Source organism: Tachysurus fulvidraco, chromosome 20, assembly GCF_022655615.1.
Source record: "Tachysurus fulvidraco isolate hzauxx_2018 chromosome 20, HZAU_PFXX_2.0, whole genome shotgun sequence".
NCBI classification, from domain to species: domain Eukaryota; kingdom Metazoa; phylum Chordata; class Actinopteri; order Siluriformes; family Bagridae; genus Tachysurus; species Tachysurus fulvidraco.
Window position 1 is genome coordinate 11742044 of NC_062537.1, and position 72089 is coordinate 11814132.

The window sequence follows — 72089 nt, forward strand, 5'->3', positions numbered from 1 at the left end:
GATCCACTCATATCAGGTTCACCACACACACACACACACACACACACACACACACACACACACACACACACACACACACACACACACACACACACACACACACACACACACACACACGCAACAGCTTGTATGCTTGCACAAAATCAAGCCCTCAGAAATGTAGTCTATGGCAATGACGGCAGAGGCACAGATACTTCAGATATAAAAACGGACGGATAATTACTCTGAGTCATACACAGTGCTGGAAGCAGCTCTGATGATGCACTCCTCTGAGCCAACCAACCAGTGCATGACAGAGGTTCAAAAAATGGACAAAACACTCTCCACTTAAACTTTCCCAGTGACTAAAGCACATCTTGCTCACTCCCTATATTCCCCTGATTAGTAATAATTGAGCCAATTTGTTTAGAGCTCCATGAGATCATATTGCTATTCACTTGATCCTCTTTTATATTCCAAACCTGCATGATGATAATTGCAGTATAATGATCATCTACCCTGCCTGTGCAGGAGCCGCCGCTGTTCAGATTGTCTTCATGATGCTCTCGGAGCTGCCTTACAGAGGTAAACAGGTTGTTTTGCAAATTCAGATCAGGACATCCTGTGTGCTCTGAATAATACTGACATTCGAGAATGTGTTTGTGCCATCAGGATCTGATATCTAGCAAACATAACAAACTTTTTTATGTCATTGTTTCAAGACATGGCATACATACATGCAGCAATATCCAGTGTTTTATGTTTACAAGTGTCAGATACTGACTAAAGCTTGTAGAGAATGGCAGCACACTGCTGGAGGCCAGACATGTTTCAATACCGCTGTAATTATACTAAGACATGGAACATTTAACTATAGCTGCAGTAAGTGTCAAGCCCAGATTGTTATATGATTAATTTGCCTGCTAAAAGCACATTTCTAATTGGGAGAAGTAAAAAGTGTCTTGAAGGATGCACACACACACACACACACACACACACACACACACACACACACACACACACACACACACACACACACACACACACACACACACACACACACACACACACAAACTCTGTGTGGCTTCACAGCCAAATCATTATCATCGCTGTTAGAAACACCTGCAAAAAATATAAATAGAGAAAACAGTGAAGCAACAGCATTACCACTTAATCCTATGTTTCAACGGGTGCTGTTCGTGCCAGAGACAAGGCTGAAAATGCGAAGAGGAAAAGGTGAAGAGGGTGAGAAATTGATGAAGTGAGAGAGAAAGGAGAGGCAGTAAAAGAGAGAATGGGGGTGAAGCTTTGAGTGACTCACCCTGTGTAAGTGCGCCTCGAACAGCAGCATAAAGTGGTGGACCACCTCCACATTAATGAGCTCACTGCACAGTCATAAGCACTTACGTTCGCTCTCGGCCTCCACTGCACCATTTCCATGATAGAAAAAAATTAATACACACACATATACAGTACAATGACAGAAACAAAGACTACATATGGCTTTCAGGGTATGTAGTATACCACATAATGAATAGGCTGAGGAATGTTAATGAGAAATCTGTCTATAAATCAATTCTATACTCACAAATCATTAAATTTATGCATTATTTATTCTGATAAGTACATAGGTGCAAAGACAGCAAATAAACATGTACATAGAACTAAGACTGTGTTTTATAACAGTATTACTAAACAATACTGTGTTTAGTAACAGTGTCAGTCACACTGTGACACTCAACATGGCCTTCGCTTGCTCTTTACAGCAAATCTGCTTGTGAGCCATTCGGACTCATCCATTATTAAACTGTCAAGAGTTTCCGTTTCACGGAGAGCAAGAAGACAGAGAAAAACAAACTGCAGTGTGCTGCAACAGGAGCAGTGTTCAGTGACTGGGTAGATGGTATGCATGAGGTGAGTGGCCAGGTGTTAATGACAGATGTAAGGGCATGCGGGGCTTATGTTAAAAGCAGCTGTTTAAGATATGATTCACAGTTTGATTCATTAACTTCTGGGGAATACCTTATGATAAACAGGAACTGGGCATTATAATGTTAATAACTGACTAATGTAAAGCCTTGCTCTTTTGTTAAACAACATAAACATTACAGCGAGAAAAAGACAGACAGTTCAGTCTTCTCCAAAGCATTTTGAATAGAATCCATCCGAACAGGATGAGCAGGATCAGGTGCTTTTTTTTGAGTGAAATGTAATTCTAGCAAAATGTGTGACAGCACGATCATCCCAGGACTACACTAGTAGTGCCTTATACTGTATCACTCTACTGTCTATCATTTTATATCTCATTTTACTTCTTTCTGTTCTGTCACTTATTTTCTATTCAGCCTATTTCACAGAGCTCCATTGAAGGTGACAGTTTAAAAGAAGCTGAACTTCAGATGAAGGAACATGTGCAAGGAACTTCTGAAATCTTCTGAAATGTCCAAGAAAGAACATTCAGCTGGAGAACAGTTTCACGTACAGTCAGGACTTAAGGAGCAGACTCCAGAAAAGTCTGCAGCTGGAAAACAGTTTCCAGAACAATCAGAACCAAAGAAACAACCTACAGCAACAGAAAGTATGTTTTTTTTATGATTATAATTTTTCTAATAATTCTTATTGTTGTTGTTGTTAATATTCTTATTGTTGTTTTCATTCTATTAATGTTATCGTTCTTCTTAATAGAGGTAGTTCTACTTGCAGTAGCAGGCTTTAATCTTTTAGTTTCAATGCTGCCTTGTTATGCCTTATGCATTTAACTGAAATGAAATAAAACAGTCTTTAGAAAGATGTTGATTAATGCTGTTTTCTAAATATTTATGTTAACATTACTCAGGCATGGAGCTCTGCTGGTACTGCATGAAATCTCATTCTCTGGCAGAGTTCAACAGCCCACAGGTACATTGGTTTATCAGTGCTTGTTTCTTGTGGTGCAGTTCATTAGATAGGAAACTGATCTGTCCTTCTGTCTTTTCTGTCACTATCATTCAGGGTTGGGTTTCACATTCTTACCCTGACTTTCGTCTCTTCTTTCAACCATTTCAGTAAGCTGTAAATTATGTATCTGAGATAGTTGTACAGTCTGTTGAGCCTGTGTTTTTCTGCTGCACATGCCCTCTAGATGGTGCTGTCTTTTCAATATTCAGTTACAGATGGATTTGGAGAACAATGCTTTAATGCCTTCCCATGGAGGAGATCATTTGAGCTATCAGCAAGACCCCAGGCCTCATTTTGGGGTGGCACACTCCTCACGGTCCACATCTTTTCCCCTATGGGGCAAGGAGGGACACAGAGAGATAAAGAGGGAAGCTGATGAGGATGATATAAACTCTATCAGCAACTGCCCATACTGCCATCTGGGACTTCCTCTTGATACACTACGCTGGCATGCGGTAAACACAAGGACACTTTTCAAACTGTCCAAGAAAATAAGTTAGAATGGTGGAAGGAAAACTGCACTGAAAATCTAACAATCCATTAAAATAAACCATATATTTATATAACTCAACTTACCTCATAGTCATATCTCATAGTAATCCATGTAGAACAATATTGCTTTAATTATTTAACTGTTATAATCTTATAAAAATGCCGAGATTTCTCTTTTTTCTTCTTCACAGGATAAATGTCTGTTATTTGAAGGCCGCAGAAATGACAAATGAAATAAAATGACAAAACAATGAGAAAGGTCAGCTATATGCTTTGATAAAGTAGATCAAAAACAGAATAAGCTTATCAGATATGTCGATTAACTTAATCTCACAATGAAACGTTGCAACTTACATGTTCAAGATGTATTTATGTTCTATGGTAATACAATTAAAACAGTAACTTTCCTACAATTCTACCATAGAGATTAAAAAATAAGAAATGCATGATATTTTAAATGCTATTTTATTATATTTGTTTATTTCTGAATAAAAAAGCTATATGCGATCACTGTAATTCCCTGTTAGCCATGATTACCGTCACAGAAAGTTGTGGAATTTTCGAGACTATATCTGACTTAAATATTGCATTATTTTAATACATATGAAGTTTGTGGATACTGTATCTGTGTAAACGAAGACCTGAGATGGATTGCCGTCTCGTGCTCTGTGAATTGTCCTGCCATGCACCCTGTGCTCATGGGATTGACTCCAGATCTTCTACAATCAGAATCAGAATAAAAAAGTTACAGAATATGAATGAATGGTTCGTTTTCAAGACAGTATATCTACCTTCTAGTTAACAAAACTTTGTGTTTCATTGTTTGAGTTACTAAATAAATGTAAGACAAGACAAGATTCTACATTTTTGCCCTGACAAATGCAGTAAGCATTCAGAGATGTTAAGCTCGACTTGATGTCTTTTTCCCAGATAATGTGCCCAGCTGTCAGCCACAATCAATAAGCTGTTACCTTCCTGTTTTATTTAACATCAAAATTATTTAAAGCAATTTATTTTTTGTCTATCAGTGTTAATAGTGAGTGCATTAAATATAAATAAACTTTTAAAAAAACTGAGCTGTCCTTGAAGAGGTCAGCTACAGATGTAAACCTTTAGAGCGGTCATTTACAGATCTCATTGTGTCTGATTTATCTGTTATAATCCAATGACGCTACATATTTCATTTTAAGCTTGAACAATGTTGCATTCATGCCTATTTTCCAAGTATTTACAAGATTTTACAAGATTAAAATGTAAAAGATTTGGAGTTATTTGTGTTACTTAAACTGAACATGTTTATTTAGGACAATGAGTCATTCTGAATGTTAGCTACTCTACTGAAAATAAAGCATTGAAGTCTTGAATACAGAGATGGCAAAATATCACTTTCTTTTCTAAAAACAAAATAGAAGTACAATTTATCCCTGGGGATGAATCATTTTCTTCACACATCCCAGCTTGTTAGGACATGCGTGTCAGAGAACAGGGTCAGAGGGATAACCAGTTTCAATTTTTATACAAAAATCTCCAACAGTATTTTAATTGACTTGCTGGTTTAGAAGTCAATACCATAGTATGAAGGAGAATCCCATGATATCTACAGTCCATCATTAGAACTTAGGGCATACAGCAGGGGATACCCTGGGGTGTCAACCCATTGCAGGGCAATTACACTACAGACAATTAAGAGATGTCAGAAGGATGCCAGATACCTACAGGAAACCAGGGGAGAAATACAGCAACCGAACCTCCAACCCCCAAAGGGGTGAGGCGAATGCGCCTACCACGTACCACTTTCTATCAGTCTATTTTTTCTTATTTTAAAAATGAAATACATAAACAATAAATATACACTAAATAACCTAACGCTCATATATGCAGCAGGAGAACAGAAGAAGAAAAGAAACCTAAAGCAGAATCAGTGAGGAGGGAGGAGTCAGCCTCAGTTCCTCCATGAGTCAGCCAGTGCTTGCTGAGAGCAGTAGCTTGGTCTGACTCATCAGATAGAGACTTTATCCTCCAGGTTTCTCACATTTAAAGGTGGAAAGCTCACATTTCCATAACCATTTACGAGGTGTGCTGTTCTATAATGTTTAATCCTTTACATCAGTTTTCAGTCATAGTGATCTGCAGTCTTCTTTAAAACGTCCATATGAGCAGTGGATACGAGAAATTTGAAAGAGTGAAAACCTTTATGTAGAAATGTTTATTGGTGAGTAGCTTTCAAAACAGAAAAAACAGTAATTGGTTAATCGATGACTTTAGTTGACTTTTTATAAACAGCAGGAAAAACAAAACAAACAAACAAAAAACACTAGCAACAGCTCATTTAATTTTCCTGATGTTGACCAGTAACATTTTTTTCACGTCATGCCATCAATCTGTAGATACACAGCTAACACTATTTATTGGATAATAGAGTAGAAGGAATATTCGTATAAATTAATAAAACGACACGTATAGACCAATAAGAGTGCAGGGTCGTATAACACTAATTTGAATATTCATGATCATCCCCCGCCAGGCCACAGAGTGGTGCGCGAATGATTGTGGTGGCTTTGTCTGATTGGACACGGCGCACATTGTTGGGTGTCATATTCCGTATAAGCGCAGTTCGTTATTTACATTTAAGGTCAGGAAGATGTCGTCTCTATACAAGCCGTTTTGTGTTTCTGATGGTCCGTGTAAAGATGCGATATTGAGACGTGGATCTCTGCAGCATCCCGCATGTCATGGTGTCGAAGCGAGCGGTTTCACCCCAATTCACAACATGTGTGAAGGAAAACGGCGTTTTGCTGCCGCTGCAACGGGCGGGAGGAAAATCACTCACCCAGGGAAGGCAATCCTTGCAGGTAAACGCTTGAGTTTGTATTAAACACTCCGTTGTCTTGGTCTCTATCCAAGGTGCGGCTGTTGTTTTGCGGTGAGTTTTATATATATATATATATATATATATATACATATATACATATATACAACAACACCCAGGGCGCAGAATTGGGTCAGATGTCCTTGTTTACATTCACAAAACAGTATAGTGTTCTAGTGTAAACCCTTCAAACGCCTCGTAATGTTATACTTTAATTGTATGATCCTGTGACTGGCTAAAGAGTTAACTAATGTCACAGCTAGTGTGCTATATATGACCTGCCATGTACTTCTTCAGCTAGCCAGCCTGCTAATATTAGCTCTCTGTTGTCATCTTCAGCTTTATTTCAACATGTGTAGTGTTAGCATGGCGGATATCTCTGTTTATATGACCTACAGAGGGAAAAAAATACAAAAAAAAAATGTTATTGGAGTTAAAAAAAAAAGATAGTGTGGTCCAGAAATATTCTAGAAATAAACATGACCTTTTAAAACATTTTGTAGTATTAAACATGTATATGGAATTAGGATTATTAGGATAGGATACATCTAGATAGATAGAATAACACAAATGTTTAATAGGGGATTTAAAAAGCTTGATAAACAATTAACAAATAGAAATCTGTAAGAATTCTTATTGTATAAGTATGTGCCCCCATAATTTAGTGCCAGTGTAAACAGTTGCCCTTAGAAATGAATGGTGTCACTTGTGTTATTTGTGTCACGTGACCACGTGTTTTAATACACCTTTAATAATACTGCTAGTGAACATACAGCATCATGAAGTCAACGAGATTTGGATTAAAAATGCTCTTTTTTTTATTTTATCAAAAAAGAAAGAATATGGCACAACTGCATCACTGCCTAGAGAAATCCATCCACCAGAAGCCAGATATTTAAATACGATTATGTATAAGTCATGTTAAGCATTACTATAGTATTTCTGTCAAAATGTTTTTCATCCTCTATCTTCCACATCATAATGTGATTAAAAAGCACAAATATTACCTTCCCTTGTACAGAGAAAAGAATGGAAAGTTGCCTAAAAACTTCCACTACAATTCCATTAGAAATGATGAGTGAATAAAAATTTTAATTTTATTGTTTGATAGTTTTCCATATTCTACAGAGATTATCTTAGATAATTATTTAATGTTTTTTTTTATGTGCATAGGTGGCATTGCAGGAGGTATTGAGATCTGCATCACCTTCCCGACAGAGTATGTTAAGACTCAGCTACAGCTGGATGAGCGTGCAAATCCGCCTCGGTATCGAGGGATAGGTATGGGGGAAAACTGTCTCTCTGTATTGTGCCTTGGCAAAACCTTGGTTAGGAATAAACTGAACCAAATTTAAATTGAGCAGTCCAATAATTACCTGTAGTATTTATGCCTGTATTAATTCAGTGATTTAAATCCTGAAATTGAGGATTAATAAATGTACATATGTTCTTAGGGGATTGTGTGAAGCTGACTGTTCAGGATCATGGTTTGAGAGGACTGTACAGAGGCCTGAGCTCACTACTGTATGGCTCCATCCCCAAGTCTGCGATACGGTAAGAGAAGTGATCTGAAATGCCTACTCAATCCACTTGTATGTTTTTTTTTGTTTTTTTTTTTTACCTGTTTCCATCTTTTTATTTTGATGACAGGTTTGGCACATTCGAGGTCCTGAGCAATCCAATGAGAGATGAAACTGGTCGCCTTGATAACACTCGCAGCTTGCTGTGTGGCCTGGGGGCAGGCATCGCTGAAGCAGTGTTAGTAGTCTGTCCAATGGAAACACTGAAGGTTGGAGTAATGAACACATTGCCTAATAAATCTGTACACAAGTAATATCTTTTTTTTTCCCCCCCAAATACTCTGCACCAACATTTTGTTTTGTATGTGTATATATATATATATATAATTTCAAATAGCAACTGGTTATAAATGAATCACTGCTCCTTATAGAATTGCATAGTGGAATGCATTATGGCAAACATTTTTGGGGAAATGAACAAGAGTTTAAACTCAATTAAAATGAAGGAAGAACTTACCCTAATTCAAGGGATTTGGTGCTGTCCCAGGTGAAGTTAATCCATGACCAGTGCTCTCTTCGTCCACGGTACAGAGGCTTCTTCCATGGCGTGCGGGAAATAATTCGTGATCAGGGTAAATGTTGGAAAAGGTCTAATTCTATTTGTAATTGTTCACATTTGTTTTTGGTGCATACATCACTAGTGCGAACAGATCTCTTAACATGAAGGTCCATATGTAGCATAAACATTTAAAGGCCATATCTGCAATTTAAAAAAAAAAACTATGAATGAAAAATTTCTCCAAATATCTGACTAATCTGATTGTAATGTCCTGCCACAGTGCTTAAGTTTTTTTTCTTGAATCTAACTGCTACTTACAAATGCACAGCCAGGTCAAAATATTCCAATCTGTCTGTTGACTTTTTTATAAGTATCCAATCTATCACCATAACAGAGGTTGTGAAAATGCTGAAGTTGATTTATGTGTTTTCACAATACTCACATATTTTGGAAAGAATGTTTCACTTTAGCCATATAAATTGTTCCAGAGTATATGTTCAATAATTGTTATGGTATTTAAAACATATTTTAAGAAACTAATCTGCTTTACTGGCAGGGGTTCGTGGTACATACCAAGGGCTGACTGCTACGGTACTGAAACAGGGGAGCAATCAAGCTATACGGTTTTATGTCATGAACCTTCTACGCAATTGGTATAAAGGTAAGAAATCAAACACAACTGGAGTCTTAAAATGTTCAAGGGATTTCAAAGGATTGTGAGGATCAGATTGTAGACTTACTAGGATGAGGCTTTTGCCATCATTTCCAGGTGATGACCCCACACGTGAGATGCATCCTCTGGTCACTGCTATATTTGGGGCGACTGCAGGTGCAGCAAGTGTTTTTGGAAACACACCTTTGGATGTGGTGAAGACCAGGATGCAGGTATAATCCTCTACAGTCATTGTTTTTATGACCAAAATGAATCTATAATACATAATTGAAACTGTCAATTAAAATCCTGGAACTTTTTTTTTTTTTTTTTTGTAGGGTCTGGAAGCCCACCGTTATAAGAACACGCTAGATTGTGCTTTCCAGATACTAAAGAATGAAGGCCCACAAGCGTATGCATCATTTTTACCTGGGATTGAGATTCCCTTCAGCGTCATCAGACCTTGTTCATGTCATGTCTGTTTACTCAAAATTGCTTGCTAGCTTTCAATAATTGACAGAAACGCAATGTTTTTAAACGAGCAATTAATTTTTTTAGCAAAAGCCAGTGTGCCTGAATCCTAAACTGGATTGGCGTGTAAGATGTAGCGATTTTAGTGAAAGGCATAGTGTTTTAACATGTTCTACATATCACAGCTTATATATTATGGTGGATTTTTTTTTTTATACTGGAGGCAAATGATTTGCAAATGTAAGTAATTCCTGTCCACAGCCCTGATGCAGTACATGTTATATTTTGTGATTAGCTCAGACATTGTACCAAACTTTAAAGACTGCAGTGGAGTTAGGGTTGTGAACCCCAGGTATAATGATCTAGCAGCACATGCATATTCTCAACATCTCCTAATTCACGATTCCTGCTTCGTAACGCAGTTTTCTCTCTGCCGCAGGTTCTACAAAGGCACAGTTCCTCGGCTGGGCAGGGTTTGTCTTGATGTCGCCATCGTCTTTGTCCTGTACGAGGAGGTTGTAAAGCTTCTGAACAAAGTCTGGCAGACGGACTGTGCTCTGTAGAGACGATGACTAATGTCGACACAGCTGGCAGTGTCACTCAAGTGATAAGGCTGACTGTTACACTGACCCCTGGCTGAGTGCACTGGGTTAGGCTGCCATCTGCATGAGAGGGAGGGTGGAGAATTAAACTCACAAGTGGTGTTCTGATGCATAGCATACTATTCATTCTCCACCAACTGCAGAGTATTATCAAGTTGCACTTTTCACTTGATTCAAAACCATGCAACTTTGTTCACTCCCATCCTTTTACTCAAAGTAATCCACTTATGAGGCAAACCCCAGTGTACTGCAAAACGCACAATTCCCTTGCTCTTAATTTAACCATGTATAGCTATTACATTTTTCTATTAATTGCACTGATGTATTTAAGAAAATAAAGGAAATTGTTTAGATGTATATGTTTTTTCTCTCTCTCAACTTTTATTTCTTGAGAATTAGAATTTTGTGGCTGATTTTTAACTCCGACATTCACGTTCACAATTCGAAGCAAAGCTGTATGATGCGTTTAAATAGTTGCTTATGTGTTTGCCTGGAATTCGTTCACAACCTGTTGCCAAAGCAGGAAAGCAATTGGGAAAACGTGTAAAGATTAACTACTCAACTGTAGCCTGAAAACTGTAAAGAAGTGAAGAGAAAGGAACTGACAAGGGAAATTTTTGGTTCAGCTTTGGAGGCTCAAGTTCATTTCTGTTCTTCATTTAATCCATTTAAAATAAATATTTTTGTTAGATTATGTAACTAGCTTAAGTTTAAAGTACTTGTAGGCTTATCTGTAATGAAATTGAGTTATTTAAGCACAGATTGCTTGGAAACCTTTTATGTCCTAGATGACATTTGGCTAGTAGGTAGTGCTCCTGCTCACTACTCTGGCAAGAGCAATAAGCCTGTTTGTCATAATAGTAGCCCTGTAGTGCAATAATTTATTAATTTGTGGTTTCTTTTTTGTTTCACATAACTTGGCAAGATCTTTGGGTGATGTTTTGCAGTCATTTTATTGGAAACAAATAAGTCACAATGATACAGAATCCCATTTTGGTATATTTACATTTTTTGACAGTATAAGAGTTACTGCATAGATTGTGTGATTGTATCTGGTCATGTCTGAAAGAGAGTAATTACTTCCAAAAAATGGCTTGGCAAGAGAAAAAAATTCTATTTTTTTAATAGGATGGTCTCTGAATAATACAAGCTCTTAGTGGAAAACTCTATTCCAACCTCAGTGGTTTTAAAAGAAGTGTGTATGTGTGAAGTGTGTATGTGTTGAGTTCAAATGCTGGGCAATGGTGGCAAATTTGCTTGTGCCACAAGTACACCATAACTTCATGCTTCTATGTTTCTCAGGGACATGACAGCAGTATGTGCTGCAAATGTCTTCTTGTCTGATTCAGAGTACACACTGGGGGGCTGGTTAATTTGGTTAAGGCTCAAGCTGAGACAGCTGTCAGTCGTCCTGTTGGATAGACCAACAGAATGATAAAAGTAGGTGCACTGAGGCATCTGTTTCATCGGCTGGTAAATGTACAGTCATGGGGGACGGAACCTGGATCATCTACCTCCTCCATCTATGTAAAGAAAAAAACACAGACATGCCATTTATTGTCAGGTCATGACGCATTTGTGAGTGTGTATAAACGCTAAATATAGCAAAGTAATAAATAAGTGAATTACTCACATCCGTAGACATTTGTCTTTCCCACCACTGGCCACTCGCTGACCATCAGGACTCCAATCTACAGCAAACACCTGAATGAAACAAACATCGACATCAAGTAGCCTTAAAAAAGATCAATAAAAATAACAGTATTAACTTTTACTACTTTTGTCATCCTCTTTGGGAAGCATTCTGTATGTATTAAACACATTAAAAACGACTAAAAAACTAAGATGTCCTCTCACCTCGTCAGCATGTCCAGGCAGATCCACACTCAGTTTGCCCGTCTTCACATCCCACACCTTCAGGGTGCTGTCGCTGCTCCCGCTCACCAACAGACGGCTGTCTGCTGACCACGCTACCTGATAAACAGCGGCCACGTGACCCCGGAGTGACGTTAAATACCTGCAAAAGGGAAATCACTAAATCAGTAAAGAGTGCAACATTTATATTGAACTTTTTCCTCTTTATTTGAATTTTGTAGTACTTCCACATTCAAGGTTGCTTTAAGATTTTACAAAATAAAAACAAGGAAAGATAATTAGAAATAAGAGGGAGAACAGTCTTAGAAAGATCTGTAGGACAGTGGATGTGCCTGTATGAGAGACATTCTTGTATTATGAACCACCAGGACACTAAAAGTGGAGAAGCTGAGTGTATGAAATGGGATGTACGAACCCGTAAGTGCTTCTATATGTAACCTAGAAAGAGACGGTTGGCTAACATACCTGCTGAAGCTCGGCTGTAACGTGTGCTAAGTGCTTGACGTCTGAAGATTTAGCAGTTTAATTCATCTCTATCATTTCTTTAACTTTACTACTTATCTTTATATGTGTTTCTATTTCTATACAATATTACTTCTCTAAGATAAGCAAACGATTTCATGGAATACATAGAAAACAAAAAGCAATGGTGAGACTTCTCTTGTTATTTCTCAGCAAATAATGAGGTGATGCTGAAATTAGGACCAACATCATGTCACTTGAGTGCCATCTACTGTATTTTCCTAGAATAAACGTCAGTACGATTGTACATATTATAGTCAGAAAATATTAACATTATACACTTTCTGTACAGTTAATAATTTTTCTGTTGGCACAAATTAGACAAGAAAAGTGCAAATAGGGTCATTCAAAACAGTCCACATTAACTATATAACAATAAATAAATAAATAAAGTCTATCATGTTCAATGTCTTGTTCAAGTTTTAAAATTTGTGTAATATATTTAATTACGTCTTTTTAAACAGTGCAGCATCTTTAACCAAACTGTTTAATCCCCTGAAAGTTCCCTAAAATCATGAATTTCGGTGTCATCAGTGAATTTGCGTATTCCCAGCATTCTTCTAGGTGCAACGATCCAAAAAAGGATAAAATATCAGATTTAATTACATACTTGCCAGTTCTGCCATCCCAGATCTTGATAGACTTGTCGAAAGAAGCGCTTGCAAGCAGTCGTGTGTCAGGGGAAAAGAGGACTTCATTGACCAGAGCCTGGTGTCCAGTCATTCGAGCCACAGGCTTCTTCTCCTCTGCTGGATTCCACAGGAAGAGTGTGAAGTCATCAGAACCTGACACCAGTCTCTCAGAAGCTTCACCCTGATTCAGATACAAAGCTTGATAAAGCATTAAACTGCTGACCTACAGTATGAACTAGTCTCATTACTATATATATATTGCACTTACTCTGACTTTGTTATATCGCTGCAGTGCTCTCTCTTTGATTTCTTCCACTGCAGGATGCAACCAAACCAGCGTTAATCCAACAGTACATCAGACTCCATGACTGGTGTATTATTTATTATTATTATAGTCTTTAACGAAAAGCCTAACCAACCATACAGTATCATATATATATATAGTAAGCCAACATGGCCAAAAAAACCAAAAAAAAAAAACACGGTAAATACCAGTAAATCAGGTCTCCGAATAAAAATCACAGCCAAAATCATTTGTTTAAATATCTATTTTTGAAGATTTCATTTGTTTGAGTTGTTGTGTACGAGTGTAGCATTGTGTGTGCTCCCCCATCCATGACAATTCACTGACTTCCTTTTATAGAAGACAGACTAAAGGTGTTTCCTTGCTCGACATAATAGAGATGTCTAAGCGAGACCACTAAAATTAGCGACATTCAAATGATAAATGTTCAGTAATTCTCAGACTGAATCATAAAATAATCATACCCTATATATCCAACTCATCTGTAAATATTAATTACAAGCATTGCTAATCTTACATGTCCCAGTAAGGTCCTGAGGGTTAATGGTAGCAGTGGCTGGTTCAAAGGCTCCTGTACGGAGGACGTAGTCAGTGCTGAGAGCCAGCGTGTTCACCCAGTGAGCATGACCCTGCAGTGTTCGACACTGAACCCCCTAGAGCAAGAAGAGACCAAAAAACACATCTTTGTTTAATCCAGCAATTATAAGGTTAGCACTAAAAAGATGATATTACTACTTTTTTGGCATAACTCAATAGAGACTTGCTGCAATAATAAGCTCATAGAAAAAAATAAAGCATTTCTTCTTACATCTTTAGCCCTCCAGACTTTAATAGTCCTGTCCTGGGATGAAGTGTACAGAAGGCCGTCGCCTCCCCATTTCACACAGGTCACTGACTGCGTGTGGCCAGTCAGGATCTTATCACAGCGGCTAAGCACCGTGTCCCATATCCGAACCGAGCCATCTTTAGAAGAGCTAGCCAAGTATCGGCATTCAGGGTTCCTGTGGCACAGTGACCCGGCGAACACAGTTAGATGTGTACATAAACATATTAAAAAAAATTGGGATTGAATTGGGATACTCAGAGGGATGAGAAAAACAAAACAATAAAGCTGTACTAGTTCGGCTCCAATTCGATCGCGCTATATTTTAACATTTGAGTAAACACTCTACGTAAACACTCTACAATTTAAACATCTAAATCAAGAAAAAAGTACAAATAATCTAACAAATAGTTGTGTTTTAAAATGTTTATTGAGGAATTTTTTTTAATGATTTAGATCCAAAATAATAAAGACCAAAAGCTGTATCTCACAAATTAAGAACTACGCACACACCATGTTTTACAGTTAATGATAGTGCATTAATAATACAGATAAAAGATTTAGTGCTGTCTCCTTAAGTGTGCCTGTCTTTACTACCGCACTCATTAAGAGACGCATTAGGATCTGAGAGTTAGCACTTACGTTGCAAGTTCTGCAAAGATTTAGCTTTCCGTATTTAATTACAACGCTGTATCTATGTTTTTGGGTCTGTGATAATAATTGCGCTGTAATAAATCCAGATGCGCTGTAATAAATCCAGAGATACTCCAAAAGGCTTTTCACACTGAACTCTAGAGGGACGTTTGTAAAAAGCTTGGTAGAAAGAAACAGAGAGTCAATCAGAAATTGTACAGCATGTACCTTAAATCACAGGCTCTGAGTAAACAGTAGTGTAAAGGGAAATGCGCCAATTGGAGTAAAGAGAAGACGGTTTTATTTTTACAGTCAAGGTCGGAAACTGTGAGTGTGATCATTTGAGACACAGCTAAAGTCAGATTGAGCAAAGTCACCGATGTGAAAACACGATGCTGTATTTGTCCAACCCTGTTTTTTTGACACCACAAACAGGCAAATAAGCAGTTTAACCCTCTGTTAAAGAATCTACAGTGTGAAACGTCAGTTTATGAACACCTAGGATCAGTCACTTACCCCAGGTAAAGTATGAGCAGTGAGGTACACGTAACAAGATAACCCAGGATTCTGCTTACCGGAGTTTACGATCATCCTCAGTTAACTATTTCGAGTATGGAATTCCCTATAGATGTCTTTGACTCTTTTTAGTATATAGCTGTAAAAGAGTAATGATTTCTAAAGTATAATTAAAGAATTGAGAGTAATGCAATGTAGTTTCCCTCTAGACCTTTTCCTCATTATGTCAGAATAAGTTAAAGGTTGTTTCACCATGACTGGTGCGTCCGTTTTGCTCGTTAATGATCTAACTCAACATCTGGATTACTTTAAGGCTGCTTTGTGATGATATCTATAGTTAAAAGTACGATACAAATAAAATTGAATGACCTGGATTCAGGTACACAATTTTGGGAAGTTTCGATTATATGAGTGTCAGATCTGAATAACGAGCGACCCGATCCGTCCCTGCTTTGTGACTTTATTGTAAAACTGAAAATGAATGTTCCTGCAGACTTTCTGTAGATGATTTTAGTAAAGCCACAGTAACAGCATTTCCTGGCACAAGTAACATGAAATTCGAACCATACTTACAGGTGTAATGGCTCCCAACACAGCCAAGTGATCCATTTAGTGTGTCCATTCAGAGTCTTTCCTATCTGCTGTCCTGTTACCGGGTCCCACAGGAGAATCTAATGTGTACAAATTTACAGACACTGTTGGTATATGAAAGACATAGCTGCTGTTTTGGAAGCAGTATGAACACTTACCTGACTGTTTTTACACCCTGACGCTAACTTTTTGCCATCTGGAGACCAGGCGATAGACAGAACCCAGTGTTTATGGCCTTAAACACATAAATGATGCTTGTTAGCCTCAGAAGGTATATAAAATACAATCAGAAATCGGTTGTACTGAAGTGCAGTAAATCTTCACTGACCTTTGGAAGTGTGATGAGGAGTCTCCGTGGTCAGATCCCAAAATCTCACGGTCGTATCTCCAGAACCACTAGCCAGGTATCTAAAGACAGATTAAACACAGAGAATGGATTCTTTAGGACAAAATTGTTTCATAAAAGACAGTGTCAGTAATAAAGCCTAATACTGGCTATTTCTATTTCGAGTTCAATTTCATATGATTCTGATTCTTTAGACATAATTTACACTGAAAAATAAAGATTATTCATGGACACTTGTTCCACTCACTTCCCAGTAGGACTGAAGGCCACTGAGATGACAGCCTCAGTGTGGCCCTCCAGTGAACTGGTACAGCGAGCCACGGCTCTCACGCGGAACACGGCTTGTGGTTGGTACACTACTGGCAACACCTGCTCCGTTTCCACACCAAGAGTCTGCACACAAGCCCCCAGGGATGACACCACCTCAGCATCGTGCACAAAAAACAGCAGTGGCACCGGCTCTTCCTGAAGAGAGAGAGAGAGAGAGAGAGAGAGAGAGAGAATAATATGTGTAGAATAATCACAGCTCAAGTTCACAGAGGAACAAATGAGAAACAAATGCATAGAATAAGTATCTTTAGATTTACCACTGAATTACTCACAACATATCAATTATTTTGCACAAAACAAAGCATGATAAACTCTATGTTGCAGTTACCTTTTGTAACAAGGCATTACAGACCAGCTGCAGCTTATCTGGGGTTATGTTAAGTGGGACATCAAACGGAGATCCGAGAGGTTCTCCACCTTCATCCTGAAACTGGATTAACATACGCTCCACGTCCCCACTCATTTTGTCTGTCAAAACAGGAAAGATGAGCGAGATAGGTGAGATGTGTGAGATGACATTTACGGATACTGCAAAATTCTAGCACAAAAATGGGTTCTCATAATGAATAAATAAACATGACTGGCAAGTTTTTAAGGAACAGTTTATAATTTTTAAGAACTGCAAATGTGGCCATATAATTTGGTGAAATATGTTAATAACGATTATGATAATGATAAAACAACAATCTACACCTTACAAATGTATAATGACTTTGATTAAATAATATTTCACCGTCATAACATGTTATAAGCAATAAACAGAATACATACACTATAAACATAAACTAGGTAAAACATGACAGGCTTACAGTTAACAGTTAATTTGTTAGAATGCTCTCATCTTGGAGTATATCATAGTTATCTTTCCTCTTAGATTTTTTTTATAGATATATTAATGATGCTCTAACTACGCTTAAACATGACATAATGCATCGCCAATTCCTAGATCAAGCTTGATAAACATTCTAAACATGACAAACTCTTATACACAGAATGTTGCCAGCTTGTTACAAGGCTTATTTGTTTTTTTTTATAGATCTTAAAGCTAAAACCAACATCACTCAGATAACAAAACATACTGCACTAACGTACTCAAGAAAACACGGTTTAAACTTGAAATAAAACAAACGATCACGTTATGGCGAAGAATTTACCTTTCACACGTGTATATAAATATATCGTCAGCCGGCGCACAACTGTGACGTAAACGTCACGGACACGTCACGAACGCGACACTCTTACATCGAAATAGAGCTAGCTGTAATAGCAGTTTTAGCTGAAAAATCGGAGTCAACGTCAAGTTAAAGTCACACAAAATGGGTGGGAAAAATAAACAAAGGACGAAAGGAAATGTTCGGGTAAGGCAAATGACGTTGTTGTGAGGTTTGTTGGTTATCAGGCTGGTGAACGTGTCATGATGCTAAAGTTGTGCTACTTCCAGTTGTGTTTACTATCAGGTTCCGGGTGTGGTGTTTTATTTTGGTATAAATATACTACACTAAACATAGTATGTTAATAAACAACAACAACAACAAGGCGTGATGGTATATAATCTCACGTAGTGTTAAAAACTTTTAGCTTTTAAAAAACAACACAAATACACAACCAGCTCCTTAGCACATGGAGCAGACAGGTTTTATTAACACAACTACAAAAAAAATGGCTGTCGTATGAAACTTATACAAAATGTTCATAAAGCCTCACTGAACAAAACGAATTTTTTTCGTGGAAGCTCTAGGGAACAGTTGTATACATGTTGTGGTGGATAAACACTGGTGTTATATTAGTGAATTATAATGATATTAGTAATAATAATAATAATAATAATAATAATAATAATGCTTTACCTCAGTGACCAAACATATCACAGCCATACAGTATTTATATCTCAATTTCTTCCTAATTTCAGCCTTCTAGCAGTGGCAGAGCTGCTGAACTGTTAGCTCGGGGAAATGGACTGGTGCCTGGGTTTGTTGGATTTGGGGTTTCGACCTCAAAAGAACCTGGATATGTTCCTGCGGTCCACGGTGCCGAGGAAATAGACAACCTGGTGGATGCTGATTTTCGTCTGGTTTTGAGGAAATTGTCCAAGAAAGATACAGTCACAAAACTGAAGGTGAACGTGAGCTTTGTGTGAATTGTCTGTAGTAACTGGGTAAGGTCAAGAATCCCAGTTCATCTGGATGGAAACCTGTGTAGATGATTTACGCAGTTAATTTCTTATGTAACTCCTTGTGCTTGCAGGCTGTACAAGAATTTGGAGCTATGTGCCAAGAGCGTGACTCAGACGTAGTCAAAGGGGTTCTTCCATACTGGCCGCGTATATATTGCAAAATATCAATGGTAAGACTTCATTATTTAGAGTTAGTTATTTAATTGTGTTAACCTCCTCTAAGCCTCCCATAATTTATTGTTGATACACCTACTGGCAACTTTATTCAGAACACCTGAACATCTGCTAATGCTGACCTGTTCACATCGACCACCAGAATGACAGAATGTGCGTTTGTTGATTGGAAAAAGATCACACAACATTTTTACATTCTTGAACTTTTCAGTTTACGGCTGTAAAGAATGGTTATTTAAACTTGAATCAGTCTGATCGTTCTTTTCCGAACTGTTTCATCAACAAAACATTTCTGCCAGTAGAACTGAATGGACATTGATTTAGTTTTCACCAGCTATTCTGTTAGATTCTTTAGATGCCATGAAAATCACAATCGTCCTGTTTTCAGATGTTAGATGTTTAAGTCTTGACATGTATCTGTCTGATTTTATGCATCGACTTTCTGCTACATGGCTTATTGGATATGTGCATAAATAAACATGGTGTTCTTAATAAAGTGGATATATATGTGTATGATACTAATTACTGCATAGTTATAACACTGGTATTGTGTTAGGATCATGATAGACGACTTCGAGAAGCCACACAGCAAGCATTTGAACAGCTGATTCTGAAAGTCAAGCGTAACCTCGCCCCATACCTGAAAGGCATAATGGGCCACTGGCTCATAGCACGGTGCGACACCCATTCTCCTGCTGCCTCTGCTGCTAATGTCGCCTTCCAGGCTGCTTTCCCGCTTAACAAACAGTCTGAGGCTCTCAGCTACTGCAAAGATGAAGTATTAACCGTAAGTCTAATTAACATGACTCACAAATGTGTCTTGTTATTAAGCTGTAGAAAATTTCATTGACCATGGGAATGGCCTAATCTTAAGCAATGCTTTTCTACTTTGGTTCCTGTAGGTGCTCCAAGACAACCTGCTCAAGGAAACAGCCGACACTCTAAGCGATCCACAGTACGTGTAGAATCATGCAGTTAAGATAAGGGAGAACTTTGAGGTTTTATGGCAACAAGGAACTTTTTTTTTATCTTATTACCTCAGAGATAAACTGAGGTCATTGCCATTTACAGTATAGCTGCTATAACATAAGAGATAACAGGACCTAAAAATTTCATAACATTAAAATATAACTACAAATACAAACTACAAATCTGGCATATTGTCTGATGCTTGTTCAGTTGTCTTAAAATGCATTATTTAAGTAATTATTACTGCTTTTTTATTCTCATAATTTGGAGTTCCTTATGGAAGTTGAACTGTATGTGATGTACGTGTGCAGGATTGTACCAGAGGAGGAGCGACAGGCAAAATATGTGCGTGTGCTGACCAGCTCGCTGCTGGCTCTCAAGAAACTGCTCAACTCCTTATCCATGTCCGACCGGGAGGCTCTCAGCCAGCGGCTCGTTCACATAATCTCACAAGCCAAATTCTGGAAGTATAGCAAACATAACACCCCACAGGTGAGCTGGATAAGATGAAAAAAAAAAAAAACATGCTCTTGAGCATTATTAGACTTTCTTTTTTCATCAGGAAAATAATTTATTACTTTTTCATAATCTTGTTTTCTGATTATTAAGCTTATAATGTAATTCTTAAACACAAATAAAAGTGACTAATGATGAATGATGACAAACTGGAAGTTTTGTTTTCTCCTCCAGGTCAGAGGGGCGTTTTTTAAAGCGGTAGCTGCGTTGTGTGAACTTGTGCCTGAACTTACTCAGACCGAAGCAGCTCGAGCTTCTTCTGCTGTACTCCTAAGTATCAACGACTCGGATCCTGTCGTGTTGCCGCCACTGTGGGAAGCCGTTCTGCACGTTATCTCAAGTATACAGGTCAGAACCTTTTAATGCAGTCTTGATGTGAGTGACAATACTGTTTTAGTTACAGTCACTGTGTTTGAAGCAGGAAAATTTTGGGATGAGAAATGAAATATAGATCCCTAACTATGGGTGAGAATGGCTGTAAAAATAAGAAAGAACCCTTAAGGGGAACCAGACACGGACATCTGTGTAATAGGATTATAAACTATATAAGTACTAAATGAATTACTAAAAAAAAAATCCCTAATTTATAATTCAGTCTCAAGATTGTATAGTTTACTTTGGGGCTTCAGAACATTATCTATGGATTTTAATGTGGACATTTTAAATGAAAGTGTTGGATTGTTCCTCATCGGATCCTCGATGTTCTGCAGGATTGTTGGTCTCATGTAAACGCTCAGAAAGCTGTTCTGCCCAAGCTTTGGGCTCTGTTGAGAGAAGGAGGACGTGGTCTGGCAACCTCCCTCCACCCCAACATGCTTCCATTTATCAGCAAACTGCCAGGAGACGTCACTGAGCCTAAACTAGATTTCTGTAGCACGTTCCTCTCTTCCATTATTAAAGGGTAAGACACCTCTATCACTTTATTATGTAAATCACTTATTTGCTTATTATACCTTTTTTTGGATCTATAATTATTTAGACCTGTCGAAATTCTACAGTGCTGTAGAAGTTCTCAAATCTGATTGGCCAAAAGGTGTTGATTGATTTTCTATAGCAAAATGTTGTGATGTCTGTAAGACAGATATTTTTAGATTAAATTATATTAATGCTCTAGTGCTACATTTGAACCTTGGAAGTGGGTCAAACTGATAATTCGATAATTGAGTTTGAACGACAATGACAATTGAGTGAAATATATTTTTCTTCCCCAAACAACAATCTGTATAGTTATAATTTTATAATTAGATACAACAGCAAATCCAGCTCATTTATTCATTGCGACTTTTTTTTTATTGCCGACGCTGGAACGACATCACTTAGGGGTTTTTTACACCTGGTCACTTCATGCGTTTTCTGTGATCCGATCTGATCGTAAAAAGACCAGGCCTAACTCCCTCCGAAATGGTTTCGAGACGGATATAAATCCGATCACTCAAACCACTTCAGGAGGTGGTCTGGGACGCATTTCAGATGAAACTGGACAGGTGTAAATGCATGTGGTTGTTCAAGCCACATCCGTCAGCGCTATACTCCTCCCAAACGGAGGTACGTCACTCGCAGGTGACTCGCGAGTCGTGCATCGCGCCAGAAACAAACATGTTTTCCCACCAGCGCTGGCTCTGATCTTTCACCCAGGTGTCTTGTTGGGTCTTAAAATGCACTGCTGCTGCCAGCGAAAATGCAGCACACAGTAAATGCTGTTTTTTGTAGCAACCGCATACACCAAGGTGTGTTCCATTTCAGTTACCCCGGAAATGAGGTAAAATATATTTGCATATTGGGAGGGAGTAGAAAGATCAGATTGATATCCGATTCGCCAAGACGAATGTGACAAGACATTTATGTGGCCTAATGTAAATGGAACAGTTTTAACAAATCAGATCGCTATCGGATCAGAGAAAACACATGAAGTGACCAGGTGTAAAAAGGCCCTTAGTAAATTTGATGGACCTCGGGTTAGGGACCACCAAGTTTCTGAGTAGAAATTTGAAGTTCAAGCATTTTTTTTTTTCTGCTGAAAGTTCAGGAATTATGTGTTCTAATCGAGTCACATTTTTAGTAATAATAATGTAACAACTCATGCAAAGATATACAGATTTTTGAAAAGCATGCAGTTAACATAAAAGAGAACTTTGAGGTTTCATGGCAACAATGTACATATCTTTATCTTATTACCTCTAAGATAAATTGAGGGAATTGATGTGTATAGCTGCTGTACCACGAGAGATAACAGGACCTAAACATTGCACAACATTAAACGTAGATATAAATGGATAAAGATTTGTCATTCAGTGATTACATAAATAAAACAGTTGGTATAATCGTGGTGTAACAGTTAAAAGCCCTAATACGTTACCTGTCCTTGCTCATTGTTTGATGTTTGCTCTAGTCTTTCCAGTGAGCGTGCATTAGTCAGCCCTTCAGAAAGAGCAGCCATCGTCCTTGCTACCATGGAGTCCCTTCGTTTTCTTCTGCTACAGAACGTGGGAGAGGAACCGGAGCAGCGAGCCATACAGAACATGCTCCTCTCAGAGCAAGTGAGTGGCTTTAGAGCTGATCACAGAGGATTTTCTTTTCCCAGACCTTACATTCAGCTGAATCTTTGCTTGATATTACTTAGACTTCTGTTTTAAGTTGCACTGTGCAAAGGTTTCGAGTCTGATTACCTATGAAGCTTCCAATGACAAGCCTAGAATATAGATTATGTAAAGTTATTTTTGTATATAAAAAAAATTTTAGTAGGGGGTAAAGAAAAAATCATAATAATTAGTGTTTGGTATATAAGTTAAAAAAGACTAAAACAAAAGTTACTATAGCGTTAGCATTCGTCTGTCGCTTGAGCATTTGAATTAAAACTTGTAAACTTTTAGAAGGTGAGATGTTTTAGCAAAATTACGTAGCTAGCTTTTTTTACTCCATACATACAGTTGCTGAATTTTTTTTTTCATGAAATAGGCTTTTAGTGTCTTTGTATATTAATTGAATATAATATAATTGTATATAAATTAATTAATTACTGTTTAATTTCTTGCCTTTTTGTAATTTACACAGATAAACAGTGTCTCCATTATCGTTTCATAAACCATAACAGCTTTGGTTGCTTCTCTTTCTCACCTCTGTTTTTTTTCTTTTTTTCTTTCACCTCTCATTTTGTAGCTCATCCCTTTGGTAGACAAAGCCCTTGGAAGCCAAGCATTGCAAAGCGGGCCTCTGTTCCCCGAGATCACAGAGATGCTAGTCTCATGGGAGAAGCGTGCAGTGGGAAACGAGGCCACCACTTTCCTCAGACTTCTGTCAGATTTCTGGGAGGGTTTAGGCTGCATCTGTGTACACTATGTGGATCGTGAGGAGCAGCAGGTTGAGCAGGTGGTGTTGCAAGGCATTGCTTCACTATTGCAGATCATGCAAAATCCAGACCGCAATTGCACAAAACAAGGGAAGAGAAATAAATCTGTTAAGGTATGCTTCTCTGAGGAAGAGGTGAAAGTGCACGCAGAGGAAAACCTGAGTCAAACTCCAGACATGGAGACCTTAAAGAGGCAGGAGAAGCAGCAGAATTCTCCCCTGAGGAGCAGCCACCTGTTGGAGCTGGTCTGCCAGCTGGCTGAACTGAACATGGTGTATGTGAGTGAGCGTGACTCAGAAAGGCACCTGCGCTTCCTGGCTCTATTGCTGCAGGCTTTCCCAAAGGCCGAAGTGTTCCAAGGGCTGCTCATACCAGACGATGGGAAGACAGAGGTGGAATTGGGGACTGAGTTGACAGAAAATCCAGGCATCCAGTTCCTCCTGCAGAGGGTGATGGTTTGGCTCGCGCAGGATGAAAGGAAAGACACAGACTTCCTTGTGGACATGTTGTTCAGTTCTTTGCAATGCTGCGGCTCAAACGCAGAGCAGACTCTTGTACTCAACCACATCACCGTGAGTCCACCTAATTACACCATGTGGACACCCGACCATTACACCCATGTTTGTTTTCTTCAGACAATTGTATAGCTGGTCTTTGTATGCTTTTGTGGCTTACTTGGGGAAAATCACCACAGTCACAGTCCAAATTTCACTAGAAAGCCTTCCTAGATTAAGAATGGGAGTACAGAACGGTCGGCTTTCGTGGTCTGGTGTCCACATACTTTTGGCCTTATGCGCTAATTTCTAGTGAATCTGCTCCGAAAGGCACTTTGCTCATGTGTTTTTATTTTTTCTCTGTGTAGGTGGACTTAAAATGGGGTGTTATTCTGCAGATAATTGAAAAGGTATGTTGAGACAGAGTAATAGAGTGTAGGGTTGGATATATTAGGTTATGTCATAGTTGTAGAATATATCATATCACATTATATGCATCTATTGCTGTTTCACATTTTTACCATTGATTTGACTGATGATGACTGATTTTATTGTGTGTGTGTGTGTGTGTGTGTGTGTGTGTGTGTGTGTGTGTGTGTGTGTGTGTGTGTGTGTGTGTGTGTCAGGCATGTGCTGATGCTGGGTGTTTGGAGGTATGTGTAGGATGGTTAAGAGGGTCTGTTTTAGGTGAGCGTGTAGTTAGACTGGCTAGTGAGCTGTGTGCTTTGGGGCTGAAAGGTTCTCCCTCTGCGTCATTTACCTTGGATCAAGACAACCACAGCTGGCGGCTCATTAGTCTGGCACTATCCCAACAGCATGATGATGGTAAAAGACAAAAATGTACACCGAGTTATCATTATGCTTGTATGTAACTAGTGTTTTACTCTATATCTCTTTATCTGGGACCTCATTTGCATGTTGATGTACTAATAATGTTTTCTAACTTGACATTTCTGTGCATAACTACAGTAACTATTATATAGGTCTTGTAACTCGTAGTTTAACTTATTGTCCTGTTTTCTCTACTCCAGAACCCCTGATAGGAAAGATGTACGTAGAAAAGATCATTGAGCGGCTTCGTGCTACACTGTCCGAGGCGAAGGGCATGTCTGATGCTGGCAACATGGAACCCCTGGTCTCCTTTATATCTGACGTAGCATTTAACTTCTTCTCATCATTAAAGGGCTGTTTACTGCTGGCTGCTGCTGTGGAGCTGCTGCTCACTATTTTCCAGCTTTGTGCTCAGGATCAGATGCTAACGCACCTTTCAGGTAACTCTTACTCCTAGTTTATTTTAACTGCTAAATGCAGATATAGTTTGGGCCTATTTGCTGCATGTAATGCTTTGAAATATGACGATGGAAGATAAAAACAATGCAAACCAAAAAATAAAAAATAAATTGTGATTAGATGTGCTGTATTACAGTAAAACACATATTTTTTTTCTTTTCAATGTTTTGTAGTGTTGTAACCTGGAACTGAAATAGACTTCTTTGGGATTTTTGCTTGCTTGTATTTTAAAGTAAAATTGATCTTATCTATATTCCTGCTCTGTCTTTACTACATTGTGAAAATTTTGCTTGCTATTATCCATGTAGCCTATTTGTTCGAAGCATATAAAACATACATCTGTGTGTAAATTCTGTTTTGACGGTATGATTACTTTTAGTCTCTCATCCACCAAAAATACATTTAGCTTTAATAGAGAAGAAAAAAACAACAAAGACCAGTTCCTCAGTGTATGTTTATACTTATTTCATAGGCCAGTACTGCTTAACGTGCTCATATTGTTTGACTTTGATATCAGTGTAAATTCTAAAAATGCCGTTTGTGTGTTTGTGTGTCAGACCCTCTGCGGGAGAAGCTGAAACATGCATACACAGCTGGGGTTCAGTCATTGGTCACGCACCTGGGGGCAGGTGTAACAAAGGGTACCATCCTCCACAGTGCGGCAGTGTGGGTTAAAAACCAACTACTCACATCTACTCTCAATGTGAAAAGGTAACACAACACACTCCATCAGTTCTCTCTTTAAGCCCTGGAGTTATATGTGCAGTGGCCTCTGTTAACCCTTAACTTTGTGAAATTGTACACTATATTTAGTTTTCTAAATGGGCTGAAATATAAATTTTCTTTTTGCTCGTACAGTATATCGACCATATTTCAATACTGCAGTTTTAAAGACTGCTTATTCCCAAAAGTGAAGAGAGGCTTTACTTTTTAAGAAGAGCCAAGCTCAGATTTTAGTTTTTTACTGAAATGTATTTATAGTATCTTAAAATGTAGTGTAAAAGTGTATTTTGATTTAGCTAGTTACATCAGGTTGCCAAAGGTTTTGGGACACCCCCTCCAAATCATTCAGTTCAGGTGTTTGAATCACTTCCATGGCCACAGGTATGTAAAACCAAGCACCTAGGCATGCAGACTGCTTCTACAAACATTTGTTTAAGAATGGGTCGCTCTCAGGAGCTCAGTGAATCACAGCAAGGTACCGTGGTAGGTTGCCACCTGAGCAGTAAGTCCATTCGTGAAATTTCCTCACTACTAAATATTACATGTTTAACTGTTAGCAGTATTATAACAAAGTGGAAGCAATTGGGAACAACAGCAACTCAACACAAAATGGTAGGCCACGTAAAATCATAGAGCGGGGTCAGCGCATGCTGAGGTGCACAGTGCGCAGAAGATGCCAACTTTCTGCGGAGTCAATAGGTACAGACCATTAAACTTCGTGTGACCCTCAGATTAGCTTAAGAAAGGAACTCTTAATGCTCCCCCAAATTTGTGGGAACAGTTTGAGGATGGCGCTTTTCTGTTCAAACATGACTGCACACCAGTGAACAAAGCAATGTCAATAAAGACATGGATGAGCAGAGAGTTTGTTGTGGAGGAACTTGTCTGGCCTGCACCTCAGCTTGAGAGAACACCATTGGGATGCATTAGATCTGTCGAAGACTGTGGCCAGGTCTTTTCCTCCAACATTAGCACTTGACCTCACAAATGCGCTTCTGGAGGAAATGGTAAAAAATTCCCATAAACACACTCCTAAACCTTGTGGAAAGCCTTCCCAGAAGAGTTGTAGCTGTTGTAGCTGCAAAGGGTGGGCCAATGCCATATTAAATCCAACGGATTAAGAATGGGTGTCATGGCTTCAGTGTGGAAAGGTCTGAAAGCCATCACCAACTACACGACACCATCCCCCAGCACTGTGGTGAATCAACAACTGGCAGACGACCTGAATGAGTTCTACTGTAGGTTTGAAATGCCCAATTCTCACCTTCTGTATCCCCCGAATCAGTCACACCTTCAAATCAGTTCAGTGAAGATGATGTGTGACAGGTCTTCAGGAAGATCAAGAGAAGTAAGGCTTCAGGCACAGACAGCGTTTCACCAGCCTGTCTGAAAGCCTGTGCTGATCAGCTGGCCCCCATCTTCACGTGGATATTCAACACGTCACTGGAGCTGTGTGAAGTACCCTCATGCTTCAAAAGCTCCACCATCATCCCTGTCCCAAAGAAACCCAAAATCACCGGACTTAATGACTACAGACCTGTGGCTCTAACATCTGTGGTCATGAAATCATTTGAAAGACTGGTTCTGGCTTATCTGAAGGACATTACTGGACCCTTACTGAACCCTCTGCAGTTTGCCTACAGAGCAAACAGGTCTGTGAATGATGCAGTCAACATGGGACTGCATTATGTTCTGCAGCATCTAGACAGACCAGGGACTTATGAGAGGATCCTGTTTGTGGACTTCAGTTCTGTCTTTAACACCATCATCCCATCACTCCTACAGCCCAAATTAACCCAGCTCTCTGTGCTCTCCTCTGTCTGTCAGTGGATCACCAGCTTTCTGACAGACAGGCAGCAGCTAGTGCGACTGGGAAAACTCAAATCTAGCACCCGCACCGTCAGCACTGGCACCCCCCAGGGCGGTGTTCTCTCCCCACTGCTCTTCTCCCTGTACACGAATGACTGCACCTCTATTGACCCCTCTGTCAAGCTCCTGAAGTTTGCAGACGACACCACACTGATCGGCCTCATCCAGGACGGTGACGAGTCTGCTTACAGACTGGAGGTTGAGCGGCTGGCTGTCTGGTGCAGCCTTAACAAGCTAAACACGCTCAAGACAGTGGAGATGATAGTGGACTTCAAGAGAAACCCCCCCTGCTCTCCCCCACTAACCATCATGGACAGCATTGTCACAGCAGTGGAGTCATTCAGATTCCTGGGAACCACAATCTCCCAGGACCTGAAGTGGGACATTCACATTGACTCTGTTGTGAAAAAGGCTCAGCAGAGGTTGTACTTCCTTCGTCAGCTGAAGAAGTTCAACCTGCCACAGGATCTGCTGAAACAGTTCTACACTGCCATCATAGAATCTATCCTCTGCACCTCAGTGACTGTTTGGTTCAGCTCAGCCACCCAATCTGAACAGAGGGTAGTCCGGACTGCTGAACGAATCATTGGCACAACTCTCCCCACTCTCCAAGACCGGTACTCCTCCAGAGTGAGCAAAAGGGCAAAGACAATCACTCTGGACCCCTCACATCCAGCACACTCACTCTTTGAACTGTTGCCATCTGGTCGACGCTACAGAGCCCTGAGCTCCAGAATGACCAGACATAGGAACAGTTTCTTCCCTCAAGCAATCCATCCGATGAACAATTAACACCATGGAACACACAACTCCTAATATTTGTACTATGTATACCTCAATTGCACATTTCATACTTGTATATGTCATTCAGACTGTGGAGCTTCTGGCACTAAAACAAATTCCTCGCATGTGAAAACATTCCTAGCAATAAAGCTGATTCTGATTCTGATTAAAGTTCATGTGAATGTAAAGGCAGACGTTCCAAAACTGTTGGCAATATGGTGTAGCTAGATACCGGTTTGTTGGAGTTTTTCCCAGATTGCTACGAATAGAATTTTTTTATATATAGAAAAGCTCAAACCTATGCCATGCCTATAGATCAGCATAATGTTTTGTTATTGCTCATCTGATGGATGCAGCAAAAATCTATATACATTTTCATGAGAAAATTGATCTCACTTTTATAATTTATTGTTGTGTCAATGTAAAGTGTGATCATGTGTGTTCTGTTTGCAGTCTGCAGGTTCTGGTACAGGCGGTGCAGAGCTTAACTGACACTTTAGCTTCTGCTCAGACAACCGGCTCTCTGCTGTCTCAGTTCATCTGCTGCCTTACTCCAACAAGTGAGGAGTGGGCCGAGCTTAGAGAAGCCCTACCACCTCAGGTACACCACCACTTGGCTGGTTTCTGCTTGTAATACAGCCAGAGAGTATTGTGAGGTTGATTAACCTAAGCGTAGCCTTTACAACTCAATTAAAAATTTAAATAACGATCCAGGACAGTGGTGTGTTGATTGAAGCAATTTGGCTATTGAAAATCAGACTATGTACTAAATATCCAAATTGTCCACTGTTATGCCTTGAACTTTCGACTTCTATCTAGAAAGCAGATAAAACGGTCAAATGTTATACCTCTAACGTATCTGAATTGCAGTGGGTGAAGCGGCCTTTGCTGTGTGGACGCTTTAAAACAATTTGCATGAATCCTGGCATGGAGGTGTGGAAGGTCAAGGCTTTAAAGACACTCCCTGCACACCTGTGTGCCAGTGCTCTGCTGGGTAAGATCATCTTCAGTGCAGTGCCAGCTCATGAGCAGCAGGAGGAGACAGAATCTGTTGAGCTTTCTGATCCTGGACACAAAGGTGATGCATGAACAACTAATACAATATAAAAATATAGTGAGCTAAAAAATAATGAACATAAATAATGCATGTAAGGAGATTAAGGTATGAAAGGTGCTTCTAAACACGTTGGAATGAAAACTACACATTTTATTACAACTTTGGTGTCTGGTTTGAATGCATTTCTTATGTTTAGCTGCAGAAATTCTCTACGCACTGCAGTGGTGTGAAGAGATGGAACGTTGCTCTCCGTTGATGTCTGAATATCACACAATTCTTCAAGACTGGGACATAGTTCAGAAAGTGCATTCAAACAGTTGTGCCGTTTTGGAAAACCTCTTCGCAAGGTGAACCCATTTATCTATGCCCCAATTCTAATCTGCTTAAATTCCACCACATTGATTATTTTGTAATTAGTTTGTCATTAATTAATATCCATGTTTAGATGCATGTTAGAATGACCTTCCTGGATTGCAAATGTGCCAGATTTATTTTTAATGACTGCAATTAATCCAAGGGTCTGTTTTTGGTGGTGTCGCAGGTCCAGAAAAGAGGGTGCCCTCTGGTCACTGACTTTGGCAAACTATATTCAGAATAGCAAATCGGTCGAAAGTCACATCACGAGTCTCTATGATAACGTGGAAAGGTAAGAAAAGTAGTAAAGGTTTGAGGAAATGTGCTTTAGTATTTCATAAATGGTTACCACAAATGTTCCTTAACTTTTGAACACTAATAACAAAAATATATAATATATCCTACAAAGACAGCCAAAAGTGGCAGCTTGGTGGACCTGGGATTTGAACTCATAACCTTCTAATTAGTGTTCCAGCACTTTAAGCACTAAGCTACCACATTCCCTTGTAATTACATTGCCATTTATGTTTCAAATGAATACCCTCACAATTTAATCTTTGTTCATGGTTCATGGTTTATAAGATAAATCTACTTTGCCTCAGTGGCACAATTTTCAATGCATTTCGGTGTTATCTAGGTGTAAAAGTCATTTCATGACCATACTGCAATGCTTTTAATTTGATTCCCCAATGCTCAGTTTAAATTTTAACCAGTGTGACTGCACATCAATGGTATTATTTGGCTTAATATCTGGTCATTACTAAACAGATGATGTTTGGTTAAGCTGCAACTTTGAGCCCATCATTAGGTTGAATATGTTCATGTATCTGCTTGTATTTGGTTCTATCATTTTGTACAAACATATGAACTGCCTGCAATGTTCTACCCTCCTTAATTCCCATATTTTGTAGTGGAACAATGTGGGAACTGTAATGGACCTAACAGGGATTTTGTCATGACGCTGCAAAACATATCCATAATATTGAAACAGTGGAAAATCAATACTGGCTACAAAATGATGTACAAATAGAAAACCGTAAAGTTGCGATCACATAAATATATTCACCTCTAATGGTGTGAGCCGCCTTTATTGCGACACGGTTATACGGCAATATCTAATTTTTTGTTGCATAACTTAGAGCTTTTGTCGATGTGCACATTTCTAACATTTCAAGTAAAGTGAGATATTTTTTTTGCCACGTGGTTGTCTTAAGGTGCAGCAATACAGCACATAATAGAAATAGGGTATCTATAAAAAATGGTGCACTTGTTACTGGTTGTTCTCTTTCACTGTTCGGAAAAGGTGTTAAGGTAAGTTCCTTAACAAAGGCCAACAGATGTCTAGGCTTTCTTTATAGGAGTATTTTGTGGTCACATTTAATTTGTCCTTTTTTTTTTTTTTTTTTTTAAATACGTTGGTGTGTATTTATTTATTTATTTATTTATTTATTTATTTATTTATGGTAGCCGACACAGCCTAAAAACAGCACCATTAAAGTTTATATTTTTTCCCTCCTGTTTGTGTCAGTTTCTACCCTCTCTCAGAGCAGAATGTGAGCACTATCCATGTGCTGTGTCCGTATATGAATACTACAGAGAGAGAAACACTCATCGCTCTGTCCGTTTCTGAATTACTCAACTGGCAAGAGAAAGCGCAAGACTGTGCTCAAAGTAAGAATGATTTTGCACTTTTATTTAAAAAAGCTTATATTTACACACCGAAGCAAATCTTTGCCATCCAAATGTCTAGGATTTTTATCCATTCACATAGAATGGTATATTAATTATATTATTTATATGCAGAAAGATGAGGTTTAACACATGTTGTCGTTGCATGACTCCATACACTATATACACTCACCATTTATTAGGAAGACCTGCACACCTACAAGTCATGTGGCAGTAGTTCAGTGCATAACATCATGCAGATGAAGTTAAGTTAATGTTTACATCAGACATGAGAATGGAGGGAAAATGTGACTTCAATACAACTTGAACTTAAAGTGAACAGTAAAATATTGGAAAACAATCACATGCCCCTTTTTCCAATCTTCCAAAACTTTTTCCAATCTTCTCTGGTAATTGGTCTTTTTCCAATCTTCAGCTGTCCAGTTTCAGTGAGCCTGTAAACTCAGATTCCTGTTCTTAGCTGACATCCTGATGTGATGTCTGTAGTAGCCTGATCTGATTCTGTAGCCCATCCAACTCAAGGTTCAACACGTGTGTTCTGAGATACTTCTTTTGCTTTCCGCAGTCATAAACAGTCGCTGAGTTAAAGCCGTCCTGTTGGCTCTACCCAGTCTGGCCATTTTCTTTAAACCTCTCTCATCAGTGAGGCGTTTCTGTCTACAGAAATACCCCCACCCCCCAATATCCAATGAACATTATCTGACGCTCTTGACCTGCATCTGTGTAATATTATGCATTTCACTGCTGCTGCATGAATAGCTGATTGGATAATTGCAATGATCTGCAGCTGTACATTGATGGTGTTGCTATAAAATGCACACCGTGTGTGTATATGGAAGACAGCATGACTCTGCTATGAATTCCAACTACTTAATTTGCATTCACATCTGCGTCTATATCCATGTCTTTTTTATAATATAGGGTTGCCAGTGCAGTACAATATCCATCATTGCAATCATGGACGGTTAACCTAAATAATGCTGAACACAAAATGAACATTCTTTCATCTTCTGTATTTCTTAACAAGCCAAGAGTTTATATTAGATTTATTGTTTTAATTTAATTAGCAATTCTCAATTTATTCTAGTGTATTTCAGCAGAAATGAACCTTTATTAGTTGTCAAAATTGCTGTTAACAAAAGATTGTATTGTGTTTAGGTGTTTGGGCTTGTCTAGCCGTGTTGGACTGTTGCCTGCAGTCTGAAACTCCTGTTGAAGATGAGATTCTGCTGGCGGTTATGGCCACCATGCTCGAGTGGAGGAACAGCAAAGAGGAATGGTTTCTCTTTAACAGGTTTGTGCATCTGTGTATAATCTGCGGAAATGTTTCCAGCCCGGTGTAATGAATGATACTGTACTATTATTATATACATAAAGTATAAGGAAGACAACATAATGCAACATAACAAAGTGGTCAAGCTGCTTGTGAAGCAAAGATTCAATCTTCGCTTTTCAATCGATGTCATGGTATCTGCCATAATCAGTTTTCGACTATTAATGAGAGACCCTTTGTTCAATATGTTTTCATAATTTCACAAGAGCATGACATTTAAATATATGGTATAAATCTTCATCATTTGGCTTGGGAAACATGGATCTATTTATTTGTCTTCATTCCTGAACATGCTTCTCATCTGTTTATCATCAGTGACCTCGGGAATGCAACTGCTGAACAGATTGCCCTGCCTGTAGAGATGATGCGTTACCTGTCGCGGATGGTGAAACATTCTCCCACTGTCCTCGGCAGCACTCATTGGGACTTCCTTCTTTGCTCCATGCTGGCCTGGCTGGAGGTAAGATTTTCCTTGTTTGCTAATTGCTTATAGTTGTTTTGCCATCGTTTATTTTAGAGAGTAAACTTGTGTGTGTGTGTGTGTGTGTGTGTGTGTGTGTGTGTGTGTGTGTGTGTGTGTGTGTGTGTGTGTGTGTGTGTGTGTGTGTGTGTGTGTGTGTGTGTGTCCGTCCATGTCCATAGACTGCCAGTGAGTGCTGCAGGGCATTCTGGAACCCTTGTGTGCAACAGTTTGTGCAGGCTAACAGCGAGCTGATTGTCACACTGAATGAGTTCTTCACAGCACCACCTGCTGGTGTAATGGAGCAGCTGCCTCCTGATCTCAGCTTTGAATGGCAGGAGTTCTTCATGGAGGGAATCCACAATCTGCTGCTGCCTCTGCTGATCAAGATTCCTGGTAAGTCTTGCTTTATTTACAACTTATCTGGTTTCTACTTCCCGTCCACATGATGGCTACAACCATCATCATATTTTTATTGATTTTGTATAAAGTACGAAGGTCGCTCTACGATTTATTAAATATTTACTAGATACCAGTTGATGTTGTCTATGTCGCATCAAGGTTCACGTTAAACCTCATTCAATTCCATTTTAGCAAGCTTCAGTCCACATCTGCTGAGTCAGAGGCATGATAGAGCTATGTCAAATTCAAGCCTGTGCCTCAAGTTGCCTTTATTTTACACATCAGCTCCGCTTTATTTTTCATCTTGCACACAAGCAAAGTGTAAAATCACAAAACCACACTTTCTGTATGCTGTATTCAAAATCAGAATCTACAAACACCAGGACAAACAAAATATACACAAATATATCAGTTATATAATTGTGTAATTAAACTGGTTGTGGCAGACAAAATAAGTTTGTCTAAGACGATTCAAGAGCAAACAAGATTTTACAACGATGAAATCATGTTCGCTTCTTTTGGTAGTTTTGCTTTACGTCTAGTTGCTTTTATTAGCATACATAGCAGGCAGGCCTGGTCAGGATTTGGGAAATGTGGATTGGTGACTGCTGTGTTTTTGTGAGCATCTGTGAGGTTAAGTATAAGAGAGAAGGAAATCAGTATCTCCTCATTGAAAGGCTTGTTCTTTTTTTTAAATAACTAGTGTATATACACTAGTTATTAAAAAAAAAGTGACAGATGTTTCACTCACTGCACATGTTAGGATTCACAGATGGAAGCTGTGGACTGGTAGTAAAGGGTAGGTACTGGGTAGAAAATGGATAAAGGGGGGGAAAAGAAATGAAAGGGACATGTAACCAACCTCAGTCACTCAGTCAGTCAGTCAGTCATTCATGCATTCATGCATTCATTCGTTCATTCATTCATTTTCTACCGCTTGTCCGAACTTCTCGGGTCACAGGGATCCTGTGCCTATCTCAGGCGTCATCGGGCATCAAGGCAGGATACACCCTGGATGGAGTGCCAACCCATCGCAGGGCACACACACTCTCATTCACTCACGCAATCACACACTACGGACAATTTTCCAGAGATGCCAATCAACCTACCATGCATGTCTTTGGACCGGGGGAGGAAACCGGAGTACTCGGAGAAACCCCCGAGGCACGAAGAGAAAATGCAAACTCCACACACACAAGGCGGAGGCGGGAATCGAACCCCCAACCCTGGAGGTGTGAGGCGAACGTGCTAACCACTAAGCCACCGTGCCCCCCTCAACCAGAGTTAGTTCATAATAAATTAAGAACAATGGGGAAGATGGTGGGATTCTTACAGTTGGGTATCTTTACAAAATGTATATTCCTATAATCTGGATTTATTTGTGTGGGTAAAAGTTTAGCCTTACTTCTGTTGTTTGACATTTTTATTGAACTAGCATTTAAAGTTATTTATAATGCATTATGGAGTAAGCAATTAAATCAAATATTGATATTTAAAAGTTTTGGGAGACTTATTGTTTAGAGACTTAGTTTTATTTATTTATTTATTTATTTATTTATTTATTTATTTATTTATTTATTTATTAATCATAACCCCTGATGAGGCTGCAATTTATTCCGACACTTGGCTTAAAGCAATCTAAACAGCTATCATTTCTATGAATAGCTTGAGTACTGAACACATGGTGTGTTTTAGTGCTGCTTAGCCTCATCTATGCAAATGTATTTATTTTTGTCCATCCTCACGCTTGCTGGCTTTAAACGTAACATTGAGATGCTGTTGCAAAGCAGATTCTTTAATGCCTCGAGCATTAATACCTGAGTAAATCTGAGCATTGTGTTTGGTTTATTGCAGCGGAGTTTTCCGAGCCAGATGAAGCAACGTTCCCAGTGGCTGTGGTGGAGGGGCTGGGTGAAGCTCTCCGGTATATTCCCGTCCAGCTACTCATACACAACAAACTCCCAGCACGGTTTGTTGCCGACCAGAGGAGCAACCTGCCTGATGCCCTGCAGACGCTGCTGAACACACTCACACCGCTGCTGCTGTTCAAGAGCCGGCCGCTGCAGCTGGCTGCCTACAACATTCTGCACAAGTAAGACAAGGAAAAAAGAAATAAGCACGTTTTAATGGAGCCAGTTCAAGATGTGTGTTTTTTATTTTTTTTAAATAAAAAAATGTTTGTGTTTTTTCAGGGTAATGCCTTCACTACCAGAAAGCGACAACGAAAATGGCAGCACCAAATCCGATGATGAGGATGAAGAAGAGCAGTCCTTGTAAGATTGCCCCTGTACACAGACACAAAAAAACATGTCACACTGTTACAATATGAATTAGTGTGGACCAGCTCTTGAACTGGTGAAAACAATAACGACCTTTTATATTTGCTTTGTTTTGCATTTTAACGTTTTGCATTGACGTGACCTTTTTAAAACGAAATCAAAAGTCGCAAAGCCGTGAGAATAATGATTATCCTATAGTGAAGTATGCATGTTAAAAAATCTAATTGAACTTTGAGGTTTTTTTAAACAGTCTATAACTGAAAACAACACATTAATCAAAAGATATCCCAAGGGTTGTGTTTATACAGAGAGCAGGAGAACAAAATCAATGTGAAACAACTCTACGCTCTTTTGTTCTGCAGGTCTCCGCCGGCTGCAGTTATGAGTATACTCGCAGCTACAGAGGAGCTGGTGGAGAATATTTTGGGTAGTGTACAAGTGGGCGAGTTTGCTGTTGTGCAACCTCTCAGTATGGAGCATTGTTGCATCCTGGGATATCTGTTGGCCTGGAAACTTCTTCTGGTCTTCTTTAATGTTTCACCTTCCCAGGTATAGTGTCTGTCACACTCTGTAGCACAGCGAGTTTTCTTTTTTCAGTTTCTCAAGGTTTTTTTTTTCTTTTGGTCAAGCATAGATTTGCATTTGCATTTTAAACATATGAGCATTTATGTGCTTCTGTAATTAATATGGTTGTAAGTGGGTTTACTTATTCTCTTGGGATGATGTTGTGTTACAGCTGCGTGTTCAATACTGCCTGCATTTAAAGAAGACTCGTTCCCTGCATAAGCTGCTGCCGCACCTGTTTCGACTCATGCCGGAGAACCCAGCACTGCCTGGACAACTAACAGAAACAGCCAGCAGGGACCCTAAAAGCTTCTTTACTGAGAGCCTTTCTCTCTCTCTTCATCGTGAGTCCATTTTCCATGTTCAGGCCTCTCTTTTGCACTCCTCGCAAATAGAGCCACATAGAATTGATAACTGGTTTCAACTCTCCTTCACAAACCCCAGAAAGGTCAGAAAAACATTTTGAAGGGAACGTAGGGTGGCCATTTTTAGAAAGTGCTCCTTAGTCCGCGCAATCAACCAGCAGTGATGTATGGACGGGTGGAAACGAGCAAGAGCTTCAGCTCTGCATCTTAAGAGTCTCTCATCAAAAGCATCCATCTAATCATAGCAGCAGTGTCGGGTTGTAGTGTCACTTCACGTAGTAAAGCTATTAGCTTCAATACATTTCCGCTAGCACAGTGATAGCATCACTACATTTTATATCCAATAGCTTATTCTATAAGAGCTCATTCGGTCATTCATTCAGCTTCAGTAAATGGGATCTATCTTGGGAAGGAATACACCCTGGACGGGTTGCCAGTTCATGTTTGTAGGAGGTAGAAGGGAACCAGAGAACAAATATGGATATGGAGACAGCACATATACAGTAATCCAATATTATGATTGAGCCCAAAACTTCATGCTTTTCCTGTCTCGGAGTAAGACTATTTTATTGACTAACAGAACATGTTTTTATCTACCATACAATATAAAAACATGCAGTATTAAAAGTTACACTATATAGTGAATTAAGTTGTGTGTCTCTTGTTGGTTGGTTGGAGGAAGTCTTCTTTTGTTCTTTTAAGGGGTGGTTTCGTCTGGAGCGTTTTAGGGTTTAGAGATGACTGGACAAGTTTTTAGATAATTTGGAAGAAAAAAAGAGTAGAAATTGTTTGCCTGGCTTTTAGATTTCAATATTTTTTGTAATTAGCAAAATAATCATTGCTGTAGCTTCCAATGTTAAGCCTCATTTTTCAGAAGGATATCTTTAATGTAGCTGAGCTACATTTGTAACTTGCTGTAATTTACTTTATAAAGACACACACATTCACTTGTTTAGTACACTGTCTCCATGTCCCTGGCAAACATTTAAGAACCTCATGCTATTCTGTAACACTGTGAATGTTCTGTGTTTACAGAAGTTTTTTTTTCCAGGTGATTCTTATAAGCACTTTTGATGGAGCATCACGTTATATTTGGATCTTGAAATTGAGTAAACATTAATATTTTTTGTGTGCGCTCACTTGTGTGACAGAGAAAGACAGCTTGCAGTTCGAGGTTCCGCACTTGGCCTGCTCTGTGTACTACAGTGCACTGAAGGACCTGCCTGCCATGGTGCGTCTGTGGTGGAACAGTCAAGAGAAGCGTGTGGTTAGCATTGTGGATAAATTCACCAGCAAGTATGTGAGCAGTGTGCTATCAGCACAGGAGATTGCCTCAGTGCAGTCCAGCACGCAGACATTCGACAGCATGACGGTGAGACACAGTGCAGTAAAGCTGATATGAGGCTTTTGCATGCTGTGACAAACACAATGAAATGGTTTATGCTAAACTTCATCTGGTGGAGGCTTGTTTGGAATTGCAGACAACTGCTCAGAAAAAGACTGTTAAATAAAACATAGCACTGGCAGTAATGCTGCTTTGATTCTCCATGGATGCGCTCTGAGCTAGGAGTGTATTCAGAAAAGCTTGTAGCATTAAAAATGGCTTGATTTCACTGAGCTGGAATACTGTTGTTGGTTTGGATCACAAGTGGACAAATCCTTCAAGCAGGTCCAATATATACAATTAGATTTTTCATGCTAACATAGTGTTTTATGAGACTCTGTGTGTGCGTTCATATAGTATTAGTCCACAGGGACCTTTTTGCATACATATCCAGAGAATGTTGAAATTAATTTAGTTAACATAAAATGATCACACCTTGCTTCCATATTTTTCTCACTAGGGAACATTACATAAAATAAATACAATTTCCAAAGTTGATTAAGTGGTCTATTAAAATGAGAGCTGTAGTTTATAGTAAGATTTATTTTTCTGCTGATAAATGCCATAATATCATAATTATCATGTTGTTATATATATGTCGTGTGTGCATATATATCTATATCCTGTTTTATATTCTGTATTTCTGGAGGAGATGGATGAGACCTGGACATATTCCATTACAGATGTCACTCCGAGTAACTAATACTACCTAAAGTCTGTTTGAACTTCTGTGTGCACCAGTATGATGTGTGTTTTTGTTTACAGGTCAAAGCTCGCACTGCCACACGAGAAGTGATAGCAACATACTCAGTGGATGATATTTTTATTGAGCTAGTGATCCAGCTGCCCCAGAACTACCCTCTGGGCTCTATTATTGTGGAGAGTGGCCGCAGGGTCGGAGTCGCAGTGCAACAGTGGCGCAACTGGATGCTGCAGCTCAGCACCTACCTTACACACCAGGTTAGATCAATGACCTGCTTTGCACCAAATACACTTCCAATATCAAACCTGGATGTTGGAAAGGATTAATGAAGGACACTGTAGGTTATTTCTTAATTGTTTACAACATGCATGTCCAACCTTAATCTATTTACACCAAAAGTCTGTGGACACCTCTCCATCACAGCCTTGGGCATTTTGAGCAACCCACTGCAGATTTATTTGAGAACACTTTCTACTACATTTTGCTGTTAGGATTTACTCATTCGTTAGAGATGTTGGCACCAATGTTGGGGGAAGAGGTCTGGAGTGCAGTCAGCATTCTGATTCATCCCAAAGGTGTTCAGTGAGGTCGAGGTTAGACTCGCTACAGTTCAGATCGCTACAGTTCTTTCACTCCAACCTTGGCAAACCTTGTCTTTGTGATGCTCGTTTCGTGCACAGGGGCATGCTGGGACATGTTTGTACATCATACTTCCAGTGAAGATAAATTGAAATCCTACAGCATTCAAAGTCATGCAAGACAATTGTGTACTTCAGACTTTGTGGCAAAAGATGGGGAAGAAACAGATAGGAATGAGATTTCAATGTAAATACGAATAGTAAACTTCAGTTCATGAAGTCTTGCAAATTTGCATAACAAAGAAACCCCTGTCAGTGCAGCTGGTTCAATAATAATGGAATACAAATTTCCTTTTCTTGTATGTCAATATACCACCTAACAGTTTTATATTTAAAGTACAATTTATTGGATTATTATATATTATCAATCTAGGTGACAATTCCTTTTAATAAAAAGAATAAGTAAACTCTATTATTTTGATTTCCATTGCATGCCAACTACTTTTATAAGAAAACATATCTGTTTAGAGCTACCGTCAATATGACTAACTATACTCAAATCCTAACACACCTGGAACTTAGCTTACAAGTTGGATATGACTGTGTGTGTTGTGTAGAATGGCAGTATCATGGAGGGTCTCTCTCTCTGGAAGAACAACGTGGATAAGCGTTTCGAGGGAGTGGAGGACTGCATGATCTGCTTCTCGGTCATTCACGGTTCCAACTATTCGCTTCCTAAAAAAGGCTGTCGCACCTGTAAGAAGAAATTCCACTCTGCTTGTCTTGTAAGTATCATATCCCACCTTATCACTCACACTGACACTGTCGCTTACATTAAATTTACATTAAACACACAGTAAATTGTTTATCCTGTGCTTTCCATTTGTTGTGTATAAGCATACTTTGTTTTGTTTTTTTAGTATAAGTGGTTTACTTCAAGCAACAAGTCCACATGCCCCCTGTGTAGGGAGACCTTTTTCTAAACTCCATCATGGACAACTCATTGAACTGTGAACACAGACGCAACGGGGTAAAACAGCAAGAAAAGAAAAGAACTCAACCTGTCGAATAAATTTGTACATAAAACTTTATACACCATATTGAGTGAGATAGAAGTTATTATGGGCAGTGAAGCCCATTTTAGTGATCATGCAGGCATTCTCCTTACTGAGAAGAATGATGAACAAGACCCATCAAAATGGCATGAATTTACTCAGCATTTACTCAGACTAGAGGGATGACACTGTATCCAAGCTGTCTCTATTTTCAGAATCCATGGATTTGGATTGGACCAGACTGCCTTGTTGTGTCTCGTTCATTTTATTTTGTTTCAGCTTTGTTGTGTCTAGTTCATTTTGTTTTGTCTCATCCATAATGTTCCTCAACTAATATGCCTACTTGCAAATCCTGATGAAAAATTTCCTGTAAAAGGACCTGAATCATTTTTAAAAACAAAGCCTTCAATTTCATACATAAAGGGAATATTTTTCTGTTGTGTAAGTCCCTGTGCTGTTCTGAAGGAAATTGGCCTCTATATCAGAAAATCATGTGGTGCTAGTATGGGGACCATGTTAATCAGTTGTGTAGACCCACTTCACTTTCTGATTTAATGTTACATTTTGAAATCATTTCTCTGCGGTCATTTGCATTTCACTCATCCTTACTACATATTTACAGACTGTTGCAATCGGAGACAATATTAAGTCCGACATTTACACTGCTTTTATCTTCTCTCCAAGGGTGCAATAAATTGATTGTCAATCATAATAACAATGCTGGTGTTAGGAGTATTAGTCTCATGTAAATGCTACTTAAAATCATTCAAAATTATTCCTTGTATACTTTCATGTTTTTGAGAAAACCTACACAAAAATGGGGAGAATATGTGAATCTCTCTCTCTCTCTCTCTCCCTCCCTCCCACCCTCCACAGACAGTACCACAGTGAAAACATGACAATAATTTAGCATTTAAACCCAGCCATGCATGTGTTATTTTGCCCACTTGCGTCAAATATTCTACTCTAAAAATGTGGTACTCCCTGATGGTTTATACAAAATATTTTGCTTTGGTATGAAGCACTTGCATGCAAAAAAGAACTTTTCTTTATGCCTTTATAGGATGAGTGCATTATGTTTTTGTCCCTCAGTGTAGACAGGGAATAGTGAGAGGTGACAAGAATCTGTGATCAAATCACAGCCGAACAATCTGCTGAATGGTAAATATTTGATAGAGGTCATCAGTGAGGGTTTGTGTGCCAGATAAACAAATAAGATAAATAACAGCTTGTCTCTGTTTGCACTGCTTGTATCTATTTACCAAAAAGTTTTGTCTTTTAAACATGTTCAGCATTTAGTTAAATGTCCAATCATTGACACGGACACTCTCGGTCATTTCACAATCCATTACTGTATTGCTGATTGCAAATTGAACAATTAGTGTATTGGCTATTTCTTTTGTTGTTACAGTCACAGTGCTACTCTGCTTCTGATTACTGTTATATTGTCTTACAACAAACATTTTTCTGAACCAATATTCATCCCATTTGAGTTTCCATTTTACAATGCCTCTCTAACATCTACTGATAGACGTTTTCTTCCACTTATGTTGTTATAACATAGTAGTGAATGTTTCATAAACGACCTAATTATGATAACGTCACTAAATTTCACTAAGAAAATATAATCGGTATTAAAGAAATTCATGTGCCAAATTGCTGTATGTGATCTAAATAAAAGACAAAGTTTGTCAAATATTAATTAAAGCCATCACTGTAATGCATAAAATGTCAGATCTCTGTGACTACAGTTTTATAGCAAAATCTGAGACTTTGTGCAGCTCTGAGACCAGTTTAATCTTTTGTCTTTAAAGTAGTCTAGTCAAGGTAAATTCTTAATTAGCACATTAATCGTCTTCTCAGGAGGCGAAAAGCTTATTTCTTTTTTGTTCCCTCGTGTGGATCCTTGCTCTCCTTCAGGTAGTAACATCGCCTCAGGTTTTGTGATGGACAAGAGGAACCCTGGGGAGCATAAGAGATGAGAGACAATTATTTGCTGTAGCATAAAGCAGTAAGTTAATACTGCAGCACAGAAAGTGCAAAGCTCACCAGCAAAACTCACCAGCCCTCTTTGTGGTTAAAATCAATACCATTAATAATAATAATAATAATAAGAAGAAGAAGAAGAAGGAGGAGGAAACAATCTAGGATTTTGCCTAGTCAGACATGGATGAATATATTGTGCAAAAGATATGTAATCAGTCTTGCTTTACCACCACATTATCATTACCTTGACCATTAGCGGTCCAGTGAACTATAGTTAAAGTAAGGAAAGCTGAGTGAATGAATGCAGAGCTGCAGACGCGAGTGGTGGTCCGAGAGAAAGAAAAAGACATAGTGTCTAATGTTTGTTCAAGCCCAAGAGGAGTTCACCCAGACGGCGCTCTATCATAATAAACTTGATTTCCTTTCAGTGGTCTTTTATTGACTTTAATCTGCCTGGAATGCCAATAGCAATTTCCAGCTTACTGGAAAAGCCTAACCCGGTTGCTGTTGATTCTTGGAAACCTCCCGATTAGGCAACCACCACTGGCGCCAAGTGGCCATCGTGTATGGATCTTGGGTTTCTCTCTTTGCTATTTCATTCATTTGTTTGTATAACAGGGTCCTTTGTTTTTAATGTAGCCATTAAGCATGTGTGCATGATATTTTTCTGTGAGATCAAGCAGAACTGAGTTGATGACAATCCAGCTATATTTTAAACACAAATATTTAGATCAGTGTAATATCTTTGGTATGACGTTTTACATGTGAGTGAACTGAAAGCAGTGATGGCAGTGTGTTATAACTGCCCTGCAAGTGTAAAAGTACAGGAGTATTGTAACATAAACTCTAGATGGCAGTATATCATTGTGTCTTCCTCGGGTTTATCTGGTTTGTGCTGCTTAAGAAAAGTTGTTTGCACCAGTGTGCTTCAGAACTTTTACTTTTTTCAGTCAGCAACAACAAATGATTTTAATCTTCACAGTGTTTGCATTAGTATCTACAGGCAGCTATGTGATTATACAAATAGTATTACATGCTGAATCAGTTAGATTTGAGTTTTGGCAAAAGTGTGATTCTATGATTCCCTCAGTGGATAATGTTACTTTCTATTAGATTAAAGAATAACTCAGTTAAAATAAGAACTCACAATAGTATGATGCAAGTCTCCCCTTTTCCCCTTGCTTCAGTATGCAATCAGTATTTTCTCTACTGTGTCTCTCTCCATGGCTCTAGTTAATATTCAGTTCATTCTGACCCATTTGAGGTGTCCTGCTCCCTTCCGTAGTGTCACGCTTCAACTCCATGCTCCAGGCCACTGTTCTACTCTCTAAATAGCAGCACATCGGTGTTATTCCACCCACCCAATAAAAAATCAGGCCAGCTGTTCCTCATCCTTCTGCCCTCTCTCCTTCTTGTTATCATCATCAAAGTAGCCAATTTACACCAGCTCATCTGATTTCTAGTGAAGCAAATCCTGCTTGTGTGTCTTCTGTAGTCTCATCCTCCTGGCTATACATAAAGATGTCCTGATTTGATGAGGGGGTCACTGCTCATCTTGCTGGTTTACACCCTGTTTGCTGCCTGATGAGGAGAGATTAAAACTTATCCAATCTCACTTGCTATTAGACCTCAGATTGAGCTGGACTAAATTTCAGCGCAGCATGGGCATGTCTTAATTTTACCTATGGCATTTTGCATTGTTTCTTAGTAGAAGACACAGAACCAATACCTTCTGAATCTCAATGGTCACAGAGATGAATTTCTGTCATATTGATCTTGATTGAGGTTTTTAAGAAACCGACGTGTTTGCATAAATATTTATTCAGTAGTTTGGATGGAAGTGCTGAAGCCACCCAAATATTGACCTGCAGGTCCAACCAAATATTGTTCATAGTAAAATGACTTTCACATATTTTGTGGAAAATTGACCAGTGTGCTTTCAAACACATTATCTTCAATTAGCTGCACAACACAGATGTGAATTTTTTGCTTTACTAAGCTCAGTAATGGACATTGTACAGAAAAAAACAGTTCAGTTTAGTTTCAAATTTTGCATGATGTTCAACAAGCAAAACTTCTCATGACCAATGGGAGAAACCTGTTTTGCGGTGTCTTTTCAGTCTTTTATTAGAGATGGCAAGATCTGGGAATTACTTAGGAATGGATGCTCACAAGCTTTTTGCACAGTACTTTGTGGATTCACATGGGGAAATGAATACTTTTTACTCCATGTTTCATACCCTTTATTTTATTCTTAGTTTTTTAATTATACACCTGCCTCAATAATCTAAACACACTAAACTTCCCTCAAGTTTCAGGCATGAATGTGTTTTTTTCATGGGTAGTCTATCTGAGAGTAGAATGATAGTGGTAGTGAAAACCTGCGAGAACCTAATCAAAATAACATATTTCAACCTTGTACTACATGGAAAGTTTTTGACCATTGTGCCAGAGCTGCTATGCCCAAACTGACAGACCTGAATGATGATGAGCACCATTATTATTATCATCACCGCTTCTCCATTCAAATTCTGCTTTAATACTCCGTATCGATTGCAGTCCTCGACTTTGCGCTGTGTATTCAATTTTAGCCATCAGTGCGTTCTGCTGAACAGAGTGTCTCATCTTTCATTGCATAAATCTCATTTACTATCTCTAGCAGCACATGGTGCCTGTCTCTTCTGGCAGGGATGATTCGTTTTGCTAGGATGCACACTAGATGGGGAGAAAAAGAGAGTTGAAGACAGGGCTTGAATCTTACTGTGCTTTTGGTCTGACTCCTTAGCCACGCTCCCTAATGTCCCACAGCAGTGAAGCTGGGATGTCTAAATTAAAAAGGAGAGGGCAGAAGAGAACCCATTCTCTATGCTTCATGTTGTTTACACAGTGTGACTGTGCTAGTGAGCCACTGAATAAGTACAAATGGAGCAGCCCAGGGAGGGGCTTAGGCTAGTGATTCGTCTCGACTTCTAAAGAGGAGGCCATTAATAGTAGGCCTTCAGCTCTTGTTTGAACAGTTGTATGTGTCAGAGGAATATTATCAAGTAGAGAGACTGCTGCAGGCTAGAGAAGAAAGGAGTTTAGCAATGGAAGCTGTGCAGCTTGGGAAACTTCACTGCCTTACCCTTTATGCTGGGTCTTCACTGCCAGTGCGTGTGGTCAACTAGAACTCATTTGTATCTCCACTGAATTTACTCTTTTGACAGTGGTTAATGCATTCGTCCTACACCTCTAGGGTTGGTGTTTTGAGTCCCACCACTGCTGGGTGTGTGCAGAGTTTGCATGTTTTCTCTGTGCTTTAGGGGTTTCCTCCCCAAGTCCAAAGACCTATGTTGTAGGCATCTCTTCATTGTGTGTGTGTGTGCGTGTGTGTGTGTGTGTGTGTGTGCGTGCGTGCGTGCGTGCGTGTGTGCGTGCGTGTGTGCGTGCGTGCGTGCGTGCGTGTGTGCGTGCGTGCGCGTGCGTGCGCGCGTGCGTGCACGCACATGTGTGAGTGAGATTTTCCCCTGAGATGGGTTGCCCCCCACCTCCACCCCCCAGTCCAGTGTGTCCACTGCCCTGACTCCCCCTGAGACATGTTCCAAGCTTGATGTATTTCCATGTGTTTCTTGTATGATATTTGCAGTTGTCTGCAGTGCATATAGCAAATTCCTGGTGCAGTTCAAATGGCATTTAATAGCAGAAAAAAAAAATCTCAATCCAATCAAGTGATCCATAAGTGATAACAGTCAGGTTTCATTGCTGGCTCATGAGAAAGAGGGCAAGACCTTTCCTTTCTCACTCAGCACTCATCACTATAGTTGTTCCATCAATGTCAAATTAATGATCCTACATAGAAATAGTGGAAATAACAAAAATTGGGCTCAATGTTCCAGACTGCTTTAAAGCTATACAACACTGTATCTTGATGGGGGTATTAGTGTGAAATTTGAATCTCTGGAACCTGATCTGTTTGAGTATACGAATGAAGAGTTTAGAGAACTGGACATACTGTCTTAAGTGCTGCTGCTTCTCTGGCTAAATAATATTAAAATAGTCCAACATGTCTAAGAAAGAACTAAAAATTCAACTCTGAATTTTGGTACAAAATAAATCTCAGAAATCTCACTTTAATGAAAATTTTTTGAACGATCACCTTTTTAAAACACACAATATAATTAGACTACATTATTACTCCTTAAAGTTTAATCAAGCAGCATCAGCTAGCTTCAAATCTAAAGGAAAATTCTGGCCATCTTGGCACTGTTCCAGTTGTGACAGGGCCAAACACACTGTTCTCAGGCTAACCTTTTCTAATCCTAACCACAGTCATTACTGAAGAAAACATTTCTCTGGTCAGGGATGAGCAGCCAAGGGCAAGCTCTACCAGTGGCACTCATTGCTTATTCCGATCAGCCACATTATTTTGTATGGAAAGTGAAGCCTGTTTACTCCAGTATGCTAATGGGGTCATAGCTGGCAGGTCTAGAGATCAGTGCAGCTCAGTAAGGAGCCGGGGCCTGGGGCGGCTGCCTCATGGGGGAGCGAAATCCAAAAACATCTTAAATGACACTAATGGGTGGAGACGGCTTGTGTAGATCCTATTTATGACACATTTTCCTACATAAACTGCTATTTGGTGCAGAGAAATATGTGCGACTCAATTTTTGGCCAAGCCTATATTAGGGGTCATGTGTGAGCACAAAATTAAGATTTGTAAATACAACTTAGTGATTATGTACTGTTTTATACCATTGAGCAAAGCCTAATTGGCAATTACTCTCATTATATAATCCAAACTGCTTTTTAAACTTTCATTTAATAGTGCTTTGGAGCATGGTGATTTGGCTTTTATAGCACAAATACCTTTGCAGACAAAGTCTTGGGGTATTTTACAGGAGGTCCGAGTTTAAAGCAAGTAAGAGCAAGTAAAGAAGAATAGGACTTTAGAACTTCCTTTCAATGTCATTTCCACTGTGAAGTAAACAAAAAACAGGTAAGTCATGTGAAGGAAGGCTGTATTTGAGTTGCCTCTGTAATGATTGACTTACGGTTTGTGGATTCATCTTATTTTATTTATGTCTGTCTTCAAGGGTAAAAGTGCCAGACAAAAACTGTAATAAGGTTCCACAGCTTTACGACTTAAAGTGGATGTCTCACTTTCACATTCAAACAAGGTCACAACTGTCAACATGTGGCAAGGCCACGCAATGATATACTGTGCCCTGAAGGAAGCGCCATCCCTCATCAAGCCATTGCGATGCTGGTCATGTGAGCAGATTGGATGATGACGATGCCTACTGCAGAGTTAATATCCAGGGTGCTCCGAGCTCTGTCAAAGGCCGACTCATTCCACTGATAAATGTCTGGTCCGAAACAGCCTTCAACTTGTGGGAAATCTGTCTTTCTAAAAATTTAACCTCGTCTCTATGGCCCACTTTTTTTTCCACGCCTTTACACTTCTGAAAGGTAGGCATTACTCACTCTCCTTGGAATTCTGTAGTGCTGCCCCCTTTTTTTTTTGCTTACTTCATGTTTACAAATGGCACATCAGTACTCAGGTTGAAAATGACATTTTGTATTCTTATGAATATTTCTTTTTTTGTTCTCTTGAATTATGATGTGTATAATGTTTTGTGTTCTTTCTACTTTCCAGCCTCTTGCTCAAAAATAAAATAATGGATCTGAATAATGAATATATGGCAGCCTGGGAAAGTGCTGAAATTATGAAATATTAGCTGATGTTCTGAAAACTACCAGGTTTATGAAATAAATTATAGTTCTTTCATACATTTCAATCAAAAGTGAAGTTATAACATTTGAAAATCAGATTACCTCCAGAAATGAAAAGGAAGAAAAGTACATTTTTGAGCATTTACAGATTCCAGCAATCTAATAACAATTAAAAAAAACATCAACATGCTGAAAGTCTAAAAGTATACTATCCAGTATTTTATTTCAAAAAAAATTATTAAAAAGAAGTATAAACTGAAATGAATTAAAACTATCCCATTAAGATAGGAAAGGCTTCCTGGTCAAAGTAATCCACTTTTCTTTAGCCATCATGTTGATCAGAATTTGGTACAAGCAGCATGTGTTCATGGAATTGTATTCAACAATACACACTGCTGGTACAGCAGCAGTGTGAAAATCCTCAGCTACCTGACGATCATTCAGTCACATGGTACTTCATAGATGTCCCTTATAAAAAAAACAAAACAAAAATAGAACAACCCAAAACTACAACCACCACACTTCATAATTGATGTGTCATTGTGTCACAATGATGGTGATGTGCTGAGCAGCGACACGGTTAGGTAAGGCATTAGGTAGTCACTTTACAATATTGTTAATCATTGACAGTAATACAGTTGTTGTTTTAGGCCATGCTGATCATTACATCTCACATTATTACATCACATTTACATTGTAACAAAGCCAAACACATGAGCTTATATATATATATATATATATATATATATATATATATATATATATATATATATATATATATATATATTTCATGACTATGAAAATTGTAGATTCACACTGAAGGCATCAAAACTATGAATTAACACATGTGGAATTATATACGTACATAACAAAAAAGTGTGAAACAACTGAAAATATGTCATATTCTAGGTTCTTCAAAGTAGCCACCTTTTGCTTTTATTACTGCTTTGCACACTCTTGGCATTCTCTTGATGAGCTTCAAGAGGTAGTCACCTGAAATGGTCTTCCAACAGTCTTGAAGGAGTTCCCAGAGATGCTTAGCACTTGTTGGCGCTTTTGCCTTCACTCTGAGTTCTAGCTCACTCCAAACCATCTCGATTGGGTTCAGGTCCGGTGACTGTGGAGGCCAGGTCATCTGGCGCAGCACCCCATCACTCTCCTTCATGGTCAAATAGCCCTTACACAGCCTGGAGGTGTGTTTGGGGTCATTGTCCTGTTGAAAAGGTGGTGTGTCCAAACCTTTGGAAGGTGTGTCCAAACATTTGGCCTGTACTGTATATGTATGTATATGTATGTACAGTATATATATATATGTATGTGTGTGTGTGTGTGTGTGTGTATTTTATTCATAAGTATATATAGATGAATTATATATATTCATCACTATTATATTCACTTAAATTCACTGCATTAATTTTTTTGACTTCATTTAACACGACAGGGTTAAAGTTATCCATTAAAAGTTATGAAAAGTGAATGTTTTATGTTCTCACAATATGACTTCATGCAATGAGCAAGTGCACATGTGGTGTGTTTGCTAATACTATAGTTAAAAAAACATAACCTTATTACTTATTTGCCAGGGTGAGCAAATAAGCCGTGTGGAATTTCCCCCTCTCCATATTGATGCCAAGGTATTTTCTTTTTTACTTCACTTAATTTACACCTAATTACATTTTTTTCATTTACAGTATCTCCAGATTCCTCATATTCACATGCTGTTATGTTGCTAAATAATATTTTTATTGGTGTAGACATGAATCAAAATAACTTCCACATCTGCTTCTAAGATATTTCTTTTCTTTCACCATTTTGTCTCCATTTCAGTGCTAGGGAGATTTAGGATTTATGGACTTTTGTGGTAGTCTCTAAAAGTAAATCAGCTGTGCTGTGGATGCTCTTGCCAATTTATGGGTGACTGGCATTCATCAGTATGCACACGTTGGTACAAAGAACATCAGTGTTACAGGCTGACTATAAATATTGATATTGCAAATGTAAATATTGCAATAGACTTGAGTTTGATTTCTGAAAATATTCACGCACATTTACACACCTATATTCTTTTATTAATCAGTGTCACAGAGAGTGTTGTTATACTGAATACATCATCAAGATTTGGTCACAGGTCATCACAGCCGTGCTGTTACTCATTACAGCAGCATGTTTTTGAGTGTAATATTGCTTTATTAAAAAACATTATATATACATTTTTGTGTGTAAACGTTTTAGTAAATTGAAGTAAGAGATTAAAAGTAGTGTGTACGTGAAATAAATATTATGCATGTAACTGAAAAACAAAAAGCTAGTTTGAGACTGACTGACAGCCTGTAGTCTAGCAAAGGTTTCAGTATAACAAACTATTGCTAGAAATGGTAATTTATGTAGCAAACACAGACATGTACCAGTGTTGTTCTAGTAAATATCAGCACTCTTGGAATCCTGCTTGTCCTATCAAATTAGTGGACCGGAACTAATTGTTGTATAAAACGACTTTACCAGATTATGTATCACAACAGCGTCCAGTTCTGTGCTTCCAAGATTCCCTCATTCTCAGTATAGCTGACGAGCTTACACGCGTTAGCAGCCATTTAATTGTGTAGACTTCACAGTTGTTTTCTTGCCCTGATACACCCTTTTCTCTGGGTACTAATTACTTTTAACTGAGAGTCATTATGTCATGGCAGAATGGACTAGCTTGCAGGAATCTAAGTCCTTTTAGAAAAACAGTAATTAAAAGCCCAGGTAGCTGGCTTCAGGGCACCAAGCATGAAGACCCACTAGAGAGAAAGTTGAAAGACACAGAAGTCCACAGAAGTTAACTGGGGAGCACTGAAAACAAAGCTATCTGAAGGGAAAATTGTCCATGAAAAGTATTTATTTTTTCTGTGAAGTCAAGCTATTACATGTCCTAGAAATTTTGTTCAGTTCTTGAAAAAACAAAACAAAAAAAAATCGTAGCCTGCATTCTGGGAGGACGGAACGTGACTGGAGATGAAGTGGAAACTGAGGTTGATGGAGGTATGACAGACAAAAGCTCATGGTGAATGAGAGTATGTCAGTCACAGTGTTTATTAGGATAGTTTTTTTCTTTTCTGAAAAAGGGTGTCATGTTACCCAGTGGATTTTCAGATAATAGCGAGACATCCATCACGCCAGTGTGGATTTCAGCAGCGCATCAGCGCCGTTATGTGAGTTCACTCTGTCTGGTCCATTATTTTCAGGTGCTCGAGGGTTCTCTGGCAAAACCCAAGCCATCTGATCACACCAGCTTCACGGCGCCACCTCGAAGTTACACTCGCCGATAGACACAATTCTCTGAAAATCAAGGCCGTCAGGCATCGGAGAGAGACTCCTGCAATTCACAGCCCATATGGTTTCGAAACAGGAAATAATTTGCTTCACAGTGTGAGAAACTATTGCCAAGCCAGTCTGCCATTCTGGTGCTGAACAGCATTCGCCATGGGCTACTGTTGCTATCATTTTCCAAGTTTCATTCTGATGAAAATATAAACGTATCCTTATGCACCGTTTTCATGTTTCATAGTTAATAATCCTATTCCGGGATATTATATTTGACTTATATAATCTTCCAAAAGAATTTATACTCTCTCCTTAAAGGCACAGTTTGTGCTTTATATTGTTATTGTTATATTTGTGTAAGTTTGCAAACTGCACAAATGCAGAAGTCACTGACAGACTATACATTTATGGGAGCACATAGGGATTTGTAATTCGGGAGGTATATTTGTAATAAAAATTTTAATCCTGAAATTTGCACGTGTCATTACTAGAATAGAGGAATGGAAAATTTACTAGGAAGTAGCTGACATTTGTGTTTGTTCTTGCAAACATTAGTTTACCATTTAAGTAATATACATTAGGAAAATGCATCTAATGATACCGTAGAATAAGCTTCGATGTGCAAAATGAAAGCTGAAATGTGAGCATCTCCTAATTATATTTTACAAAAGACCCTTTGGCAACAATTATAGTTTGATCATTTCAATATCTTTATTATGATGTCTTTTTAGACTTTTATAGACAAGAATTCCAGAAGGAGAATTTTTCATTTAAACTCTTGTTTAAACTGAATTCATCTGTTTAAATTTAATTCATCCTTGTTTTTTTATGATTTGCTCAGTGCATGTGAAAAATGAATTCTGAAGCCTACTTACAGAACCATTGTCAAGACACACACACACACACACACACACACACACACACACACACACACACACACACAATTTTAGTGGCCTTTTAAGTTGATACTGTACACTCGATGTAATAATGGATCAACATAAAAAAAAATATATAGTTTACTTTCTTTTTTTATTGTTCCTTATTTCAGCATAAGCTATTCTACTTGACTTGATCACCACCGTTTGTCAATACTAGGCATTGAATATGTTCTTACGTATATGTTTATGGATTCTAAAACCACAAAAAATGTTTCTGTCTGTCTTCTGTACCAGTGAGATGATAGCGAAACTGTCAGGTGATTTAAGGCATATGCTGCAGTAATAAAGAAGGAAGCACGTTCAGCCTATGGACACATAACAGTCACTAATGCATTTATGGAGAATATTTGAGGCATAGTTCAATGTTCATTAATCTATACACCTGTAAAAACATGTCAAATAAGTAGATATTTATATTTGAATACTTATATTATGTCAGAATCTCATTATTTTGATATTAAACCCCACAAGTTAACAAGACCCTGAGGTAAAATGGGTTAAAAAAATAATGTTATGCTGCCAAAAAGTTTGAATTCAAATCCAACATAGTGATTATATAAATGAGCAATGCACTTAGCACAAATATGATGACTGCATCAAATATGTTCTAGTGTGGAATATTCCATGCAGCAGGTTGTGTTCAAGCTGGCATATACAATGTTAGCACTAATTCAGTTCGGAATTTGGAGTACATAATGATGAAGCTGTGGTAGGATACAAACGTGTACAAGAGCTTGCACCTGTTCTGATTGGCGTAGAGGTCTCTGCTCGACAAACATGCAAATGTGATTAACTCGATTAGGAAAAAGCCGTCATAAACAGGGCATCTAGATGCGATCGCCATATTGTAAGCCTGATGGTGCAAATTTGCCGTGGAACAGCAGAGTTGAAGAATGGTTTTGCTTCTCTTTTTATTGTAATATATTAAATCCTCAAGGTTTATCCTGCTTTCTGCGAGTTGATATGTGCATGAAAATGGCTTTGTACCAGCATGTCTTTACAGACAAACTCCCCGAATGCCCATGATAGCTACAGTTTTACAAAGTTTTCAAGAGAGCAAAGGGGAAACAAAGGAAAGGCACATAGAGCACATAGGGATTTGATAGCAGGAGAAAAAATCAGTTCCATTTTTTTAGCATTGCTGTCACACAAACAGCTCTTCTGGACCCCCCTCAGTCTGGGGATCCTCTGTCCTAACAGAGAATGCTACACCTGGGCCTGTATGGGTTTAGGAAGCTGCAGGAGTGCTTTCCCCATAGCCATTGAGGAAAATGTACATTTTAATTGAGTCCCCACTGAGTCATGGTGAAGGCTTTCACAATCTCCTACTTTAACAGATGGCTCACTATTTTTACCCTCACCTGCTGTCATGCTCGGCAGGACCGGAAGAGCTGCTGCAGCTTAATGGCATCCCCTGGGCCTCTGCTCCCCGACACACACTGCCACAAGTTCAAGCCCACCTGGAGGGAAATGCTTACTTGCATGCGTTTAGTAACTGACATGAAAATATAACAAATCACATCGAAGGCTTCAAATGTGAGAGGAAAAGAAAAACAAAACAGTCCAGAGGGAAGAAGTTGACTGTTATAGTGCCTGAAGGAAGTTGTTAAGATGGACTGATGTTTTCATGGCACAGGATATGCACGGTGGGGGTGTGAAAAATCTCTAAATCTTTCAAATTCCAAACTTACCACATGCAAGATATGTTCTAGGTATAAAGATACACAAGTAAAGCATATTGGTTTGATCCATGGCGGTATATATTTCATAAGCCTGAAAAAGTACAAATGAGGACAAAGCAATAAGCACTGGCTGACTGCTAACAATTCCTACTCATTCATTTGCTTGCTTTTAAACCCGCTTTTCGTTCTTTTCTTTTTTTCTGCCGCAGATTCCATTAAGTCAAATAAATGGTGTTAAAAGTGGTATAGTTTCATGTTGCATTTAATCTTTCTTATGCAGAACTGACACAAGAAGAACAAAGTAAAATGAACTGTTTTTAATTTTTTTTTTATAATTTTTTTTTTTTTAAAGTAATGTCTCTGTCTAGACAGTGGCTCTGGGAATTGTCTCTCTCTCTCTGCTCAGTGCTGGTGCAGGGCATGTCTTCACCTTCATAACTCATCTGATGCCTGACCTTTCAAGCACAAGATATTTCATTTTTTAATCGCAACCTCTAAATGATCTGAAGTTGGCTTTTTTTCTGGCTGAATGTCTTTGGTGACTTTGGAATTAATTAGCAAGGGAGCACTCTTTGTAATGAAATCATGACAGTACCTGTGTCTCTTATGTGAGAAGACTGAAGTTGGTTCTCTAGCAAGACATGGCGGTACGAATGGTGTTTGACAGGATTATATTTTTTGTCACGAAAGGTCATATCAAAGCCCATTTTCTCTTTTGACTGGTAGTCAATACTGAGGCAAATAATATATTGTAGAAAAATGGCAATGCACATGAACCATCAGGAAAGTCACAGAGAAAAAGTTCAGAAGCATTTTAAATGAATAATTCTTGATTGAGAATATCGAATCCATAAGGGCTTTGATTGATGAGGACTTAGTGAAACAATGAATGTCTGCTTTAAACAGAAACAAAATTCAGGCTGATGGTATGCATAAGAAAATAATTTGTGTTTATTTAGTCAGGAACGCTGCTCCTATGTTAGCAAAGGTCAGGAAAGAGGAACATTTTGTTGTCTAAGGTTGAAACATTTACATTTTGAACAAGCAGATTTAACGGGATGGAATAGATTGGCTCTTACTCACTCAAGCTTTCAAATCATGCTTTCTCTTGTGAATTTGCCCTCCCTGTTTTTCCATTTGAAAGTGTATTACTGAAGTTAAACATGATCTGTTTGCTGATTGTCTGCCTTTGGGTCCCCACAGAGAGTACACTCTTTAATACATATTTACAAGGGGCATTGGTAAACACTGCCTCCAGGTGACCCATGTGCCCTCTTTAAATCCATTGTGATGGGACTCTGAGCGGTCACATTGAGGACTGTCGTGTGTGTGTGTGTGTGTGTGTGTGTGTGTGTGTGTGTGTGTGTGTGTTTGGGAAGGATCTCAATGAAAGGAGTGAACACTGAACTGATGCACCAGATCAGGCTGCTGAGGAATGGTATTGAGAAAAAGGCCATGATTGATGAGGGCTGCCAGATGTTGGTGTTTGTTTTGAACAAGTCTCTCCCTGAGTGCCTCTGCTGCTAACTAAAGCCCCAATCAGTCATCTGTGCAGCTGGAAGACATTTATTATTATTATTATTATTATTATTATTATTATTATTATTATTATTATTAATGCAACAAAACCGTTCCCCGCGAATATGCAATATCTACATTTACAATGTTCGAGGTTATTAAACTCACTGACCTGGGATCAGGTGTTCTGCTCCTGAATAGGGCTTTAAAATGTCTAGCTCCTTTGTTTAAAGTCTGTAGTATATTTGAAGTAATAAACATTATTAGGGATGTAACCGAATATAAATACATCGTCAATAACAAACAGATCATTTTCTCTACACAGATGCAAATGCAGATGTGAATAAGAGAAGCATTATTTATTTTGGATTTTTTACTTTTAAAGATTCTGTTTCAAGGTTTATTTATCACCCACACATTTGAGGTGCAATTATTTCAAGACATGAAAGAAAGCCTACCAGAAAGATTGACAGCACATATGGACGAGACTTGATGAGTTGTGCATCATGACTGGTATTCAGGTGATGTTTATCCAGTGTTTGCCCACTTCAGCTGAACCTATGCTTACTGAATCCACAGACCACTCAAAGGAGTAAAATATGATGTCATCCTTATGTTGTAGTACATCCACATCAAGTTTGGTTGTGAAGAGTGTTTATTTTTATATTTATATTTTGACCTCTCTTGTTAACAGTACGATTTTGCTTTCAGAGCAACCTCACACTGGATGTTTTCACACCATTCTGTGTAAACTCTACAGATGCTGTATCTGAAAAGCCCTAATCAGCAGTATCTGAAACACTCAATCAGCTCTTCTAGCACCAAAAAACAAACAAACAAACAAAAAAACAAGCCATGGTAACTGAGATCACATTCTCTCCACATTCTGATGTTTGATCTGAAGCTCTTGACCTGTATCTGAAAGGTTTGATGCCATGTGCTGATGCATGAAATAATCTGATTAATAGGATTGTGCACACATATTCCTATTAAAGTAGCAGGATAGTGTATAACACATGACTACAGAATTTCTGATCATCTATCACTTTGAACATTCTCCATTTTTTTGTAATAAAAAACATATCTACTATATGTAAATAACAAAATTGCATCTTGCTTCTGTATGTGATTTGATACTAAAAAAATGACTCTCCGTCTCGCTCTTCCTCTCATCTTTGTCTCCACGTTGGACGAATCATATAGTCGTTAATCAGCCTGTATCAATGGAAGTTTGCTGAAGTGAAATTTGCGCCATCCATCACCCTATTGGGATGTTTCATAATAAAAAGCTGCATACATTTTTCTTCTGTTGGCCTTGTCACAGTCAGATCAGATCTCTTTGTGAAGTTGGGTCGGCTGCTAACTGATTAGCCCACTGAGCATTGCTGACAGAATAATCGGCTGCATGCTCTAGATGCTATCAGCATGTGATAGATACCCCTGTTTCTTCAATTAGGCACACGGACACAGTAAGGACGGAAATGTGAGCTACATCTCAATCAGCATCCTTTCACTGTGGCATTGTAAAACTAGAGCAGATAACCCTGAGAGAAACAAATATGAAAAAAAAAATGGATGAAGATATTTAATACATTATTCAATGAGGGCCAACAAGGTCACAAGACAGAATAGAGGCTTCATCTACCTGTCTTTATGTTTAAAGCTTGCCTCTGGCTTTTTTGTCTTATTGCCACTGGAGATCATCATCATCATCATCATCATCATCATCATCATATGACTTTTTGTTAATAATAAAATTGTTCACATTTTCAGTTCAAGGAAAAAATAATTTGACACATTTTATAAACAACAGAAATGTTTAAAATGACCAAATAAAAGACAATATTAGGTCACCTCAGGTGATGAAACAGACTGTTGTGGATTATGATAGTAATAAAGTGAAAACTTTCCCTTTGTAAAACCTCTTTAAATTATTTAAAAATGAGTCAGTAATATTTAAAGCAGATTATGTTATATAGTACACTACATATGTATTGTATATAAATACACAATCCAGTCCATATTTTATGTCTACACTATAAACAGAACATGAAAAAACCTCCCAGTGCAAGTACATTTGCCTCTGTGTGTCATCTGTTCTAGAAATAAAAGACCAGAGGAGAGAGCGTTTCTATCCATAGGTGGCAGTAATTTGCCATGAGTCTCTGGAGACCTAAGAAGAAAAAGGACTGTTGTTCCCTAATGGCTCATGTGAAAGAAGTCTCGCTCAAATTAGCCTCCTATTTCTTCCAAGATAGCAGCCGCAAATCTACAATGCCACATGCCAAAAACCTCAAAGAGCGACCATTTAACAGTAAAAGCAGCATAATTACGCATAGAGGAAGCAGGTCTTGCTACATGCAAATGACTGGCTTCATGCTGAAAATGATGAGGTTTACCTTTACACATCACATGCATCCATATGCATGATGGCTCCCATTAAATGGGCTTTGTCTAGAACTTCAGGAAGCAAATGAGAACTCAGCATGGTGCACACAATGACAATATTTATGCAAGTAAACTGTGTACAAACAACTGGTGAAGAAGAAAAAAGAGAACAACATTACAGCCCATTCTTCATTCAAACCCGAATGCTAAATTTCCATGTCCTCTTTCCTCTACTCCTTAACTAAGCTGTCATGGCTCTACACAGAGCCATTTGTTCGTAATGAACAAAGTGCTACTGTATGACAAATTGGTGAATTTGAGATTGGTTTAAATATAGAGGGGAAAAGGATGGAAATTCTTTATCTTGTAGACAAAAAAGAAATAGGCCTGAAAAGAAGGAGTTGATTGGACCACGATTCGGCAATTCCTACAGCTCTGTCATGAGTCAGTGTCAGTAGGCTGATTACTGGCATTACGAAAAACGGGAGAAAAATGATATGTAAGAGACAGAGGCCGAGGTTGGCTATCATCTAAATTCGGCAAGGACGTTTTCCCATGGATTATGCCATGGACTACTGAGGTATAAAAAGAGAATGAACTAAAAATCTATATATATGTGTGTGTGTGCACAGGAGGGAAAACTGGAAAATGGGACCATGTAGAATAATGAGATCTGGGAAGGACAGCCAGAATGAAGCGTTTTACCTTGCATCCCCTGGGAATAGAATGATTATTCTAAAGTGAAAGCCCACACTTGCAAGCCAGGATTACAAGTATTGGACAACAGGTGCTGGTAAAATGAGAGAGAGGAAGGACAGACATTGAATTAGTGTTAATGCACGACATATTGTTCAGTTTGATCCAAGAGCATAGAAAAAATGCAGTACTACCAAATATTTCTGGCTGTCAGTAATATCATAAGTCTTGCACACTTCTGCCTTTGACTGAACAAAACATGGCCAAAATTGTAATAAACAAAAAAACAGTAGAAAGTGGAAAGCTGTGGACTGATTGACACATTCAATGTAAATCCATAAATCCAATCAAGCATGTATTCAACTTGCTAAAAAAGAGATGATCGTTAAATAATAAATTGTTAGTTAGAAATGGCTTTGGCATTTAGCTAGACTTGGGCAAACTTTCCAGGCAATGACAAATGCTGAAGACATGATAAAAATTTAGCTGTGCCGTACAGTAATTTTGTGTAATATAAAGATAAAATTAAACAACATTATTATGCACAAATAACCCAAACTGTACAAATGAAACTAAAAAAAAATGTATACATCAAATATGTAACACGGAACAACTCAGATCCTGACACTGCCCACATTTCAAAGGAGTGTCTGTAAACCTTTCTGGCCACAAGCTTCAGTATCATAAAGTTTGGTGTCTGATTTGATAAAAACAATAAAAAAAAAACTGATAAAAAAGTGTAATTTGTATACTTGATTACAACCAGACTGTTTGAACACTGAGCATGAGTATGGCTTAAATGGTTTTTCAAAAATTTGAACCCTTTGACGGTACTGAAGACACTGGGAAAAAGTTGTAGAAATGCCAGCATTATTTCTTTATTATCTCTTTTGCTCAGTTTCTTAACCTCAGTTACATACAGTAACTCAAGTTTATTATTTATCTCAGCTACAGATGTGTGTGGAACTGTTTTAATTCCTCTTGCTTACTAATGACTTACTAATGATGCTCCATTTCCTGAAATAGACTAATTATAGCCTAATTTAAAGCACAGCAAAACAATGTTTAGAACAAAGCTCTGTAATATCTTGCCCAACCATGACAGCTTGGTAATCCTGGGATTTTTATATACATCCTTCTGATATGTACCACAAAGCCTGCACCACACATGCCACTGTTCCAGATTTAGAACACAACCAAACTGCAGCTTGCACCTACTTCTATCAGTGAATTAAAAAAAAAAAAAAAAAAGATTGTTTTCAATCAATGCTAGTTGAGCTAGTTTTGGTGGCTCAGTGGTTTCAAGTCTCAGACACAAAGGTCAATTTCTTTTTTGTATTTTGAAATTTTATTTTGTATTTTTTTTCTGTTTTTTTTATGTGTCAAGTTTGTTGTTGAGGTTGGTGGATCTTGCCTGCGAAATCTTACATTAGTGTCTGTTCCACTGTATATTTTTGAGTACAGTGAAATGCAGCATAACACCTGACACACAGACAAACACGAGCTGTGTGCAGGTAGGAGCAAGATATAGAGATGCTGTGGACTTCCTTTCAACACAAGCAAGAGCCAGAGAGACATGAACTAAAGATCATATTCAGTCTGGGACAATAACATGTATATGTGCAGGTATAGAGGCATATGGGTACATATGCGCTTGTTTGTATGTGAGCTTCAGGTAGACAGGAAGGCCGAGAGGATCACACAGGGTGATGATTTTTGGCAACAGGTGTTGAGAGTAAGGCAAGGTGCCGACGAGCTCATATTTATACAGACACCAGCTGTTCAAAGCTGACATGCTGTACATAAGGATGTAAAATCAGAAACACACTTCATAGTTAAGCTCAAGGTTAAAGAGGCAGACACATGCCACATGGAGCCAGTGTGCTTTAATATTAATGATCATCGTTGCTGTGCCCCTTTAGGATGTAATGTGCGTGACTTTGTCAAGATTGCATCATTCAAATGAAAGGGTAAAGGTAAAGACAAGATTATAAAAGGTGAAAAAGCTCATTAAAATCTTTCATAAGAAGATTTTATGAATACAGCTTTGATGTACTGGATCTCATTTAGCAGTATGAGAATATTTTTTTAAATGAAGGACACTGTGTGCTTTTTTTTTATTGTTGTTGTTGTTTTTTTTTTTTTTTTACTATTGAAAGCTTTTTCATTTTATTCAAATAATTTTATACACCTGAAAATTAATCAATTCCTTCTGACCATTCAGATTTGAGAATTCAACACCATTGTTGTATAAAAGTTTTCAGATGTTCTAGTGTGTTATTGCATGCTTCTGTGAAGCTGTCATTGCATGTGTGTGTATACATAGCTGTGGGCTGAGTTGAACTGCTGAACTGCGTGGTGCTTTTTGTGTCTGTGTGTCTGTAGGTGTGTGTGTGTGTGTATGCACTGTCAGCTGAAGCTCTGAGCACGTCTCAGGTAAAGTTAAAACTCTAGCAGACACACAAGTTCATTATCATAAAAAGCCAAGCCTGGCAGACATGCCACAGGAGACAGCACTGCCATGGGGAACAGCCCACACCAGCCTGCTATTATGACAAAAACACAATATGGGTACTATAGAAAAAGACAGATCATGCAATTAAACCTTTATTACCTCTAATAGACATGCTATACTTTACCTATTGAGAATGATGAATGTGCATGCATGTACAATGGCCTGGAAAAAACCTTAAAATCTCATGATTATTAATGTTTACAAGTCTGGAATCTCATTTATCTCATAACTTTTACCTTTTTTTTTTTTTTTTTTAGAGCAACTGTTAACTCTAAATCCATACATCAGGAACTAATAACGATCACAAACTATTTCATTTATGTTCTATAGTTGTGTAATACTTTACTTAAGGTTGATGTTCTAATGGCACCTACCGTATATAAAGTCCTGCATGCCTGCTGACATACATAATCTACATAAGTATTTATCTTTACTGTCAAAAGTCATTTTATAACATTATTACACGACTATAAGACACTATACCTTCCTATATTATTTTTTATTGTTGCCTACCCCATGATGCTGACTCTCTCTCTCTGTGTGTGTGTGTGTGTGTGTGTGTGTGTGTGTGTGTGTGTGTGTGTGTGTGTGTGTGTGTGTGTGTGTGTGTGTGTTTGTTGGTTACACGATTGTCTTTACTCCACTGGCATATCATCCTTTTTGTTTGTGTGTGTACATGTGTGTTTGTTACTCTTATTGTGCTGGTACAGTATCTCATGCCCAGTGTTCCTGAAAAAGACTCCAGATCCACCACGACCCTGACCAGGATAAAGCGGTAACTGAATATATAATGATAACAAGTTAACATAACAGTCCAGTCATGTAAATATTGTGTGAGGGTATTGTTATAACACATACAGTGGTATTGTAATGCTTAGAATAGAGCATCCTGACAAATGACTTACCATAGCTCAGTGAACTTATGTTATGTCAGCCACATAAGGATGATAATGTAATGTAAAAAACCTCAAGCCTGGACTGATTCAGTGAAAATAAACAGAACTCTATCATCATAAGGGTGTAATAACATTGACATTTCATAAATATCCTATCAGTATTAAAAATGAACCACACTATACTTGAGGGCAAACATAACTCTAACATTATCATCAACAGTATATTAATATTGTAATAAGATTGATAAGTTCCTTCTCAGTAGTAACATTAAACAAAATTACGGTCCAGAAAAATATCAATAACTGTTATTAAAGTGTCAAGACTTTGCTACTGGTATTTATGAAAAGTGACTGATATCCAAACTGATATCCAGTATATGCACAGAGTTACAGAAAAGCTGTCATGGCTTTCTAATACCGATCATCCTGAAAACAACCTTAAGTCAAATAAAATAAGGTTGCTTGGTTCACGTGTTAACCTGACACTAAAATCAATAAACCAGCCTGACACCTGTTGGAGTAAGCCTTTATAAAATGTTTATTTAGATTTACATCAGCTGTCATAAAGGATGCTATTTAGCCCTATAAACACCACCCATAAATAAAATGATCACAAAAGTTGGTTCTGATCAAATCCTGTGTATGTGCAGGATAAATTTCCACTCAGCTGACACTCAACACCTGGCAGCTGCTAACTGGTACCAAATGCCCCATGTACACAAACAAGACCCAGGAGATTAGAGATACTTTATTAAATCTGTGTTTGACCCTGGGATCAGACTGCATTGTGCTTCTGGGATATGAGTGGTGCCTCTCAAATCTCTGTAAGAGCTTGTTTTGGAATATGTAGGCCATCTCTCATGTCCTCGTGCGAGTGTGTTGGCATGTGTGTTAGCTCGACTGGCAGGCGTGATGCCAGTGTTAGTGCACGTAGGAGTGTAAGAAGTGTCCCCTGTGGCAATGTCCCACTGATAATGCTCTTTTCCCTTAGGGCTCCTGTCTAGCCTCTTTACAGGGACAGGCTACATCATTTATCACTGAGGCTATGAATAAGTCTGCTGTGTGATATTTGGACTTCATTTCAGAACTTCTTTTACTGTTAACCCCAGCTGCAGAGTTTGAGGCAGTAAAGTGCTCCATTATGTTTATGCAAGCAGATGGTAGATTAGATTTGAAAGGTGCTGGTTTGTCTACATACAGTTAGACACAGTTATATTGATCTCGCTAGAGATTACAGCATCACAAGTCCCTCATAAGCTCTTTATGGAGAAGAGAGCAAATTTCCTCTTCAACTCAATTCTCCAATTATAGAAACTTATAACAGCTCAGTGGTGTGTGCAGACGTAAGAAATGGATGAAGTATTTCAGAAGAGCATGATGGGGCTTTGCTGTTTTGTGGACAAAAAAAAAGAATAAAAATGGACACTTCTCATGCAATGATTTTTTTTTCTTCCAGTATATGAAAAAATAGCTTTAGAGGAAGTTTTTTTGTCTTACAGTTCCTAGTTCCTAACATCCTGAGCTCTGTGGAATTTCACGTCATCCTCCGTGTTTGTGTGGGTTTCTTCCAGTTTCTAGAGTTTCCTCCCAACTTTCTATAAGCATGCAGTTGACAACTCTTGTCAACCCTATTCAAAATTGCCCCAAGGAGTAAAACTGCTCCTTCCTATGCAACAGTCCAGGTGGTATGCTTCTTTGGGGCTTCTCCACACTGTAACTGTCCCAGACTAATCATAAAACAATACATGAAGCCAAAATATTTAATCTCTAGCTGCACCATCATGACCATTTTCCTTTATGGAGCTCCTGACAAACAGTTCTAGAGGAATCAAGTTGAGATTTACATTTAATTCTGAAGCAAGTTGAGCATCTGTGGTTTTATGGACAAAATTCCGGGTTAGAACCTGGACATCCCTTTCAGATGGCTTCCTCTTTCAGCAGCTACTCCTGTTGGATGTGGTAGGTCACTCACAATACACCACAAAGACTTGCTTGTCATTGATGCACCAGGAAGACATGCACCAACAATTTGTCCTCCTTTACTCTCATATGTCTCCTATTGTGTTGTGTGGATTGCAATATTTCATGCGAAATGTGAAATCAGTGAAGATGGTCCACCAGCCCATGTATATATAGGTGTGAAACCTCCAACACTATACTAGACGGTGTTTCAGTTTTGTTGTGTATACTGTATATATGCATGTGTAAAATAAAATGTCTCTTTGTTATTCCCATGTAACTCAACGGTCCTGGAGAAACAGTGTTACATTTCACTATGTACTGCTTCAGCTATATTGGGTTGAAGTGACAATAAAAGCTTTTTGACTAAATTTGTATATTTTCTAGTACAATAATTTCCTACCAAATGCAAATAATTGCAGGGTAGTTAGCTTTCAGGTCAGATCAAAAAGTAGTGATGCAAAAGTTAACTTTTAAATTGTCATAATTTTATAGATCACATTAGTTTAGCAAAATATTCACTAAATTAATCCAATAATGTACTTCATTTAGATGTACTCTTAAACTCTTTGTTGCCATGAATAACAGTATAGAATAGTATGAAAAGTAAAAAATTATATAAATATTGATGAGTTTGATGTTGTACATTGTAAATTGAAAAGAAAAAAAGTTTATTCATGATAGTAAAACACCAGAAATGGTTTAGTTTTAATCTGGTATATTTATGGATGTGGAAAAGCTGTTTATGTCCCCATTGACGTATGTAAAGTTTTACACAGGATTGGGACAGAATTGTCAGGAATGCTTATACGTAGTTAAGTCGGCCGGAATCAATCAGGAACCAATGACTGTAATGTATTTGATTTTCACACTGATATGTTTTCAGGTGTCACTACAGAGCTGTGAGAGAGTGTTAATTAGACAGGACTGACAAATAGATATGGAGTTACACCAGAAAGAGAAAAATAAAACCAGCCACCTGCTTGTGATTTTGGCATTTATTTATTCAAGAGTTTCATTCCATACATATTAATTACACTTGAAACGGAATTGCAGAACAAATGAATACACAGAGGCAGAAGACATAACTTAAAGTGATGTGTTTTCATTTTCAAGAAGCACAGATCCCATTGTTTGCCTGGTGCCTCTGTCATCTGAAGGCCAACTCGCCTAAAGCAAGTTACTCTGAGGGTCCAAAAGCACTACCCACTGCTTCTGTATTCCTGATCCACTTGGTGTGGAAAGAAGTGCTCACTATTAACACTCTTAATATGTCACACTCTTAATTCATACTCCTAGTTTTCGCTTTTCTTATTACAGATGATAATAAGGCAGTAGGTGTTGGTTGGTGTATATGATCATTCTAGCTTGGTTTTGCCACAAAATATCCTTTACCCAGTTCGAGAAAATCTTACACACTTACACACATTGAACATATTATCATCCTGCTCATCTGTTCCATGTGTCAGGTTTAAATGGTGTGTAGTTTTATCTTTATGCTTCTTTATACAGTCACTGTTTGTTAATGTCACTATAATGATCGTCTTTATTGTTTTACTTATGGTGAGAGATGAAATAAAGTGTATTCACTGTGTTTTCCTTCATACAAATACTATGGTATGGTATGGATGACACCACTGAAGTTTGTTCCTGTGAAACCCACATACTGTAACTCATGCAATCATGGAAAAATAAGACAGCAATTGAAAAAAGAAAATCTTAAATAAACACAGATTTCTAATTATCAACATTATAATTGCCTATTTTGAAATGTAACGGATACTGAGCTTAAGCAGATGGGAGGTGCTTTGCAAAACTGTCCAATTAAATGATAAAGATGACCCAAAGAATCGTTCCTGAGACGCACACCGAAAGCAAAAAGAAGCGTAATCACGCGCCCTTTGTGTAATATATGTCGGCCAATTTCTGACTCAAACATTGACTATTTCATCTGTACAGAAATTGTAGTAATACAGTGAGATCAATGCAGTACATCACAAACAACTGTTTGAATTTATTTATTTATATTTAGACAAACAGAAGTGAGTGATTTCCTGCTATCAATGCAACACAAACAGCCAATTCTGTCAAAAAGAGCTGAAGTGTCTCGAACCACTAAACAGAATGCAAAATTAGTTTTGTTTATTTTCTAAACAATGGAATGGTTACAGGTTGGACCGGGGTTTTTCCAGTCTGTATATGAAGAACAGTATTATAACAAATACGACAACAACAAAAAAAAATGCTCGGAAAAATAAAATAAATATAAAGTATGTATCCAAGCTATGTGCCAAAATTTTGTAAAAGAACCCCTGTACATATAATCATGATTTACAATCATGATTCTCGGCAAATCTCAGCGTGTGTTTCATTATTTTTATGATTTAGAGCGTAACATGCTGCAGCTAGTAGGGCAGAAATAAAACCGGAGCGTTAGAGAGTTTTCAGGTGTGTTAAAGATCATTTCACCTCATATATTACAGGCCCAATTAAAGGTTACGCCTGAACTGAGGGAAATTTCACAGCTTTTCAAAAAGCTACACTCCACAGCACCTGCAAACATTTGTGCAGAGATGAACCTCCTAATGACGGAGCCCAAAGACATCAGCAGCACCTGCGCTGTCATTTCAACAATCTGCGCTCAGCCAAATAAAGATCTGGGCACATGGAAAAATAGGGATTGATGAAAAAACAAAAACAATCATGTATTTTTTCTTTCTTTCAGTATATAACTTAATGGGTCACTGAACTCTAAAGTCCACTTACAGGCCATATTACAAATCTCAACCTGATTTACTCACAAATCTACAGCCTACAACCTTGTCATGCCTATAGAAATCAATAAGATGCAAAAAGAAAATCACCTATAGCTCATATAAAGAAAGTAGTATTAACACAACTTAAATAAAAACGATATGGCTTCAGTATATACACCAGATGAACTAGACCTATACTGTAGCTAGATAAAATTATAGTATGCTGACATGTTCAGTCTACAAAAAAGAAAGCTTGAAAAGATGCTCCATCAAAACAAGCTGATGTTAACCTATAACATATTGAATAAAATATTGAATGCAAAGACAGTCAGTGGGCAAGTGTAGCTATAAATACAGCCTTTGACAGAACATTAGTCAAAAGGCATTAGAGTTTACTGCACATCTCTCCTTTTCACAGCAACAACTTCTCCGGTTCTGGACTGGTCTCCAGTAAACACCTGACTGTTTCTACATGACACAACCCATCACTGGTGCTCTCTCAAACACTAACACACAGTTTATGGGTTATATTTGTGTAAAAAAAAGTTGTGTCTCATGTATTTCCTAATACCTGTTTATGTCTCCCATCACATTAACAAAAGAACTAATCCTGTCAGGTAAGAAGGGCTCTGGCTTCTTTTTCTGGACCGCTCTTCTACTAACTGGGTGGCAATTTCAGCTACAGTTTGTCAGCTCTTATGGCAGTGGTTCAGCTAATGTACCAAACAATCACACAGGTTTATCCCACATTGTTGAAAACCCGTCGATCTTTCTAAAGCGACACACTGACAAATTCAAAATTCCTTTCTGAGTCTTTTTTACGCATTATCACAGAGCCAACTGACTGTTTGATTCAATCCAACCTATTGACACTGTACTATAAGGTCATGCTGCTGCTGGATGGAACTATTTTTATTTTTTTCATTTTTTGGGGGTGCTTTTATGGAAGAGGCATGAAGCTAGAAATATAAGATTTGAGCCTGTGTGTATGTAGGTTCTATACAAGAAATTTACTAAAACCTTTTTTTTTCATCAATTCTACTGGATTATCTTCTATCATTTCCCCAGCATTAATAATTCTCTTTAACTAAAACTGTCAGTGAGCTATCGGTTTCTCAAGTCCATTAACTACAGTATGCACTCTGACCAATAAATACATTAAGGGGCTTGAATTAAGTGCTAAATGTCCAACACTACCTAAATTTGCAGCATCTATTATCAGTCCTCATAGGCATATTTAACTGCTATTTCCTCTTGTCATACCTAAGTTATTTTTTTACTTTATAAGATCTGAAATAAAATCACATCAAAATGTTCTTCTTTTTATACCAAATGTAATACTTGTACAGTATATACACATTATGTTCAAATTAAACAGTGTAGAAAAAGATGTTGGGTGTTTGTGAAGAATCCCCATGGACCAAAAACAAACAAATAAACAAACAATCAAAAAAGAAACCATAATTTTAATTGATGTGAATAATAGGCTAATATACAAACTTCTTGATATGTGGGGTCCCAATGTTCTGACAACAATTTTCACTACTTACTACATTAAGCAGAATTAATATACAGCCATATTAACAAGGGCACCTATTTATTACAGAGATCCAAAAGAAGGAATAATAATAATAATAATAATAATAATAATAATAATAATAATAATGACCATAGTTTATGTTTTACATAATGTTCACTAATATAAAATTTAAGATTAGTATCAGTGATGTTTCCTAATCTTCACAGACAAGCATAATCAGTGTGTGTTAACTAACCGTCAGTCATTAACTCTGCGTGTCCAAACTATCTTGTGCTTCTACAGTTAATCTAATTATCAGATGTGGATATGAGAAAAAGTGGAGAATAAATGGCAGGAAACACCATCATGACTTTCTGGACTGATTATTATTATTATTATTATTATTATTATTATTATTATTATTATTATTATTATTATTATTATTATTATTATTATTATAGTAGTTTGAACATTGTTACACAGTTAGATAAAGAGCCTGTTACCCTTAGTTTGTGTTCCTGTAACTGAACATGACTGATATTTTATCATTTCACGTTCATGTCGATGATCATGATGTAAACTGCTGAACTGAGTGTATAGGAATAAACACATATCCAGGGCAATGCATTGGTTTATTATGTTCACTTTACAGATTGAAAAAAATCTGAAAAAATTGTGCCTACATGTGGCACAAGTCTGATTTTCACAAGCTACATGAATATAAAAGTCAGCAACACATCAAATCTATTTGCAACCAACCAGCTACTAATTATTAGTCCAATATCACTGGCAGAGTGTGTGTCTAGTGATAGTTGGCTATAAAGTATTCAAATAAATATTACTCAGCAAAGCAGCTGCTCAGAGACTGCAATTTATACAGACTTGCTGAATACTTATTAATTGGAAATGTTTATTCTGTTGCTGAAACTGTTGACATGTTTAAAAATTCGTTTTTATTCCTATCATACATCTGACAGATTGTTGGTGGTTTGTTCAATCTCGAAAAGCAAACTGTTAAGAAAAATGTTACTCAACAGTCTGATCTTCTTCTTCTTCTTCTTCTTCTTCTTCTTCTTCTTCTTCTTTTTTTAAATAAATATTTCTTTACATTTTGGGCCATTTTCGTATGTGGCTCCAAATCCAAATGGATACAAATCTCTGTTGAGTTTTCTAAAATCTCTGCACATTGAACCTTTGCCATACAAGTCGCTCTGAATGAGATGCTACTATATAAATTTATATATGATCTACAGGTATTAAATCTTTTTTGGTTTCACCTTAACAGTGTCTTGAACTATGATTTTTTTGTGTGTTGCTAAATCATACACATGATATATATATACTATGTATATATAAAGATGTCTGCCTACTTCTTTACTTCTTTTCCATGGCAAAAATCTGTTCATTGGGCAGATGTGAACAGTTAAGGGATTGAGCATAAAAATCTGTAACGTGAACATAGCCACTGCATCCTATAGTTTCAGTGAGAGAATGCAGGAATATACAGATGAGCCAGAGACACAGTATTTCACATAGACACAGCAAAATGATGAGTATAGAAAAAAATTTAAATTCATTAAAGTCACTGGCATGTCTTTAACCTACAACCCCTGGCCTTCTATCATACTAGCTTTATTTTTTAATGATGGAAAACATTGGAGTATTCAGCTGATGCTTCATGACCCTTGAACTATCATATAGGCTTCTTGCCATTAACTACATTTCAGGTACAAATACTGGTTAATATGAGTGCGAGCTATCAGTCTGATTGCGTATATCTTCACTCACACTATGGAACACACACTAATCACTGATCAGTATTTCTCTGTAAGTTAAAATGGGTATCAGCTACTTTTCATAAGAAAATGTTTTCCTGTATATTTTTTTAATTGAAGAAAAATGACAACAGTGTGTACAGAATGGACTGTAAAGAATAAAAAGAAATCAAAATACATATGTACATTAAAGATGATACTGTGTAATAGTGCTGAAGATAAAAACAACAAAAAACAAACAAAAAAACAAAAACAAAGGCAAGCAGCCAATCCTAAAACACTCAACCCAACTGAAAGAATTGACTAAAACCATTTAATGGATGTTTGATTATTATATTGAGGCACTGTGAGAAAGTGATGGAGGAGAACTTCTGAAAGAATTGAAGTGAAGTATTGAACTGGATTCAGGTGGTTTGGCCAACGATTCATTTTTTTTACAGACACAATGTGAACAATGTGAATAAAAAAAATAAAATAAAGGCAACTATTATCGGCAGCCATGTCTGGAAAAAGTAGCAGATGAAATTCAGGACAAGCTGATAAAAGGAAAAAAAAGATGAATGCAAATAATGAACATAGGACATGAGTAAAGAAGAAACTTCCGCTGCTGCCAGACAAGGTTTCTACATGGAGCAGGGAATGAGAGTGAGAGAAAGAGAGAGAGAAAGAGAGACAGAGAGAGAAAGAGGCGAGTGGAGCGGAGTCTAAATGAAGTACTCCTTCTTTTCCTCTGTGTGTGCGTGGTTACCATCTGCATTGATAATGGCTGTGTCTGCATCAGGGGCATCGTCAGCTCCTTTGGCCTCATTTGTCAAATATGTGCCTGTCCCAGTAAAAACAGCATGGTTTAAATTAAACAAATGTAATGATATACTTATCTTTTGACAAAACTTATCACCAATAAAACTGTCAAACCATCATATATACACTATATGGCCAAAGGTTTGTGGATACCTGACCCCCTCCATAAAACACGGGACAAGCTTAAGAGCAATTTCAGCAACAGACTCATTCAACCCTGTTGCTTAAAGGAATGATATAGGAAATAATTCCTTACCTAGTGCTATCAGATCTTACAACTCACCTGTGATGGCCAGATCTGGGGTGACTACATTGGACTGAGCTACCATTATTGGACACCCCCTAAGAATGTTCTTAACTTTTATTAAGATATTTTTATCATCTGTTTAATTTCTTAGATCCCTGCAGTATTTCACTACAGCTTAAGTTCCC

At 38.1% G+C, this 72089-nt stretch overlaps 4 protein-coding genes across 9 annotated transcripts in view; 2 read left to right on the forward strand and 2 right to left on the reverse strand.

Annotated features, from left to right (window-relative positions):
• The first annotated feature begins 5963 nt into the window (after positions 1-5963).
• On the forward strand, positions 5964-10438 carry slc25a1a (solute carrier family 25 member 1a). Its single transcript, XM_027148744.2, has 9 exons — positions 5964-6260; positions 7451-7558; positions 7732-7831; positions 7928-8066; positions 8345-8429; positions 8913-9017; positions 9126-9241; positions 9347-9420; positions 9919-10438. The coding sequence occupies exons 1-9, from the start codon at positions 6050-6052 to the stop codon at positions 10040-10042; spliced, it is 1062 nt and encodes a 353-aa protein (XP_027004545.1). The 5' UTR covers positions 5964-6049; the 3' UTR covers positions 10043-10438.
• Positions 10439-11015: 577 nt separating this feature from the next.
• On the reverse strand, positions 11016-17946 carry nle1 (notchless homolog 1 (Drosophila)). Of its 3 annotated transcripts, none has more exons than XM_027150274.2 (13): positions 17808-17946; positions 16982-17121; positions 16571-16788; positions 16306-16385; positions 16136-16212; positions 15960-16057; positions 14223-14415; positions 13932-14067; positions 13379-13425; positions 13089-13291; positions 11939-12098; positions 11715-11785; positions 11016-11604 (listed from the first exon to the last, which is right to left on the reverse strand). In XM_027150274.2, exons 2-13 carry the CDS (start codon positions 17114-17116, stop codon positions 11592-11594), a joined length of 1431 nt encoding a protein of 476 aa, XP_027006075.1. In that variant the 5' UTR covers positions 17117-17121; positions 17808-17946; the 3' UTR covers positions 11016-11591. The 3 variants fall into 3 exon arrangements, with proteins under 3 accessions (XP_027006075.1, XP_047660542.1, XP_047660543.1); XM_047804586.1 differs by having other exon boundaries at positions 17746-17814; XM_047804587.1 differs by lacking the exon at positions 17808-17946 and adding an exon at positions 17463-17618.
• On the forward strand, positions 17873-42092 carry ltn1 (listerin E3 ubiquitin protein ligase 1). Its single transcript, XM_027150261.2, has 30 exons — positions 17873-18011; positions 18563-18769; positions 18898-18996; positions 19557-19787; positions 19903-19955; positions 20281-20461; positions 20660-20833; positions 21196-21386; positions 22875-23022; positions 23642-24403; positions 24694-24735; positions 24952-25150; positions 25357-25596; positions 26173-26326; positions 29444-29591; positions 29861-30068; positions 30244-30394; positions 30589-30693; positions 31930-32072; positions 33249-33384; positions 33739-33883; positions 34066-34279; positions 36140-36377; positions 36478-36558; positions 36927-37113; positions 37301-37472; positions 38645-38865; positions 39643-39837; positions 40776-40943; positions 41079-42092. Exons 1-30 carry the CDS (start codon positions 17970-17972, stop codon positions 41139-41141), a joined length of 5298 nt encoding a protein of 1765 aa, XP_027006062.2. The 5' UTR covers positions 17873-17969; the 3' UTR covers positions 41142-42092.
• Positions 42093-68938: 26846 nt separating this feature from the next.
• The window catches only part of cadm2a (cell adhesion molecule 2a), a 339485-nt gene continuing 336334 nt past the window's right edge, over positions 68939-72089 (reverse strand). For all 4 annotated transcript variants that reach the window (XM_027150212.2, XM_027150219.2, XM_027150226.2 and 1 more), the window contains one exon: positions 68939-71679. In XM_027150212.2, coding sequence (XP_027006013.1) covers positions 71561-71679 — 119 coding nt within the window. In that variant the 3' untranslated portion in view covers positions 68939-71560. The remainder of the gene's footprint in view (positions 71680-72089) is intronic.

Excerpts from the sequence above, each read along its gene's own strand:
- nle1 (XM_027150274.2), bottom strand. The coding sequence starts at position 17,116 with ATGAGTGGGGACGTGGAGCGTATGTTAATCCAGTTTCAGGATGAAGGT. Across the intron at positions 16,213-16,305 it reads TCCTCATCACACTTCCAAAG|GCCATAAACACTGGGTTCTG; the intron begins GTCAGTGAAGAT and ends TATGTGTTTAAG. Across the intron at positions 13,292-13,378 it reads AGCGATATAACAAAGTCAGA|GGTGAAGCTTCTGAGAGACT; the intron begins GTAAGTGCAATA and ends TATCTGAATCAG.
- ltn1 (XM_027150261.2), top strand. The coding sequence starts at position 17,970 with ATGGGTGGGAAAAATAAACAAAGGACGAAAGGAAATGTTCGG. Across the intron at positions 20,462-20,659 it reads GCAAACATAACACCCCACAG|GTCAGAGGGGCGTTTTTTAA; the intron begins GTGAGCTGGATA and ends TTTCTCCTCCAG. Across the intron at positions 33,884-34,065 it reads CCATGCTGGCCTGGCTGGAG|ACTGCCAGTGAGTGCTGCAG; the intron begins GTAAGATTTTCC and ends CCATGTCCATAG.
- slc25a1a (XM_027148744.2), top strand. The coding sequence starts at position 6,050 with ATGTCGTCTCTATACAAGCCGTTTTGTGTTTCTGATGGTCCGTGTAAA. Across the intron at positions 7,559-7,731 it reads GCCTCGGTATCGAGGGATAG|GGGATTGTGTGAAGCTGACT; the intron begins GTATGGGGGAAA and ends ATATGTTCTTAG. Across the intron at positions 9,242-9,346 it reads TGGTGAAGACCAGGATGCAG|GGTCTGGAAGCCCACCGTTA; the intron begins GTATAATCCTCT and ends TTTTTTTTGTAG.